The 70,119-nt window shown below is 32.5% G+C and overlaps 9 protein-coding genes, 1 long non-coding RNA gene and 1 other non-coding gene across 18 annotated transcripts; 7 read left to right on the forward strand and 4 right to left on the reverse strand.

Moving 5' to 3' along the window:
• Window positions 1–714: 714 nt before the first annotated feature.
• LOC141664309 (F-box/FBD/LRR-repeat protein At1g13570-like) lies at window positions 715–14,270 on the forward strand. 5 transcript variants are annotated; one of them, XM_074470228.1, is made up of 11 exons: window positions 715–1,020; window positions 1,462–1,547; window positions 2,352–2,505; window positions 3,000–3,056; window positions 6,091–6,269; window positions 7,004–7,121; window positions 7,230–7,431; window positions 10,806–10,992; window positions 12,294–13,118; window positions 13,212–13,367; window positions 13,743–14,270. In XM_074470228.1, exons 8-11 carry the CDS (start codon window positions 10,885–10,887, stop codon window positions 13,980–13,982), a joined length of 1,329 nt encoding a protein of 442 aa, XP_074326329.1. In that variant the 5' UTR covers window positions 715–1,020; window positions 1,462–1,547; window positions 2,352–2,505; window positions 3,000–3,056; window positions 6,091–6,269; window positions 7,004–7,121; window positions 7,230–7,431; window positions 10,806–10,884; the 3' UTR covers window positions 13,983–14,270. The 5 variants fall into 5 exon arrangements, with proteins under 5 accessions (XP_074326329.1, XP_074326330.1, XP_074326328.1 ...); XM_074470229.1 differs by lacking the exon at window positions 2,352–2,505; XM_074470227.1 differs by lacking the exons at window positions 715–1,020; window positions 1,462–1,547; window positions 2,352–2,505; window positions 3,000–3,056 and adding an exon at window positions 5,323–5,711.
• Window positions 14,271–16,724: 2,454 nt separating this feature from the next.
• LOC141663908 (28 kDa ribonucleoprotein, chloroplastic-like) lies at window positions 16,725–19,475 on the forward strand. Its single transcript, XM_074469754.1, has 4 exons — window positions 16,725–17,216; window positions 17,419–17,520; window positions 18,807–19,079; window positions 19,219–19,475. Exons 1-4 carry the CDS (start codon window positions 16,806–16,808, stop codon window positions 19,285–19,287), a joined length of 855 nt encoding a protein of 284 aa, XP_074325855.1. The 5' UTR covers window positions 16,725–16,805; the 3' UTR covers window positions 19,288–19,475.
• Window positions 19,476–21,985: 2,510 nt separating this feature from the next.
• Window positions 21,986–24,113, forward strand: LOC141665196 (leucine-rich repeat receptor-like serine/threonine/tyrosine-protein kinase SOBIR1). Its single transcript, XM_074471178.1, has one exon. The coding sequence runs from the start codon at window positions 22,099–22,101 to the stop codon at window positions 23,974–23,976; it is 1,878 nt and encodes a 625-aa protein (XP_074327279.1). The 5' UTR covers window positions 21,986–22,098; the 3' UTR covers window positions 23,977–24,113.
• An 871-nt stretch (window positions 24,114–24,984) lies between these two features.
• LOC141664080 (protein MHF2 homolog) lies at window positions 24,985–27,938 on the reverse strand. The gene is made up of 6 exons (XM_074469940.1): window positions 27,903–27,938; window positions 27,714–27,762; window positions 27,579–27,619; window positions 26,497–26,536; window positions 25,470–25,523; window positions 24,985–25,374 (listed from the first exon to the last, which is right to left on the reverse strand). Exons 1-6 carry the CDS (start codon window positions 27,921–27,923, stop codon window positions 25,271–25,273), a joined length of 309 nt encoding a protein of 102 aa, XP_074326041.1. The 5' UTR covers window positions 27,924–27,938; the 3' UTR covers window positions 24,985–25,270.
• Window positions 27,939–28,054: 116 nt separating this feature from the next.
• Window positions 28,055–28,126, forward strand: TRNAT-UGU (transfer RNA threonine (anticodon UGU)). The gene has a single exon. It is a non-coding gene; the product is annotated as a tRNA-Thr (tRNA).
• Window positions 28,127–33,758: 5,632 nt separating this feature from the next.
• LOC141667021 (uncharacterized) lies at window positions 33,759–37,375 on the reverse strand. Of its 2 annotated transcripts, none has more exons than XR_012552449.1 (4): window positions 37,238–37,375; window positions 37,051–37,099; window positions 36,926–36,966; window positions 33,759–34,116 (listed from the first exon to the last, which is right to left on the reverse strand). It is a non-coding gene; the product is annotated as an uncharacterized LOC141667021 (long non-coding RNA). The 2 variants fall into 2 exon arrangements; XR_012552450.1 differs by having other exon boundaries at window positions 37,234–37,335.
• LOC141667020 (leucine-rich repeat receptor-like serine/threonine/tyrosine-protein kinase SOBIR1) lies at window positions 34,218–35,754 on the forward strand. Its single transcript, XM_074473310.1, has one exon. It carries the CDS (start codon window positions 34,361–34,363, stop codon window positions 35,558–35,560), a length of 1,200 nt encoding a protein of 399 aa, XP_074329411.1. The 5' UTR covers window positions 34,218–34,360; the 3' UTR covers window positions 35,561–35,754.
• Window positions 37,376–39,322: 1,947 nt separating the features above from the next.
• LOC141668241 (autophagy-related protein 16-like) lies at window positions 39,323–42,176 on the forward strand. The gene is made up of 5 exons (XM_074475026.1): window positions 39,323–39,469; window positions 39,676–39,802; window positions 39,890–40,071; window positions 40,164–40,359; window positions 41,004–42,176. Coding segments are annotated over exons 1-5 (1,530 nt in total). The 5' UTR covers window positions 39,323–39,467; the 3' UTR covers window positions 42,027–42,176.
• Window positions 42,177–43,308: 1,132 nt separating this feature from the next.
• On the forward strand, window positions 43,309–44,956 carry LOC141668811 (vignain-like). The gene is made up of 4 exons (XM_074475825.1): window positions 43,309–43,800; window positions 43,934–44,169; window positions 44,253–44,393; window positions 44,512–44,956. Exons 1-4 carry the CDS (start codon window positions 43,353–43,355, stop codon window positions 44,773–44,775), a joined length of 1,089 nt encoding a protein of 362 aa, XP_074331926.1. The 5' UTR covers window positions 43,309–43,352; the 3' UTR covers window positions 44,776–44,956.
• Window positions 44,957–45,485: 529 nt separating this feature from the next.
• Window positions 45,486–49,347, reverse strand: LOC141663989 (uncharacterized). Of its 3 annotated transcripts, XM_074469845.1 has the most exons (4): window positions 49,124–49,347; window positions 48,486–48,846; window positions 46,269–46,673; window positions 45,486–46,181 (listed from the first exon to the last, which is right to left on the reverse strand). In XM_074469845.1, exons 2-4 carry the CDS (start codon window positions 48,814–48,816, stop codon window positions 45,598–45,600), a joined length of 1,320 nt encoding a protein of 439 aa, XP_074325946.1. In that variant the 5' UTR covers window positions 48,817–48,846; window positions 49,124–49,347; the 3' UTR covers window positions 45,486–45,597. The 3 variants fall into 3 exon arrangements, with proteins under 3 accessions (XP_074325946.1, XP_074325943.1, XP_074325945.1); XM_074469842.1 differs by having other exon boundaries at window positions 45,486–46,673; window positions 49,124–49,344; XM_074469844.1 differs by lacking the exon at window positions 49,124–49,347 and adding an exon at window positions 48,963–49,107 and having other exon boundaries at window positions 45,486–46,673.
• Window positions 49,348–52,908: 3,561 nt separating this feature from the next.
• On the reverse strand, window positions 52,909–55,378 carry LOC141667818 (putative pectate lyase 18). The gene is made up of 4 exons (XM_074474446.1): window positions 55,164–55,378; window positions 54,165–54,905; window positions 53,945–54,083; window positions 52,909–53,453 (listed from the first exon to the last, which is right to left on the reverse strand). Exons 1-4 carry the CDS (start codon window positions 55,274–55,276, stop codon window positions 53,232–53,234), a joined length of 1,215 nt encoding a protein of 404 aa, XP_074330547.1. The 5' UTR covers window positions 55,277–55,378; the 3' UTR covers window positions 52,909–53,231.
• Window positions 55,379–70,119: the final 14,741 nt, after the last annotated feature.

Consider the following 70,119-nt stretch of genomic DNA (forward strand, 5'->3'; position numbering starts at 1 on the left):
ATATGTTTTTTCTCGGATACGAATGCAGATATTTTGAACGAATATTGAATTTTTGGGATTTCTTTGATAACGCCACCGTATTGATGACGATTGCAGAACAAATTTTTACGATTAAACTCAAATGATATTTTTATATATATAGAGTATTTGTACAATAATATAAATTTTGTATAAATGTATTATTTAATGCATACATACATACACTATAATCTAATAAAATAAATTTTAAATTATATATAATTATATATATATATTATATATATGTGTGTATGTATAATTTCGGATTTATATATAAATAATATCCGCTTTCTTTCGAATACGGATAATATTCATTTTTTCTTAAATACGAATGCTATTTTTTTGGACGGATATCGAAATTTTCAATTTTTTTATGGCATGTGTATATGGGTTTCTCAAAGATACCCAAGCTGAAAATGTGTATCATTCACATATTCACCGATATGCCATTACGTATCTTAATTTTTAAATAATGATAATAGTCAATACCCGACTACTTATACATATTAGCTAATATGCATCTTATTACCCGATCAATGAATGCGTATTATCCGATACCCCAATACGACTTGCGTATTTTATCCATTATTTTTAACGACTTCCCCCGAAAATTGTCATTCTTACCTCCTTCTCGCATCAAAATGCAAAAGTTAAAATATGATCCTTAAACTACAAAATATATAATTTTAAAGATGCGAAACTGCATTTTATGATTTTAGTCATAAAATAAACCAGTCTTATCTCCGCCGCACTCAAACTCTCTCAAAAGCTCATGAAGAACAAGTCTTGATTCGATTGAGATAATATCTAATACTTTTTTCACCTGGGCCGAGAAAAAAACTCAAAAAGATTCGATCTTTGCCTTGTTTCTGCTCAATTCTTGATTTAATAGCATTTTTTCCCACTGGGTTGAGAGAAGAACTCATAAAGATTCAATCTTTGACCTTGTTTTTGACTGAATTAGGATCTATTCAATCTTTTTCCCGAGAAAAACTCATAAAGGTTCGATCTTTGATTTGCTTTTTTGCTTAAGTCTTGATTTTGTTGGGAACATTTTATATTTATATTTCAATTTGGATTTAAAAAGGCTGAATTGCAATGATAATTGTTTAATTGGATCTTCAATTGTAAAAAGGATGAATTGCAATGTATAGATTAATTTGGATTAATTGTTTAATTTTATATTTTTTCGCACGAAAGCGGTTGAATTCCCCCCTTTTAAATTGTGTCCTCTTAGTAATATTTGATTTGGGGCTTATGAGGATGTTTAGATTAATTTGAACTTATTTCAGATCATAGCATGTATAATGTATGTCTATACAGGACATATTTGCTTCCTCAATTTTGAAGTTTTATATTTCCAGCGTAGCAATTCAAATTCGTATAATGCATTTGTGTTTGTTTGTGACTTCACATTTCCTTCTTGTACCTGAATTCTTTTAGGCTGCTATTCGGTTGTTATCGATCTCTGTTCCCTTGCACTGAAGCATCGTGGATATCCCCCTTTTGAGCATCAGTGGCACGTTTGCGTAAGTATTTAGTTTTCTTATATTTACCTTAGTACGAAAAAAGTACACGTGGTTCCTGTGTTCCCGATGCTTGTATGTTTATTAATATATTATACTTCCATTGATTTACTAAAGTATCGGTAAGTATTTGCAAACTTTTTTATGTTAAATATGTATTTGCATCGTCTAACTCTTACCCAAGACGACCTCTAAAAGTCATAAAAATTCAATGTATGCCTTGTTTTTGCTTAGGGAAAGTACAAGCCTCAATTTGATTGGGGTCTATTTGATCTTTTCTTCCATTGGAATGAGAGACAAACTCAAAGATACATTTTTTGCCTTATCCTAATCCGGTAGGGCCGGGCGGCTTTGTTTGGCCCAGCTTGGCGAATCGCATCCCCGCGCAACGACATTGTTTGTGCACCCCTTACCGTTCTTTATATTTTTCCAAGAAAAGCACCAGTCTAGATTCAATTGGGGTTGATTAATCTTTTCTTCAATTTGGTGAGATCAAAATTCATAAAGTTTTGATCTTGATTTTTCTTTTGCTTGGATAAGCATAAATATTGATTCAATTGGGTTATATTTGAAATGTAATTTGGGCTATAAGGATGTATTGATTATTATTTTTTATTTAAATTTAGATTCTAAAAGGTTGAATAAAGGCTACAGTAGATCATAACAAGTCTTGAAATTTGATTTTTTATTCCGGGGTAGGAGGATGTATAGATAAATTGCAATGATAATTGTTTGTTGCAATTATTGTTTTGTTTGGGTGCTTTGTTTTGGCTAAATGTTCTCGAATCCTTTTCCTTTTTTCCTCAGGGGGTGACAATCTTATAAAGGTTCAATCTTGGCCTTCAATCTTGGCCTTGTTTTTTTCCTCAGAAAAGTGCAGGTTTTGATTCATTTGAGGTCGTTTCTTCCTCATAACCCGATTCTACCTCTTGGGAGAGGTAGTATAGGACAGGCATGATAGGTATATGAGAATTCGTCTCTGTGTATACTTTGGTTACATGAATTTTGGCAAATTTAAGACAAAGGGTGTATTTTGAAGAGGCTCTACAAGAACCCCATATGTGCATGCCTTCCAAAATAACAAACAAGCTTTTAAATACAATTGTAGTCGGATGGCTACAGGCGGCCTTACTTTTACTGCACATGCAAGTTTTAATTGTAATTAGTTGTTATTTATGTCCACACAGACAATAGATATTTGTATGGTCCAGTGTTACATATATACATGTATTAATGGCAACTGCATTTACATTAAAGTATGAGATTGAAGTGTATTTTCTTATTGAATATATTGAATATTTTGAAACTATCCACCTGATGTTAAGCGTAATTGTTTATCATATACTAAATTTGCATATAAAAGCATCCTAAAAAAATAATTAATATTTAATTATTAAAAATGGTATATATATTGTAAAACTACTTCTAGCCCTCAGTAAATTATTGTTAATACAGGAGAAGAAGCTTTCAAGTAAAGCATGCAAAAGGCGGTTTAATCGTTGAGTTGATCAGGTATGAATATGTAGGTATGGATTAATATTGAACAAAACTTTCTCAACAGTAAGATATTAAGAAGACAAAGAAATGCAAACTGATATTCAAGTAAAAAAGAAACAGTAGCAGATAGCTAAACATCGAGATGGGGTAATCTCCACTCAAGGACACTAAAACATTCACCAATAACATGATAACTCCCATTCTATCCCCTCACTATATGACCTCCTCACGTGCACTCCCATCAGGTTCACCAACGTCCACCAGCTCCCCAACCTCCAATAGCACCTGTCCCGCTTCCAAGATTACCAGCTCCACCTCCAAGAGATCACCAGCCCCCCCTCCAAGATTACCAGCTCCACCTCCAAGATCACCAGCCCCCCTTCCAAGATTCCCAGCTCCACCTCCAAGATCGCCAACGCCCTCTCCAAGATTACCAGCTCCACCTCTAAGATCACCAGCTCCCTCTTCAAGATTAAAAGCATCCCAAAAAGTTCCATCAAGCAAGTTCGGGTCAAAGTCATTGCCTACTAAGTCTCCACGACCCTGCAAAAATATAGATATGTATACTCTTATAGAATAGAACGTAGTCAGGCCTGGTAGAGATATTTGTATGTAGATATTTGTACGTATGAATATCTCAGTAATCACCTTTGCGTGCTGCCGGTGTTGCTTATTCAGTTGAGCAAGATTAGCAGCTCCCCCTCCAAGATTACGAACTCCACCTCCAAGATCACTAGCCCCCTCCTAGATTTTCAGCGCCCCATCCAAGATTACCAGCTCCACCTCCAAGATCACCAACTCCCTCTTCAACATTAAAACCATACCAAAGAGTTCCATCAAGCAAGTTCTGGTCAAGGTCATTGCCTACTAAGTCTCCACGACCCTGCAAAAATATAGATATGTATACTCTTATAGAATAGAAAGTAGGCTGGCCTGGTAGAGATATTTGTACATATGAATATCTCAGTAATCACCTTTGCATGCTGCTGTTTATTCAGTTGAGCGCAAACTTGTACAAAAAGATTATGTACATTTAGAACTCAAGACAATGAGCCCACTAACCCACACAAACACTCCTACACCTACTCACCTTTTCAAATAAACTGTATAATTTGTTTGTACTTTGTCTTTAGCCTCCCTTAGTTGCTTAATTTCTGCTTCAAGTTCTTTAATTGTTTTATTTGTCTCTTCCAATTTCAGCACAAATTCATGCAAGGGGTCAAGAAGTAAATTTCTGACATGAGTTTCTAGGCATGTTATGGTCATCTGAATTTCCTGGTCAGTGCGACTACTCTTTAGCATCTTCAGAATAGATGAATTCGAGTAAAATCTCTGTTCTTCATACTCGTCAGAAAACCCTGGAGCAAAATAGTTCCTGAACTTTCACTTCGGGCTGCATTTCGCCTTGGTCTTTGTGGAGCATGCTCCACACTTGACAACATTAGGATGCTGTGCCCCCTGTTGAACAAAACTAATTACAATTACTAGTGCAGATTAATATATAATTATAGTGTGTGTGTGAGGCTGTAGAAAATATTTTCTACAGCCTCACACACACACTATAATTCTATATTAATCTACACTAGTAATTGTAATTAGTCTTGTTCAAGAGGGGGCACAGCAGCCTGATGTTGTCAAGTGTGGAGCATGCTCCATAAAGGCAAAATGCGGCCCGAAGTGTAAGTTCAGGAATTATTTTTCTCTAGGGTCTTCTGATGAGTATGAAGAATTGAGATTTTACTTGAATTCATCCCTTCTGAAGATGCTAAAGAGTAGCCGCACTGACCAAGAAATCCAGATGACCAAAACATGCCTAGTTACTCATGCCAGACGTTTACTTTTTGACCCCTTGCATGGATTTGTGCTGAAATTGGAAGAGACAAATAAAACAATTAAAGAACTTGAAGCAGAAATTAAGCAACTAAGGGAGGCTAAAGACACAAGTACAAACAAATTGTACAATTTATGTGAGTAGGTGTAGGAGTGTTTGTGTGGGTCAGTGGGCTGATTGTCTTGAGTTCTAAATGTACATAATCTTTTTGTACAAGTTTGCGCTCAACTGAATAAACAGCAGCATGCAAACGTGATTACTGAGATATTCATATGTACAAATATCTCTACCAGGCCAGCCTACTTTCTATTCTATAAGAGTATACATATCTATATTTTTGCAGGGTCGTGGAGACTTAGTAGGCAATGACCTTGACCAGAACTTGTTTGATGGAACTCTTTGGTATGGTTTTAATGTTGAAGAGGGAGTTGGTGATCTTGGAGGTGGAGCTGGTAATCTTGGATGGGGCGCTGGTAATCTAGGAGGGGGCTAGTGATCTTGGAGGTGGAGTTCGTAATCTTGGAGGGGGAGCTGCTAATCTTGCTCAACTGAATAAGCAACACCAGCAGCACGCAAAGGTGATTACTGGGATATTCATACGTACAAATATCTACATACAAATATCTCTACCAGGCCTGACTACTTTCTATTCTATAATATAAGAGTATACATATCTATATTTTGCAGGGTCGTGGAGACTTGGTAGGCAATGACTTTGACCCAAACTTGCTTGATGGAACTTTTTGGGATGCTTTTAATCTCTCCTCCTCTTTTATATCATTACAGATTTACAGCATTACTGGCGAGCTTGGTCGGTCGGATCAGGCCCAATAATCCAGGTAAGAAGAGGTTATATTGATTATAATGTTGTTACTCAATTTATAATGGATATTAAATTAAATGATTAGTCTTAGGAATTAATTATAGTATTAAAAATGAATATGTATAATTTTAAATAAATTAGTTTACGATATATATATATATATATTAATGTAAATGTTGCCGCAACTTTTTTGGGAAATGAGAATTATGAGCAGAAAAAATAATAATTTGGGATTACGGAAATATATTTTTTAATGTAAATTTTTGTTGATAAAATAATTCTAACCAATTCCGTTTCTGTTATTTCCTAATAAAGGAAAAATCTACATATCTCTTAATTTGAATCAGTCACTATAAATTTTCTCTAACCATTATTATGACCTATTGTTTTTGCAGTTTTTACTTCTTCAGAGACAGAGGAGTTGCTTGCTATGTTAATTTCTCTTTATCTAGACTGCCAGCTTCTAGGGGTTTTAATGATTCTGCACAACTGTACAGAATCAGTACTAAATTACTTTTAACGATAATGAATGGAAATCTATCCGTGACAAAGTAGCAATGTCTATTGCTTGCAGGTATGTGCTGTGATGACTATGTCTATATGACTATGTCTGTCTTTGTTTTTGTGCGGCAAGCTCAAGTTTCCTTGCATTTATAATTGATGATACATAGCATTGATCATCAAAATTTAGTTGTAGAAGAAGGCTGATATTCAATAATTCAATCATCAAAGTTATAATATATATATTAAAGGGAGAGAAAATGAATTTCATGTTGTAGCACATCAAAGTTACTTTTATCTGTTGTACTTGATGTAGCATTTTAAAAAAATGCAGTGTGTGGATCTCTGAAATATAGTTCTTCTTGATTGTTCGCAAATTGTTCCTGGGAAAAGAAATAGGATTAGGTGTCTATCATTATATTTATGGAATATTTTTTTCATCTTCTAGTGTTTATCTTTGTATTTTAAGGTGTCAATCAGGCTCTGAATATCTTATTATACTGTTCAAATTATACCATTACCATGAAAAGCATACCCCGAGTAATAAACTTGTCCATACTCCATACCCCCACCAGCCAAGAGACCAAGCTCTGTGCTGCATGTTTGTTTTTCATGTTCCGTCTTGGTGAATGTTTTGTTTATGAACTATAGGGTGGAAATTAGGTAGGGCTTGTGATATCCTAAATGTCTCTTGAACTCGGATATGCTTTGTCGACACATTTCTTTATCGTAAGCTGAGTAAAATCCCAATGCTCTTGATTTGCGTAAAATTTTTATCGATTCGAGTTTATGTATCTTAACTTGCAGGCTTAAACACATTTACCATGCTCCTGAACCGAAAAAAAAGGTTAAGTACACAACGGAAAAAGTTGATGATGCAAGGCCAAAGGCAACTGAAGCTGTGACGTTCTACAACCAATGAACAGTCAGTTTTCTTGTGAATCTTACTTTTTGCTTCTAAACCAGTAACCATCACTTTTTGGATTCTCTGATTTTTCTTTCTGTTCTGTTTGCCTTGGCCTAAATTTCATAGCATTCAAACATTAAACTGGTGGAGCCGGGGTTCATTACATGTGTGATCCTGCCGACTTGCTCACTTCTCCATATCGACTTTACTGCAAAGAGGACTGATGTTGCTGGTGCTCGAGAGATGTTCTTCGCCAAACTGACTGATAACAGCAGGGTTCTTTCTTTCAACCTTTGCAAATTCATGGGTCCAACAGACTCCATTTCAGGTTTGTATTCGACATGTAGAAGGAAGTGTTTATGTGATTTATTCTATCTCTACTGCTATTAGGTGCATTTCTTTCTCGCGTGTTGAGTTTGTTTTGTCCATCGCTGACCTGGATTACGGGCTACTTGTTTTCGTTACTTGTCTATTAAGGAACAAGAGCACTGTAGGCTTTTACTATATATTGTACTTAGCATGGTTTATCTTACTGTCAAAAACGACCTTCTAGTTAGAAGAAATGTAGTCACTAATTCTCTCCGTGGCTTACTCTGTAGTCTGCAGTATATTTTTATTTCTGCATTCTAGTTTAGACTTCTTTAGTTTATAAAGTCTTCATGGTATCAGAGCCTTCGATTGGGGCCTGAGTTAAAGACATCTCCCTGTGAATATTTATTTCTTTTTCTTAAACCCAATTTCCATCCTCCCCTCAAGTCAGACGTTTATCTCGGTTTCTCTTTTAAAATGGTTTGAGACTCGTCAAATCTAAATGTTATGGAGGTATTCACTTGCTCCTTTACAAATCTCGGAGTGATGTGACGTCAATGCTATGTTGCTAAGAAGGGGGTTGTGTTGTTTGGTGACACATGTTTGATGAATTGCCTGAATAGAAGTTTTTAGTCGGTGAGATTGCTTAACAATATTTTGTGTTCGTGAATTAGTTTAAGAACTCTAATGTTTATATGCTTGTATTTTTTGGATTTACAAAGAAACATATGTTTAATAAGCGTGGCGTCACTCCCCTTTCTTGTGGTTTCAATAAGCCTCTAATGTTAAGATTTTAAAGGCTGGTTCGACATTCTTTGATCAAGTGCGAGTTAGAGGCTTAAGCTTCTGGAATCCTGTGATATTTGGTTTCTGGTGGAATGAAATGACAAAAGAAAACTGTCATTCTTTCTTGAAAACGGTAATGCTCACAACGATTCCACGACTTGACCGCAAACTGCTCAGATTAGGGGTTGTTTTTTAAGAGAGTTGATGGAGTGCAAGAAGAAGTGTGCTGACTTGGAATTAGAGATGAAACAAAAAAAAGAAGTAAATTCGAGCGTCTCGAGCCTAAATTTAAAGATTTGGTAATTGAAAATCTTGCAATTAAAGAAGAGGTTATGGTTTTGAAGAAAAAGTGTGTTGAACTCGAGAAGAGTATACTGGAAAATGGTAATGCGGATAAAGGGAAGGAGGATGTGGAAGGCAAAGTATTGAAACTAATGGTAAAGAATAAAGTTCCAGAGTGTGAGAAGAGAAAGGCCGAAAGTGAGGTTTGAGGTTTGAGGTTTGAAAGGCAAATTTTGAGGCGCTTGAGTTGCGAGTGATGGAGTTGGATTGTAGGGAGGGGCAACGATTCTATTTGAGTTTGAAGGAAATTGTGGTTCCAATGGATTTGGGTTTGATGCGCTTAATACTGTACTTGTTTATTTATTTGGGAAATTGGGAAAAGTTGATGATTGTATAGGCATGTATTTAATAAAATTTCTGCGCATGGAAAGGCAAGTGTGATTTTTTTGGGATGTTATGATAGGTGCATATGTTCAAAATGCAGATGTGTTGGAGGCATTGAGTTTGTTAAAGCAGATTGATAAGTATGAGAGTTGTCCCAACCATGTGACAATGGTTTCTGTGCTTTCAGCTTGTGCTCAAATTGGTGATTTAGAACATGGTGTCCTGATTCATGATTACATGAAATCTAAAGGATGGAAAGGCTGTCTTGCTTTGAACCGAAACTTGAATACTACATTGATTGATATGCACTGTAAATGCGGGGATACGAAAAGGGCTAGAGATGTTTTTGGCAGAATGTTCACTAAGGATGTTGTCTCATTCAATGTAATGATCACGGGTCTTGCAATAAATGGCAAAGGGCAGTATGCTTTGTTCATCTTCTCCAAAATGCAAGATGTTGGCTTGATCCCTGATGCTGGAACTTTTCTTGGAGTTTTATGTGCATGTAGTCACTCAGGATTCTTATGAAAAGGACGTCATCTATTTGCAGACATGAGCTTACAAATATTTATCTACCAAAATTGGAGCACTACGCTTACTTTGTGGATCTTCTTTCACGATCAGGATGCATTCAAGAAGCGCTTGAAGTTGATATGTCAATGCCATATGAACCTAATGGTTTTGTGTGGAAATCTTTACTTGCGGGATGTATTCTTCACAAAAAATTGGAAATGGTGAAATTATCTCCAAAATGCTCATTAGAGCAGATACTGAAAATTCTGCCGGTTATGTGTTGTCCAATGCATATGCTAGTGATCGTCGATGGGGCGCTCTCTCAGAACTGAGGTGTTTCATGAAAGAAAAGGGTGTGAGATAATAATCAGGGAATAGTTGGATCAGTATAGAAGGAACTGTCCATGAATCTCTTGCAGGGTCCCTATCACATCCACAAATTGAACATATTTTTGATATATTGGTCTGAAAAGTGAAAAGGGAGATAGGAATATTGGAAATTGGACAGAAGGAGGTGAGTGAAGTTGGTGGTTTAAGAGATGGATCATCGGTTATAAAGTGCTCCAAACCTCTACAAGCAGAAAGCGCAGTCAGGGACAATACAGACAAAGTGCATAGTGTCGCTGAACTGATAACAAGTGCTCCAGAGATGTTTTTTGCCAAACTGACAGATAACAGCAGGGTTCTTTCTTTCAACCTTTGCAAATGCCTTTCCATTAGACTCCATTTCATGTTTGTATTCGACGTGTGGAAGGAAGTGTTAATGTGATTTAATCTATCTCTACTGCTATTTGGTGCATTTCTTTCTTGCGTATTGAGTTTGTTTTGTCCATAGCTGATCAGGATTAGGGGCTACTTGTTTAAGTTACTTGTCTTGCAGGAGATAATAAGTTAGAGGCTTATTGCCACAAGTATAACAATGTGCAGCATCCTAGAGGTGGAGGATTCGTCCATGGCGGTGATTTATTGTTCAAGAAAATTCCTAATAAAAAGATAATGAGGGATCCTGCTTTGGTTAACTATTTAAGCCGTCATGTTGCGAAGTGATCCAAACCAATGCTAAGAAGAGAGACGAGTGACTTGAACTTGTTCACAGCTTGCTGGGTGGAGCTCCTAAATTTCTTGAGATATTGTATTTAGAATTCTATGACGACTCCAAACTTCCATGTTCCAAGTAGAACTTCTTGTTTGTTTTGGGCGTAAGTTTGGCTGTTTATGCACCTTATCTATGGTTTGTTTCTGCTGGCATATCGGTGGACAATGAATTATATGTGGTGCTTATTTTAGTTAAGCTTGATACACTCTATAACGCTCATGAATGATGATAGTAGGCTGTGTTTGCTTATTTGATGTTTCCAGTAAATTGTAGCTCATTTTGTTTTTGGCAGCATTTTAAACCATGTAAGCATAGTGTGTGTTTGGGTGCAGGTTAAATGAGCCTGTATAGGCCCATCTGTTCGGCAAAATCTTCGAGGGTAGTTTGGTTCGCCACATTCTGGAATCGGGTATGGGTTTCAGCCATTCCAACCCCATAGCTGACGCTTGGTTCAGAAAAATAAAATTTCATACTCAATCCTCAAACCCCCAAAACTGTTTTTCATACCCAAATAGGAAGGTGGGTATGAGGGAGGGGTATGGATTTATCAACTTTTATTTCACTATTTTAATTTTTATTTAAGCAATTAAATATAAATGTTTAGTATTAAAAGAAATCTATGAACATAAAAAATATTGAAATAATAACAAAATTAAAATTATTGACTTAACATATTTTAAATTAAAAATATTTATTAAAACACTCAACCAAAAGCATGATATCAGGTATGATACCTGATTCCCATACCACTCTAACCGGATTTCACATTTTGAACCAAACGACCCCTAAATGTGCTTATTTACGCAAAAAAATGTTATAAATATTTATTTTTGACAGGATTAGTTTATAAATATTAAATTTTAATATATATATATATATACCACTTAAGTTTTACAAACAATTCATATCTTGATTCAACATCCTAAATTGTTTAGAATACATAATTAAAATATTAATGAAGTACAACTAAATTTTAACTATTTTTTTAAAAATCCCAATACCCTTCAAAATCTAAAAAGCCCCACAAATCACAATCGAACTGGGATTCGATGCTTACACTTGGCTATATAAGAGGTTGAGAAGTAAATGTCTAACGAAGGATTTAATCGAGGTCAAGTTAAAAAATATTAAAGAAGCAAGTTTCTCTCTTTGCAGAAGGTAATATCATATATTATCTTTCTCATACATATATGTACAATTCTTTTGTTAGCCTGCTATTGCTGAGTTAATGGAATAGGAGAGTCGGGTTACCCATTGTTACATATTTCAGAAATCGGAACTAATAAATCGAGATATCGATTTGTGATTTATTGGATGAGTATTGAAAAATCGGATAATATATCGATAATTTGTTGATGATTTAACACACCGGTCAAATATTTTTGATCGATTAATCAACGATTTATCAGGCGGTTTTTACACCGAATATATATTCACATAAAACTTTTAGATGAGATAATATATCTATACTATTATATTAAAAACAAAACATTAGAAGTTTGGTTGTTGGTCCTTGGTCACTCGAGATCAAATAAGAATTATAAGGTTCGAATGATAAAAATAACCGTGATGCATTTTAAAATTATTATACTAGGGGTCTAAGGTTTGAATTCTAACATCAATATATTAAAATTATATTTTACAATATATAATGATAAAAACAACCGTTATTCGCACAGGTTATATACTGGTATATATTATAGACGGAATGCATCAATCCTTATCGAAAATTAAAGTGCAGGTATCGTCAAAGTGCAAGTGCACTTTACTACATATTATATTCTGTTACTAAAATATTCTACATTTTTTTTAAATTTCAGAAGATGGGCCCTATTGCTAAAAGACGTCGAATTGGTGAGCATCTCACCAGGAACGATTTGATCAGTAACTTGCCTGTAGATCTAATAACATATATACTTGAACGTATGCCAATAGAAGATGCTGCAAGAACAAGCATTCTGTCAAAAACATGGAACAACTTATGGCTAAGCCGCAGTAATATAGTCCTGGGAAAATTATTTTTTGATCAGCTGGTCTCTAAACAAGACGTGCAATCTCACCAATCTATAATTTCAGAAGCTGTTAATAAGATTCTTTTAGCTCAGAAAGGCCCCATTGTAAAGTTCAGCTTATTCATCCCTCTAAATATAGATTTACGGCATTGTTACAGATTTTGGATGAGCCTACTGTCCCGTAAAGGAGTTGAGCATTTAGTGCTTTGGAATGATAGGAACAATCCTGTCCACACTATGCCTTATGATATTTTTTCATTTCCCGAGTTGCTTCATCTACGGCTTCTAAACTGCAGACTCGATCCACCCCCAAATTATCGAGGCTTCTGTAACCTCACTTTAGTTTGCCTTATTAAGGTCACATTAACTGCTGACATGTCATTTGGACCTCAACTCAATCATCTGTATTTGGTACAATGTCTTGGAATTCATCATTTGGGCCTCCAATTCACACATGATAATAAAAATCTCAACAAAGTCGTACTCTACAGAGAAAGATTTTTGGAAGTGATGGATGCGGTTATTGATGGTAAAGACATAGTATCCAGCATTAAGGAATGCATTGACATGCACAGGTTTCTTAGCTCCACACCTGACATGGATACTCTTGTACTTAATAGCTTCTGCTTCCGGGTAAGTTGAATCTTCAACATTTTTCCCCTTGGTTTTCATCTTTTGTATCACGTTAATTTTTACATAATATTTATGCTCGTGTCATGTATGTAGGTTATGGATCCAAGGCGAACAATACGGATGGGGGCTATGGAGAAAATGAAAAACCTTGTGTTTTACACTGTCGAATTTTATGATTTGCATCAGATTTTAACTGCGCTGAGCTTAATCAGAAGGTCCCCCAACTTGCAACACCTTAAGATATCAGCGGTGAGTATTTGTATTAGTAGTATTGACAATGCAGCAATCGATCTAGTAAACTATAGACACATTGCCTAAAATACTTCAGAGGGCGTTTGAAAACTTGCATTTTATTTCAAACGAGGGTTTTCAAATGAAAGGATTTGAGTTGTCATTTTAAATTCTCATGTTTATACTAATATTTAAATGTCCTGGATATCAAATGAAATCCATATCCAAATTCCCAAACAGCTTATTTGATCAAATCCAGAATTTCAAATGAAATCCAGTTTTCCAAACGGGTCGAGTATTTGTTTCTTTTTCTTTGTTCTACTGATATAGCCAGATTAGGCACCAACTAAATTGATTTTTTTGTAGTAGCACTAATTTTTTGCATGTATGTAGGCATCTGAAGCAAAGAGAGAGAAGCCTGCAGACTTAAGAGTAGAGAGGTATTTGGAATCATCAAATTGCTGGAAATTTGTTTTAAACCAACTCCATACGGTTGAAATAGGTATGGCGGTGTATTCCAGAGCTGAGTTTCTTTTCATAAAACTTTTGCGCGCATGCTCCCCTTCACTTAAAAACTTGCGCTGGCATCCTCACAATGTCTCTTTGAACTTCGCGGGAAAGGGATTAGTATAGGGGTTTGTCTAGTGTGTGCCCATAGGCACATGCTAAGCACTAAAATTTATAATTTTTGTGCATTTTGATCGGTGTGGAATGGTAGTTTTACGAGCAACTGTAGCAGTACGAAGAGACACTGCTTTAGGCTCAGTAGGGAATGGATGCATGCTCCTTGGAAGTTCTAGTTTTTAAAGGTTGTCCATTCATTTTCTCTGTTTTGTATGTTAAATGACCTATATGGGTAATTCTAGTGGTCTATACTTGAGAATTCTAATACTATTTGATAAGTCTTTCGACTTTGTTCTATATGGTCTCATACATGGAATTGTTGCACTAAGTATGGAAATTTAGTAGTTTGATTGTGAAGTTGGCACCGGTCTGTAATCGTGACATAGTGCAAATCTACTGGATAGAACATAATTATACATAGCTTATAGCAAATACCATTTTTTTTGTTTTGGATCTTCAATTCTCTACGCCGTCTAGATGATAAAATCTTTTCATTTCGGCGATCCACATGTTTCGTTAATATTTTAAAAAAAATAAAATTTTATTCATTCAGTCGTATTATATAATTTTAATGATAGTCAAAAGTTTCATGATCACGGTTGGCTCCGTGTGCCCGTGGAACCAACCAATCTGGATTTAGGGTTGTGAAACTGATAATTCGGATACGAATCTGCCTATATCCGAATTCAGATCCGAATCTGAAAATCTGTATTCGTATCTAAATCTGAAAATATTTAAGGAATAATATCTGAATCTAAATCCATAATAACAAAGGATGATCTGAACTTACCAATTTGCGATTTTAATATATATTTATATTTCATATCCATAATTTTAATATTCAAATTCCATCAAACATAATTATATAATTTATATATTAAATTAGAGTTTAAAAAATAACACATAACTTATTTAAAAGCTGTTTTCCATGCAAAAATCACTGTGATATAAAATGACTATACATGGTGTTATACTTCATGTAGCCTCCAAATTTCAATCACTACAAAAATGATGTTTTAGTCAATCGGGCCAGCATTGGTGGTGAGTCAAGCCCAATAGCTGATAAAAAAAGCCCAGTTACACAAACAAACTGGAATATCCGCCCAATAGAACCCCCGAAAAGCGCGGTAATTTCGGGTGTCAGATCGTGTTTGTATTTGTAAATGTGTCCATTTCGGATCTAGTTAACATTATTTAAAATTAAATGAAAATAAATAATTAAGTGGAAAAGCATGAAATTTTTAATAACGAGTTATTTCGGGATACATTCGAATTGTGCCGATCATGTTCGGTTTATTTTTAAATTTTTTGTCAATAAATTGGGCTACAAATAGAGCCGTGTTCGGGTGAAATTTCGGGTCGGATCGACGCTTCACACTCACGCAAGCGTAAAAAATAAAAATGTGGCTCGTATAACAAGCTCTTCTGTGAAAAAGTAACCACCTCTACGGTCACAACTATAGGATGGATTTCGTCATAAAAAATTTATTCGTATTTTCCTGACATTAAAGATTGTTTCTATCAAGATTGGACACAACCCGACAATCTGAAATGAACCCGACATCATAAAGTTATTCTTATATGAGTTGGGTCCAACCCAAAATTATCCCGAATAAAAATGACAGGTTACGACTTACGGGCCAATCCGGTTAACCCAAATCCGACCCAATTAACACGTTAAACTGTATTTAAAAAAAATATTTATTAATATATATAATATATACTACTAATATAATTGATCATTTAAAAATAAACTTATAAAGGTTGAATCATTTTTTGATTATCTTTTTATATAATGCACGAAATGTATTTATGGATTTTAATTAATTAATACGTTATGAATAATTTTTTAACACAAAAATGATATTTTTAAACTTAAAAATGTATTTTGTTCGTTATGCTACACTGACTTGAAAAATTACCAAGTGTAATAGTTTAATAAATATAATATTCAATTAAATTTATTAAATAATTTGAATAACTATATCATTAGTAAACAAAATAATTTGTCGAATAAATGAATTAGCAGGTCGGGTGATCCGTTTAATAAACGAGCTGGGTTAGTGTCAAAGTTTTGTGAGTCAAAATTTTTTCGTGTCGGGTTAGTGTCAGACCTAAAATTCAACCTAAAAATATGGCTCAATATGAACACGACCCGTTAGCCGAAATTAACAGCACTAATAATATAAAATGAAATTTAAGTAAAAAATAAATTCATATATTATAAATTGTTGGATAACCCTTTTCTAATGTTCGGTATCTATATTTGGTTCAAATATGATTTTTAACTTTAATTTAACTAAATGAACTGTCCATTTTTAGGTTTGGTGTCCATGTTAGGTTTATAAAAGATTCAAGTACTTATTATGACCCATTTTAATTATAAAAACTTTGAAATAGAACTTTAAAAATAAATTGTGTTACTTATGGTAGATTTTTAAAACAAATTTAAAGTAAACTTTAAATTTTCCCAGATTCATTTATAAAAATGATCTCATAAAATATAAAATATATAAAATAACATATATAAGTTATATAAATAACGTAATCTTTCAGAATTATTTTATTCAATTTTAATTTTAAAATTAATTAATTAATTTAAATTAAATAAGTGACCATTGCCGGGGAGACAAGCCCAATAGCTGATGAGACAAGCCCAATTACAAAACAAAATCGAATTGTAGTATCCGCCCAACGGCCCCACAAAATCCATAGAAAACTCATTTTATTATTTCCACTCCTCTTGTCATTTTTCTCGATACAACTCCTAAAACCCTCGTCTCTCTCTCTCTCTCTCTCTCTCTCTCTCTCTCTCTCTCGCTCTCTATCAATATGGCTTGTATGACAAGCTCTTTAGTGATGAAATCAACTAGTATCTATGGTGGTTCAATCTTTTCCCAGCCCACTAAATCATTTTTATCAAAGCCCTTTTTTTCAATCCAATCCAAGCCCATTAAAAACCCCATTTTGATTTCTTGCTCTTCTGTTTCATTATACCCTTTTAATCTTTCTGCTACTGAGAAAAAGACCCAGAATTTATTTTTGATCAAAGCCCTTGTTCAAGAAAATCTTGATGATCAAGAAAGTCTTGATTTTCAAGAAGAGGAAGAGTGGGTCCCACAAGAGGAAAAGTGGGTCCCATCAGAGGATTGTAAGATTTATGTTGGAAATTTGCCTTATGATGTTGATGGTGAACAGTTGGCTGGGATGTTTCAAGATGCTGGTGTTGTTGAGAGAGCTGAGGTATAAATTAATTTATGTGATTTGTTTTAGTGTTTTTTCTTGATAAAGATTTGATTTTTATCTAGGTATAAATTTATTTATGTGATTTGTTTTAGTGTTTTTCTTGATAAAGATTTGATTTTTATTTAGGTATAAATTAATTTATGTGATTTGGTTTAGTGTTTTTCTTAATATTTTTTTTTTGAATTCTTGTTTTGTGTAGGTTATTAATAATAGGGAGACTGGATTGAGTAGGGGTTTTGGATTTGTGACAATGCAAACTGTTGAAGAAGCTGAAAGAGCTGTACATATGTTCGGTGGCTACGTAAGTGTTCTTCATTATTTAGAGTGTAATGCTGTTTTAAATCATGCTTAATTTATCATAAGTGTTTATGATGTCTACTTGTTCGATTAACTAACATGGCAAAGTGTTTATACCAGAGTTGTGGCCTGTCAATGGATTTTGTAGTTGTCATCATGTAATTTAACTTATTCCTCGTTTGCATATTACTTGGCCGTCTTTGTTTGATATGCTCGCATTATACACACTAGTTCTACTAATGTTAATATAGACGCATTGAAAAGATGAAATTGAGGCTTCCAATAGTGATAAATCTCACAATGTAGACAAATGTCATTTAAAACTTTTGTGTTGCCATCGAGTTGCAAGTAGAGATGCGTGCTTTTGTGTAACTGTAATTGCTGTCTTCATTTTCCATATTTGAATAATTATGAATATATTATCTTTCGCATGATTCATAAGTTTGTTGAAACAGTCCAACCCTTCATCTACGCTTATACTGAAAAATGGATAGAGTAATGATAAACTCTTTTTTAGCATCACTTGTGTGTGTAATATTCATCGTAAAACAGAGCATTGTTATCTGCCCTCTTCACTTGTCACTTCCCTATAAACAGCGAATGATGCCTAAGTATTATGTGCATTTATATATGCACCATGGCCTATAGTAGAGGATCAGATCATATATACAATCTCAGTTACTTCTGGTAGCGGTGAGAACATATTAGTAGGGTGTCTAATACACTGGTGGAGCATACACATGTGAGGTCATAGGACCCCACAAGGTTTTTTTAATTTTTTGATATGTTAGAAGTTTTGACCTAAATGTTCAGTTCTCTCCTATGCATAATGTTATATGAGGCACAAACTTTAAATCTGGACAGATTTTTTTTGGATTGTCTTTTCTGTTCTTATTTTTACATACAAATAAATGGTGAGAAAAGCGGGGTTTTTTAACCTACAACACTACAACAATATTATACATATTTCTTTTTAACCCCGTAAAAATTGAACCCCGTAAAAATTGAACCTCAGCTGATAACAAAGTTTTGTTTTCACGTTTAAATCGTGCTACCGTGTCTATATGTAGTGTCAGTCTGTCACAGCTATAACACAATGAGGGTGAAATGGAACATTTTGCTCTCATTTTTTTTTCTGTCTCTATAATCTAAATTTTTTAATAAGCGGGGAAAAAGAATTTGGCATGCTTTAGTCGACTCTGGAAAGCACACTAATTGCAGTTTTATGACATGAAGGTAACGAAGCAAGTTCTTTATTGTTTACGAGTTCATTCTATTTGTCTTAATCAGGAGTTAAATGATAGGCTACTAACAGTGAACAAGGCTTCTCCAAGAGGAACACGTCCTGAAAGGGTGTTTAGTCCTCCTAATAGGATATATGTGGGTAACCTGCCATGGGAAGTAGATGATGCAGCTCTTAAGGAAATTTTCAGTAAGCATGGTAAAGTGCTGAATGCACGTGTAGTTCGTGACAGGGAGTCCAACAGATCAAAAGGATTTGGCTTCGTTACAATGTCATCAAAATCTGAACTGAACGATGCAATTAGTAACCTTGATAATCAGGTAAAAAAATAATCACAGTTTATCAGTAAACATGTTGATAAAAAGAATCATTATCACAGAAGTATGTACATGTAATTTGTGCACCAAGAAATATATGTTCTTGATCTGACGAAATGCTCGTGTCTCTCTGTTGATGCAGAATTTGAATGGGAGGCCTATTGTAGTTAGCGTGGCCGAGGAAAGAAAACCAAGATATGAACTTGAATGAATCGGATTTGAGCCAGTAGTAGTTCATTTTATCAAAGTGACCGTAGTGAGCACCTCATGTCTAAATTCCAATATAGTTTGTGTTTTCGATAGCAAAATATCAATCAAGTGTTTTCGGCTAGCAAGATATCAATTACAGGTTATGTCTTTGTTTCCGTTTAATAACATGCAGAACATGGCTTTCCAATATCTGCCAAATTTGAGACAAATAGCAAGAGTAAAAGAAACTCTGCAAGTGGAGTGACTCAATTTTCAATAGACCCGTCGGTTGTTGGATATATAAATATTGTACGCGATTGGGAAATCTGAAAATAAGTAACTTACGACTTAAAATGAATAAGTGAATTATAAGTGATAAGTAAAAGAATACTTATAAGTTAAATAAGTGTTTGTATAATTTTACTTATAAGTTAGAAATTTTTTTCTCTTAAATGAATTAAAATACATAATTATTAAATATAATTATCTAAATTCTTGAATTTTAAGTTAGATTAATATTTAAAAATATAAATTTTAAAATTGAGGTTAATAAATCAGCAAAAAATTAAAATAAGTTAGAGAAAAAATAAGTCCGTATTAACATTCAACTTATAAACTTATAAGTTATAAATTCAGCTTATAAGTTTGGTCGACAAACACTCGTCGATAAGATATTACGGGCTTAATAAGATATTACGGGCTTAAGGGCTTATAAATTATAAGTAACTTACAAGTGGGCTGACAAACAGGCCCATCATGTTTCAAACAAAGAATATTCAACAAGAACATGAAAGTAGTTGCATTTAGAGATGCTCAAGATGATTGAACTACTTAACCAGAAAGAAAAATCGTTAACCGAATCCAAAATTTGGTTATGATTATTGACAAAAACTAAATCGAACCTAATATGTAATTTGGTGTTTAAAATTAAAAAAGAGACAAACTAGATGGGCTTTCACTCATATTGGATTTTAAAGCCATTATCGTGTACATGTATTTTATTTCTTCAGTCCCACTTAATTATTATCGTTTCTGACAAAGTGTCTGACATGCATTTCAGGATTAATATAAATTATTTCTGTAATTTTTTCCCGAAATTTTCTTTTATTAAATAAAAAAAGAATATTTAAATTTTTATTCAGAAAAAAATTTAAAAAAACGTTATAGAACTATTTAGTTTATTTCTTTGTCAGAATTTGAATTTTCTTCCATCTTGAATTCAAGCAGAATATATTGGATTCTCGAGAGTGAAATGATTATCTCCTTTTAAGTTTTATTTTTTCAAATCTAAAATTTTTATTTTAAATTTTTAATTAACTTGTAAGTTAAAATATAAAATTGCAGAGACTTAAAATATTTAAACACTCATAATTACATAAGTCCAACCATATGATATTTTAAATTTTGTAACAGTGATTGCATAGACCAAACAATTTCGTAGAACATGTGAAGCAAACGCGTTGGTATTTCCAAATATTGAATATTTCAAACTCGAATTATAATTTAGCCCATAAATTGAAAACGTGGACCAATTAGAAATCAAGCAAGTCGTCGTCGTCGTCTTCTTTAAGTTGTAACCCTACTCAAGTCAAGTCAACCCATAAGTTAGCTGTAAAATATTAGTGAGTCTTTATTTTCATCACATCAATAGACTCGACTAATTTAATTCTCTCTTGTAAATAAATAACCTAAATTTTAATCTATGAAAAGTGACTGTATTTATCATGCTCATTTCACTACACCTTATGTTCTTTAATCTCAAAGCTTAACAAATGAAAAACAAAAACACAGGGATCATCAAACATGAGTATTCTCATCTTTATTCTGTTATCACTAGTTCACCACCTGACAAATTTACAAGCCTCTGTGCATTAATTGTATCTTAACATCTGACATCATTTACAAGATACCGCCGCAACCATTTTTTTTTATCATAGAGAACCCGCAGCCGCTACTCTCCGGTACGCACTAGGTAAATCTCACGGGCTCACGTAATAGTTTATAAATCACGTAAACTAAAATAAACCGCACTTAAGCGACATGGTTAATGCAATATCATATCAATATTAGACTCCACTTATATACATAAACGTTCACAAATTAAAATCTATCATTTACTTGCCACGTTATTTGATATAAATTTTAGACATATTTTTGGATACTAGAATTACTTGTATAAGCTTCGTTCTTATATCAGACCGTATTGACTGTTATATCATAACGCACTTTTTTTTTTTTGAAACAAATCATAACGCACTTAATAAACATTATATTATAGATTGTAATAAACGTTCTTCGGAATAATAATATATTAGATCTCCTCTATACACCTAAATATATAACTATTAACTCATATCGTGCTCAATGGTACACCTTGTGGTGTTTTTGCAGTTAATGAGCATGGTGTTATATCATGTTGCAGAATACATTTTTAGGAAAATGCCAAATCCAGACCAAAAGACCTGTGTAAAGACTAAAATGTCCTCCCGAAATGTACATCAATAATCCTAGTTAAAATTAATGTGACGGTAATTCAGTTTTTTCAGAACTCTTTTACTGTGAAACTAAAATCCCGCTATGGATTTAACATTTTCCGAGCAGATAATACTTCAAAAAAATCAAAGAATTTGCAAAGTCATGGTGAGTGGGAGGCCCACTGCCAAACTATTCCACACGGCACAATCAATAAACTATTATATTTGCTCTTCCTATTTCTCCATTTGAAACAGCCTGCAATGTTGTCTGATACATTTATATAATAACAACCAGTTCAGACCCCCTAAATCATATATTATATAAACACAGCTTCCAGCCGGCCATTGTTCAAGAGCCAATGGCCTCTTCTTCTCTTCATCTCTCTTTTCTGTTCTTCTTCTTCAGTTCACTACTATTCAGTACTCATGCCACAATATATCTGGATCCTACAGATCACATTGCTCTGTTGACTATCCACAAAAGCTTGGGAATCACAGGTCAACGTCAAGGTTTGGAGAGCAATCCTTGCAATTCTCCTGGAGTTTTCTGCGAAAGGAGGATTTCTAATGAATCTTATGTGTTTCGTGTTACGCGAATAATCTTTGATTCAAAGAAACTTGCTGGAATTCTTTCTCCTGCCATTGGAAAACTTTCGGAGCTGAAAGAGCTTTCTCTTCCAAACAACCAGCTCATTGACCAAGTCCCAGCTCAAATAGTGGAGTGTAAGAATTTAGAAATTTTGAATCTCCATAACAATCAGTTTTCGGGGGAGGTTCCTTCTGGGATTTCTTCTTTAAGCCGGCTTCGAATTCTTGACTTATGTTTTAATGAGTTTTCTGGGGAGTTGGATTTCTTGAAGTATTTTCCTGACATGGAAAAGCTTGACCTTTGCAATAACATGTTTAGCGGAGAAGTGCCAATATCTCTGCGTTCTTTTACAAATCTGCGGTCCTTCAACATATCTGGGAATAAATTACTTCAGGGGCAGATGCCAGTGATGAAAGGAATGGAGCTTTCATCAGCTCCGAGACGTTATAGATTGGCAGAGAATTCACCGAGGAGAGGCGGGAATTTTGCAGGGGCTCCGCGTGCGTCCTTGGAAGCACCTGCACCTGCACCTGCTCCTTCACATGTGGGAAACCAGAAGCATAAGAAAAGTAAGAGCAAGAAGCTTAAAGGATGGCTTATCGGCTTCTTTGCTGGAGTAGTAGCAGGGGCCTTGTCTGGATTCGTGTTTTCCGTGCTTTTTAAATTGATTATGGGCATGATCAAGGGTAGAAGGAAGGATACAGGTATATCAATCTTTAGTCCGACAATTAAAAACTTGGATTTTCTAGATAAAGAAGATGGATTGGCCTCATTTGAAGTCATTGGACAAGGTGGTTGTGGAGTAGTTTACAAGGCTGACTTGCCAGAAGCTTACAATAAAACACTCGCTATAAAGAAAATTATTCAGCCCTCAAAGAATGCATCGGATCTTACTGACGAAGATACGAAACTTTTGAACAAGAAGATGCGACAAATCAAGTCAGAAATTCAAACTGTGGGCACAATCAGGCACCGTAACATTCTTCCCTTGCTAGGCCACGTCACTCGACCAGATTGTCATTACTTGGTATATGAGTTCATGAAAAATGGAAGTTTACAGGATATGTTGAATCAGGTGTCTCAAGGAAATAGAGAACTGGAATGGCCTGCAAGGCACCGAATTGCCATTGGCGTGGCAGATGGGCTTGAGTATCTCCACAACCATTCTCATCGCATAATTCACAGGGATCTCAAGCCGGGTAACATTCTCCTTGATGATGACATGGAAGCTCGAATTGCAGACTTTGGGCTTGCAAAAGAATTACCAAGTGCCGATACACATGCTTCAACAACTAATTTAGCGGGAACTGTAGGATACATAGCACCAGAATATCACCAAACACTGAAATTCACTGACAGATGTGATATATTTAGTTTTGGTGTAATACTAGGGGTCTTGGTAATGGGAAAACTTCCATCAGATGAATTCTTCCAGCATACCTCTGAGATGAGCTTGGTGAAATGGATGAGAAATGTCATGACCTCAGACGATCCAAAAAGAGCAATTGATCCAAAATTAAAGGGAAATGGATTTGAGGAGGAAATGCTTCTAGTTCTTAAGATTGCGTGCTTTTGCACTCTTGATAATCCAAAAGAAAGGCCCTCCGGTAGGGATGCTAGGGTCATGTTGGCACAGATCAAACACTAAGCAAGCTGTTGGATTTACAATAAAGACGTGTAACCTTAAGCACATTATGAATGCAGTTTGTTTACCAATTATAGGTATATAAGTTCTATCCCGCAAGTTGTAAGATGGAATTTGTTTATCAAAGTTTTCATTTAATTTGTTGGTCCTTATTAATAATTAAATATAAATATTTTATCCAAGAAAGATTGCCTAATGACAAATAACAATTTTGGCCCATTATTAAGAATAAAAGATAGAGCCGGGAAATTCAACCACACAAATTGTTATTCCTACAATTTTCCAACTGCAAAAGAGTGAAAATATATCTTATAGAAAATTTAACAAGACAATAATCAATTCTATATGCGCGTGCAAAGCGCGTGCAAAGGACGTGCTCACCCCGAGAATTTCCTAAAACAAATACCCAATTGTAAGACTATAAGCCATATTAGTAAAAAGAAACTGTTAACTAATCTATATATTTACTACCGACCAACCAACCAACCAAAACTATTAATGTTTCGGTTTTAATAAGATAGTATAATACAGATAGTATAGAAGTAGAGAAATCAGGTAAATGAGGGAGTCTATAGGAAATTTTTTTGTAGCTTAAAGACGTCCTAAATTTTCTAAATCATACTAACTGAATAAACCTAATTATGACACCTACAAATGTTAAGCGAAAATCATGACAAGGTATATATATTATTTGATTTCCAACACTAATTAAGTGCATAATTTAAGTTAATTACTCCTGCTTTCTCAGTAACATAGACCATAGTTGAAGAGAGCAGTAGATTATAAAATAATGATAATTATTATTTATTACAAAGAGCACATTCCTAAATTGACCACGACTTATAGATAGATTACATGACATGTACAGTTCCTACCAATTCCACACAAATATAGTCCGTAACGGTGTATCACGAAATTAGAAAACAACAACTAAAATTACAAATACCATCAAATTTCATATTCATAAATTTTTGCCTAGCACTAATGCAAGCACGGAGACATGATCAGACATATTATAAAAAGTAGCTAAATTGAACCTGTCGATACATGGCGGAGAGTTGACATAAGATTAAAAAAGAAGAGATAAGCTTCTATATATAAACCTCCATCTTAAACTAGAATATTGATCAAATACGTTTTTCACCTTTACATCTATCAGTTACATCAACTGCTAAATTTACTGCAAATATAATATATGGAGGTGCTACAAAGACAAAATAATCCAGCAAGTTGCAGCAGATAGTCATGGTGGTTTTGCATAAGATCATAGTTTATACTTTGCATCTTCCGAGGTACCTTAAAAATCTAGTAGTAGCTGTGGAAGAATCCTTTCAAGATGAGTTGCTTGTATTTTACTGGCGCCCTCGGCTTCAGCAATAGCAGCAGCACGTTGAACAGCTTCTGCATCAGTACAAGCGTCTTTGTGAGTAACCAAAGAGAATGCTAAAACAAAGAACTCAATAAGATCTATTTCTCCAGGGAAAAGATAATTGAACCTGTGACAAAGAGCCGAAGAAGCTCACAACTCAGTTTCAGAGCATTTGAATTAGCTGCATGAACAAATATGGATGAGAGAACATCAGAACACCTAACTTGCTTTAGTAGACCCTAGTAGGTAGACAAATCCTGATCAAGATTCATGATTGGTTCTCATATGAGGAAATAAACCCTGCTGGTTGATCTGAACACGAGATCCCCCACTATGGATCATCCCCCAGCAGGAATTCAATGGAGCCTTACAACAGTGACACAATTCCCTTCTGGTTCATATGATACTTGCTAAAATAAGATATGAGACCTTCTGTCACACAAAACATAGCAACTAAATGTTTGGTATTCACTGATGGAATAAGTGACTGCATTGTTGAGACACTTAGTTCAGACAAAGGTTATGCAAGCATTGCCAGCAATACACATTTATAATTTTGCTGACTATTTTTGTCTTTCTCTTTCCTTTTCTTTTTTCTGTAATCTTAGTTTTAACTTGGATAAGTAGGGATATTTTCATTTTAATCTTCTCCATGTATATCTACAACTTTATTTCATCATTTCCCTGCTTCTTTTTTTCCATTTTACATCCAGTTGAATTGATTATCAGCAATTTAACTTGTTTGAACCAAAAGGCATTCTAAGGTTATTTTACCTAATCTTTTTTAATCTACATTTTTCTCTATTTCTGCTTTAGTTTTACATCTTAATGAAAACGTTGGTAGAGTGACTAGAGTCCCTTGGAGAATATATCTATAGCTTATTCAGTATTGCAAGGAAAGATCCAGTTTTACTGCTTAAAGGTGTCAATCCCGCAATTTAATAGCAGCGAGGTACTTTTTATGCAATTGTACCCAACAACCTCATACTACAACAGCCCTTTGTCTATTAATATAACTTAAATGAACAGAATATGCAAAGTATATGATTAAAACATGTTTTACATAATTAAGATTTAACAACTGGAACTATTAACATAAATCAGATATCTATTGCAGACAAATTTAATATATCTGAATTCAACAAATTAAATACCAGAAGTAGCCCTGTTTTTCTTGGATGTTCCGGCTACAGCCTGTGGCAGAAAATTAAAAGTGTAATAAGCATGGTTAATCCTGTATGCAAACATAACAAGTTTAAGAGTTAAATAATCTGCACTACATGTACATCGTCTTCTAAACATACGAAAGATAGTAACAATAAATGCTAAAGTGTAAATTAATATTACTAAAATCGGAATATTTGACATTGGCAGTGCATAAATTTGACGAGTGATACCAGTCCACAGGCCACAGATTAAGAATAAGCAAAGTCTAGATCAGAACCATGGGTTGATAACGAGACTAAACTCTTGATTCACATCTAGTTTAATAAGCAAAAAATATTTAATTACAAATGCATTAACTAACCATTAAGATATCACGTGAGTGTGACATTGTGAAGCTCTAATTCATAACTGTAGTATTCTACACCGTCTTCACCAACTATACACAAAACAGAAAATAATTACGACAATCGTGGTGCATATACATTGTATTGGGATGCGTGACTGCAGTCTCGTTGCAACACATTGAGATAAAGTACATGGTCCGGTAACATAGCAATAATATTCATAGCCTGTTAACATATTTGATCACAAACTGGTGGATAACTAAGACTACAAACCTTGTCATCAAGGTACCGGCTAAAATGATTTAAGATACATGTTCTAACTTCTAAGTTCTAACTGCAACATACACCACAAATAGGACGAGAAGCCTAGAAGAGAAATATGAACCGAAGACTGATGCCGCAACAGTAATCAAAATAACGTTATAAAAACAAGAGGAACATCTAGGCAATTTGGATGGTAAATTAAAATTACTTATACAATAAGTAACGTCGCTACTTTCATTTCTAAAATCAAATTACTTTTGTCCTAATAAACCGTTCAACAACGTCATTATCATCAATAGCATCTATATAATTACAAGTAGACAAGCACACATATGGAAATACATAAATAGGCACATTCCGAACCTTAATCAACATTTCATTTAAATCAAATTACTAATTAACATTTATCATTTTAAAATTAGACTAACTACTTATTATTCAATGAATTAATGTACATATACCTCATCAGTCACCGGATCAACACCTTCGTTTCGTTCGCGCTCTGAAACGAAGATCAAACAACTACACATTATTATAATTACGATATAACACGATACGATAACGAACAGAATGAAAAATAACGGTGAATTTCAAACCTAGGGCTTTTTTGCTCCAATTGAGTTTGAAAATAGCATGAATTAGGTCCTGTTACGCAAATTACAATAAGTCAATTATGATATAAACAGATTGCGGGAGGTCAGGAGTTCAAGCCCGAGCGTGCGTGTGTTATCGATTAGCAAAAAAAGGTAAAATTAAATGAGTTTTGAGGAGTGATTATTACTTACAGGATCGAAAGAGTGTGACATTTGAGAAGATTGGCGAATTGAATTTGAATTTGTGTCTTTGAGAAATGAGCGAAACAACTGTATTTGTACTGAGAATTGTAACTGCCTGATATTTTTAGAATTATCCATTTAATTTTAATATATAAAACATTGCCTTTATAGCTCAGTGGTAGAGCGTCAGTCTTGTAAACTGAAGGTCCGCAGTTCGATCCTGCGTGAAGGCATCTTATTATTTTTGTTTGTTTTGTCAATATAAAAACATTATATACCCTACTTTTTACTGTTTTTTATTTTGTTTTTTAAATAAAATACACGTATTATTTTTGTTTGTTTTGTCAATATAAAAACATTATATACCCTACTTTTTACTGTTTTTTACTTTGTTTTTTAAATAAAATACTAGCATAATAACTCGTGTGAGACACAAGTCATTTTCTATAATTTTATAATGTTCTTAGAGCAACTACAACTCTATCCTTATATAGTCTCTTAAATCAAATTTTGAAAAAATGGAGATAAATTTTCTCTCCAACAAACTCTCTGTCCCTCTCTATAACTTTATGAACTTTGAATCTTTCCTCATTTTTAGTAGTGAATACCCCTCCTCAACTAATATTATATTATATTTTTTTACCCGTTTATTTAACATAAATGACTTTAACGAGTAAAAAGATAGACAGAGTGTGAGTTTAAGGAGAATTCTTCGAGAAATTGTTTGATTTTGACTTCCAAATAATTAGGAGTTCATTTATTTAAATTATTTGTAGTGAAAATGCAAGAAGGTTGTTGGAGTTGCTCTCAATTATTTTCTTATTTGTAAATGTTGTACAGTTTCTGACGTATATTAAATATAAATTGATTGCTTATCAATGTGTATTATTTTCATACAAGACATTACCAAATTATACAATATTTCTAATATAGCTCATTTATATATATATATATATATATATATATATATATATATATTTATATTTAATTAATGAATATAAACAGGTAGTAAGTGTACGTTTAAAACGAAACGATTAAACTTAATATGTAGAATGACATTAGTATATTTACAAATAAAAAGCTAAAAATTAACATATATGTTGAATACAGAGTTGACCAGAAAATTTGAATTTTATTTAAATAAATTATTATATGTACTGACCTATATTACTATTGAGTTCACTACTAATTTACAATAAACTTACTCAATTTAAAAAGATAAAAAATGCACAACTGAAGTTAGAATAACTTGCAATCATAATATACAAAATAGGGTTGAGATAAATTCTCTATATAATGCATACATATACATCTAATATATTTACTTATTTTGTAACACTAATTCATTATTAAGAGGAGTGTATTTAATTGGGATTATAAATTTTTTTTTATTTTGAAAATATCAGGGTATTCAATTTGGATTCTAAAAAATCATTTAAAATCTGATGGCATTCAATAGGGATTAAAAAATATTTTTTAAAATCTGAGGGTATTCAATTTAGATTTTAAAAAATCCATTGAAATCTGGCGGTATTCAATTTGAATTTTAAAAATTCTATTAAAATTTGGTGGTATTCAAAAGCACATGGATTTTTTTAATAAAATTGTAGATTTTGATGGATTTGCTAGTGTATTTTATATTTACAGAAATCTTAGCAAAATTCAAGAGATTTTGATGGATTTGCTACTCAAATCAGCAAGACTCTGCGAGATTTATTTAAAAACTCCGCTAAAATTCACATATAAATAAAACTACTCAAAACCAGCAACAATCATTTAAAATCAATAGATTTTAAATAATTTTTTTAAAATCTAAATTGAATACACCCCTCTAAAACTTTTTTGATAGTTATAATTTCACGAACGTTACGTTCTTTGATGATATTTCAACATTTTCTGCGGTGGTTACAATTTCACCTACATTACGTTAACGTTATATTTCATGCGTTAAATTGATGTTTCACTACGCCATAAGTGGGTTACTGTAATGCATGTATTACAAGGAACGTTACATTAGGTCAGAGATTTTTGGCCTATTGTAACATCTCTCGCAGTGTTACAATAGCTATAAAGCTAGTGTTGCGGAGAATTTCTGGTGTTGCACAGCATGTAACACCAACAACTAGTGTTACATTAGATACTTTTTTCATTTTTAAAAATATTAAAATAGAAATATAATTATAAATTAGTATTAAATTATATTCTGATTTATTAGTGAATGATAAATGTAACATATAATATAATTTAAAATTAAAATTTCTTATATATAAATTCAAAGACTTTTTTTTCCTATTTAATTAATAATAATTAAATAATTAAAAAATCTGAAATTAAAAAATAAAATAAAAAAATGCACAACTTTACTCAGTGAAATATTTGGGCGATATTTTTGCCCCCAAATGAAAACACAGACTTCGACAAACCATCACTCTCAGCCCCCATTCTCGGCCTCTCTCTCTCTCCAAATTACACACTCTCTGCTCCTTGCGAGTTAGACGATGTTGTTTTCGTCTCAGCCGTCAACTTCTCTCTATTTCAGCCGCGATACTTCTGAAACCCTAACTCGAGGTTATTTACTTCATTAAGCTTTAATATTTATTTTGTGGGCTTACATTTTATATATATTGTCTTCTCTTTTGTACTCTATGTTGTTTCAAAAATTGTTCCTTTATTCCTTCCTTAATCCCGGGTAATGATTATAATCTAAATTTCTGAATTAACATATTTTGCATGTATCCGATTCCGATTTCGTTCATCGAACACTTTTTAATCGAACTAGAAAAACAAATTTATATTATTTGTTACCAATCAATTAAAGTACAAGTTTGATTAAATTAATCTTCGGGTTCACATTTAATCCATAGATGGGCCAATTCAACCCACTTTCCCAATAACTACTACAATCTCATTTGCTGATTGTGCTCCAAGATGGTACGTCATCAATCTTCAACAACATAATTAATTTAATAATTACCAGCCTTTAACCTCTGTGATGCACGGGTGATTATAATATAATATTATTATTTATATAATAATTATTTTAAAGATAAAAAATCTTAAAGATAATTAAATAAAATAAAATAACTACGTATTATTGAAATTAATAATACATATATCTTTTATATTATACTTTTGACGGATTCAAATTTGGATAATTTAAAATATTAAGATTTAGAATATTGTTCACATTAATATATCGATTCCCATATATTTATTTTAGAATTTAATAATACCATCACATATCAATACTAAATTATTAAAATTGAAAGATATTAAAAATGTGATACGGCTGCTCATATTGTAATACTTACATCATTAATTCGTTATTTTATAACTAAACTTTTAGAGTACAAACCCTAAATTCAATTTATTTTTTTTACTTTGAAAACATCCATTTTTTTAGTTATTGGCGTTCCTTAAACATAAAGAATTCTATTTCAACGTAAGCAATCCTATTAATTATATTATTAAATTATAATTTGAATTACTAAAAATAATTTTGAAAGTGTTTGGTTTCTACAAAAGAGCTAGGAAAGAAGTTGAGTGCAATTATGTATTAAATTGGATAAGAATTCATACAGTTTGTAGTTATATTAGATACTTGATTTATTTTTTTAATAGAATTATATTTGTTTAAACTTTATTTTGGAAGGTGTTAACATACTTTTTTAGGAAGGTGGTAACTAATCGACCAAACGAAAGCATGTTTCGCTTATAATAGTATAGTATAAATTTATTTTATGTATTAATTGTAAATGTTTAATTAAATATTTTAATTCTAGTAAAGTGTAATTTGATCATATATGCTGCTTGAAATGAACTTGTGAGGATTTTAATCATGCAAGTCATGTTTTTTCTTTTTAAAGATTCTTGTTTTTCAAGCAAAGATTCTTGATTTTATGAATATAAATCTGAATTTTGTTTTGCTTTAATTCTGTATTTCAAGCAAAGATTCTTGAGGTTTGCGGGACATTAAGAGCAGCCCGGCCCGGGAACAGAATGGATCTAACTGGAGCAAATCGTGCATCAGTGCAGATGACAATTACGTATATCAGTATATCAGTGTTCTAAAAATCCGTATATCAGTCTTCTAAAAATCGGTCAAGTGGTGTTATAGCTGATCATATATAGATACTTTGTTTCGTAAATTAGTATCAGTTTTATTGACTCGGTTTAATAAATTTGTTTATTCAAGGATTTGCATTATACTTGACTACACTGTAATCTAGTTGCAATGATCTTAGCGAAATTTTTAAAGGTGCACAAATATATAAACCAACAGGTTCAACACAGTTTACTTAAATTGCTTATTCAAAAAAATTTAAGGTTCAAATATTTTACTCAAATGTTGACGGAGGTTTACTCGTATATTTTTTTTTCTTAGACTAGAACTAAATTTGACGATTGTATCGTAAGGGTGAGAGTCAATTATAACCGATTTTTAAACTAAATTGACAAAAATAACCTGTTTTGAAAACATGGCTAATAATGGCCGGTTAAATACGCATCAGACATTGAGGTAATGACAAATACGCATCTCATAGTAACTTATTATAATATTTTGTATTAAATACGCATAAACTACTTGAGTAACCCATGATATGCATTCAATGAATGCGTAATATCACAATGGGAACTTCAGTGTTTGTCAACACATGGCATCCAATAGCAAAAAAAACAAAAAAAAAAGGAAGTGGAAGTGTTTATGAGGGAGGTAGTTACGCATATTACGGTGTAGTAAACTATAACATGCATTCCTTAGTTGTGTAATATTTTAAGAAATGAATTACGCATATTCAAATGGGGTATTTGTTAAGCATGTAAGTTACAATACGCATTTTTGATGAGTGTAATTTATTTTTTTATAAATTTCTAAAAAAAATCAATTTTTAAAAATTATTGTACCTTTTGTTTAATTTTTTGTTTTAAAAAAATATAATTTGAAATTCGGAAATAGGAACGGGAGGAAAATTTATCATTATGCCTCTTGAGTTAGAGTCTATTGCTTAAATGCGGTTTACCTTGGTTCACGTGATTTACAGGCTATTGCGTGAGTCCGTGGGTTTACTCAGTGCGCAACCGAAGGGTAGCGGCTGCTGGTTGCCTACGATATATAAAAAAATAGGAACCGTATATCTTAAATCCTAAATCGCAGAGTGTTTTATTTAATTTTTAAATATTTTTAAAACCCAAAAGGGATTATTGAACCCTTAAAAATTAAAATCTAATTAAGTTAGGGTTCAAAATATTAAATTTAAAGTTTAGTTCCTAGGGTTTAGGGTCTAGGGTTTAGGATTTAGGGCCTTTAAATCCTAAACCCTAAATCGTTGTACCTTTCATTAATTTATTTTTAAATATTTTTAAAACCCAAAATGGGATTATTGAACCCTAAAATGTTAAAAAAATTAAATTTATTTGTCTTTTACATTCTATTTTTTAATATTTCTAAAGTCAAAAGAAAAATATTGAACCCTAAAAAATTGAAAACGGTTAAATTACGGTATATCCTTAAATTTTTGAAAACAGTTAAATTGCGGTACATCTTTTAAATTTAAAAATATTAATTTTTATTACTAGCTCAATATAATAAGAAAAAAAATTAACATTTGAATAGTAAGCACTGCTAGTATACTGTGGAATATGCAAGTGTTGCTGAGGTATCCTAGGACGTTAGCACTGCTTTAATTTATTAAAAAAACTGGTATGGGGTAATGCGCAATAGCAGATTGGGTATGCTAGTTACGCATTTGGTGAGGGCAGGTTGAAACGGCTAAACTTGGCCAAATATATAAAACCGGTTACTTTGGTAAGATTGACTGAAAAAGAGGTTATATTTGTCAATTTTTCGTATCGTAACGCACTTAATAAACATTAAATTGAAGATTGTAATATACATTCGTCGGAATGATAGTAAATTAGATCCCCTGTATTCACGAAAATATAACAATTATATCGTGCTCAATGTTACACCGTGTGGTGTTTTTGCGGTTAATGAACATGGTATGCTGCAGAATACATACCAGAACCAAGGGGTCTTTCTGCGGAAACCTCCACCAACATTTGAGGCAGGCTGGAAAGAATGTCCGCCAAGTTCAGATAAGGGAATGCTTTTTAACCCAAGTTAGAATCCGCCGCCAGCCTTGAAGAAAGAAAGCGTCGAGGAGTTGAGGTGATCATAATTTCAGTTGTGTGCCCGGGTCGAATTTCCTAATCCGCCTTACACCTGAGACTTGAGATGGAATACATGAATACATTTGTTATACATGGAAGAAGAGATAATACTTCAAAAAAATCAAAGAATTTGCAAAGTCATGGTGAGTTGGAGGCCCACTGCCAAAGTATTCCACACGGCACAGTCAATAACCATTGTATTTGCTCTTCCTATTTCTCCATTTTAAACAGCCTGCAATGTTGTCTGATACATATTCTATAAACACGGCTTCCAGCAGGCCATTGTTCAAGAGCCAATGGCCTCTTCTTCTCGCCATCTCTCTTTTCTGTTCGTTTTCTTCAGTTCACTACTATTCACTCATGCCGCAATATATCTGGATCCTACAGATCACATTGCTCTCTTGACTATCCACAAAAGCTTGGGAATCACAGGTCAACGTCAAGGTTTGGAGAGCAATCCCTGCAATTCTCCTGGAGTTTTCTGCGAAAGGAGGATTTCTAATGAATCTTATGTGTTTCGTGTTACGCGAATAATCTTTGATTCAAAGAAACTTGCTGGAATTCTTTCTCCTGCCATTGGAAAACTTTCGGAGCTGAAAGAGCTTTCTCTTCCAAACAACCAGCTCATTGACCAAGTCCCAGCTCAAATAGCGGAGTGTAAGAATTTAGAAATTTTGAATCTCCATAACAACCAGTTTTCAGGAGAGGTTCCTTCTGGGGTTTCTTCTTTAAGCCGGCTTCGAATTCTTGACCTATGTTTTAATGAGTTCTCTGGGGAGTTGGATTTCTTGAAGTATTTTCCTGACATGGAAAAGCTTGACCTTTGCAATAACATGTTTAGCGGAGAAGTGCCAACATCTCTGCTTTCTTTTACAAATCTGCGGTCCTTCAACATATCTGGGAATAAATTAATTCAGGGGCAGATGCCAGTGATGAAAGGAATGGAGCTTTCATCAGCTCCGAGACGTTATAGATTGGCAGAGAATTCACCGAGGAGAGGCGGGAATTTTGCAGGGGCTCCGCGTGCTTCCTTGGAAGCACCTGCACCTGCTCCTTCACAGGTGGGAAAACAGAAGCGTAAGAGCAAGAAGCTTAAAGGATGGCTTATCGGCTTCTTTGCTGGAGTAGTAGCAGGGGCCTTGTCTGGATTCGTGTTTTCCGTGCTTTTTAAATTGATTATGGCCATGATCAAGGGTAGAAGGAAGGATACAAGTATATCAATCTTTAGTCCGACAATTAAAAACTTGGATTTTCTAGATAAAGAAGATGGATTGGCCTCATTTGAAGTCATTGGACAAGGTGGTTGTGGAGTAGTTTACAAGGCTGACTTGCCAGAAGCTTACAATAAAACACTCGCTATAAAGAAAATTATTCAGCCCTCAAAGAATGCATCGGATCTTACTGACGAAGATACGAAACTTTTGAACAAGAAGATGCGACAAATCAAGTCAGAAATTCAAACTGTGGGCACAATCAGGCACTGTAAGCCATATTAGTAAAAAGAAACTATTAACAGATCTATATGTTTACTACTGACCAGCCAACCAACCAAAACTATTAATGTTTCGGTTTTAATACGATAGTATAATGTAGATAGTATAGAAGTAGAGAAATCAGGTGAACGAGGCAGTCTAGGAAATCTTTTTGTAGCTTAAATACGCCCTAAATGTTCTAAATCATAGTAACTGATTAAACCTAATTATGACACCTACAAATGTTAAGCGAAAATCATGAAAAGGTATATATATTATTTGATTTCCAACACTAATTAACTGCATAATTTAAGTTATTTAATCATGCTTTCTCAGGAACATAGTTGAAGGGAGAAGCTATGTTACCCGGACTCGGGTATAGGTGTCGGACACGGGTTCGTATCCAAGTGTCGGACTCGGCAATATTCTGAAAAATTTACATGTTTTTGGTCTAAAATAAGTGTCCAATTGTCCATATATATCCATGTCCGAGTGTCGAGTGTTGAAGAGTCTGGGTAACTAAGGGGAGAAGTAGATTATATATAATAATGATAACTATTACAAAGAGCACATTACTAAATTGACCATGACTTATAGTTACAGCTTGAAACTCGCAATTAGATTACATGACATATACGGTTCCTACCAGTTCCACACAACTATAGTCCGTAACGGTGTCTCACGAAATTAGAGAACACTAGTATGAGATGAAATATCATTTTGAAGGAAAATATTTAACATTAAGATATTCACGTGCCATTGTGAAGCTCTAATTCATAATTGTAATATTCTACCCCGTCTTCACCAACAAGCAACAATACACGAGACAGAAAATAATCACGACAACCGTGATGCATATACGTTGTATTGGGATGCATGACTGCAGTCTTGTTGCAAAACATTGAGATAATGTACACGGTCCGGTGAAATAGCAATAATATACATGGCCTGTTAACGTGTATGATCACAAACTGGTGGATAACTAAGACAAAAAACTTGTGATAAGGTACGCCTAAATTGATTTAAGATACATATTCCAACTGCTATGTACACCACAAGTAGCACGAAAAGCCAAGAGATATATATGAGCCGAAGACTGATGCCACGAGAGTAATCAATCTAACATTATAAAAACGAGAGAAAAAATCTATGTGATTTGGCTAGTAAATTTAAATCACTTAAACAATAAGTAACACCGCTACTTTCATTTCTAAAATCAAATTACTTTCGTCTTATTAAACCGTTCAACGTCATTATCATCAATAGCATCTAGATAAGTACAAGTAGACAATCACACATGGAAATACATAAATAGGCACATTACGAACCTTAATCACCATTTCATTTAAATCAAATTGTTAATTATTCAATAATTTTGTGTACATATACCTCATCGGTCACCGGATCAACACCTTCGTTCCGGTCGCGCTCTGAAACGAAGATCAAACAACTACACATTATTATAATTACGATACAATAACGAACAGAATTAAAAATAACGGTGAATTTCAAACCTAGGGCTCTTTTGCTCCAATTGAGTTTGAAAATAGCATGAATTAGGTCCTGTTATGGAAATTACAATAAGTCAATTATGATATAAACAGATTGCGAGAGGTCAGGAGTTCGACATGTGTTATCAATTAGCAAAGAAAAAAAAGGTAAAACTAAATGAGTTTTGAGAAGTGAGTGATTATTACTTACAGAATCGAAAGAGTCTGACATTTGAGAAGATTGGCGAATTGAATTGGAGACGAAGAAATGAGTGGTAGATCGTCAGTCTTGTAAACTGAATGTCCAGAGTTCGATCCTGCATGGAGGCATCTTTTGCTGCCTTTCTATTTTTTTTTTTGAGATAAATGCACTTTGCAATCTCAAACAAAGTTTAAAAAACAATTTTGTACAAGAACTTTCGGAAATACAACTTGCACCCCTCAACTTCAACTTACTAATTCAGTATGCACCATTTTGCAGATTATAATTAAAATAATAAGGGTAAAAAGGGAACTTTATTTTAAAATGTAAATAAATTTTAGTTGGAATTTCAAAAATAAGTTAAAATATTTATAAAAATGATTTCTTGTATATTAAATATTAATATTGATCAGAATATTTTCATTAAATGCACTTTAAAATCATAACGACGTCAAAAACTTTAAAATGAAATAATTACATTAAATTAAATATATATATAAAATATATATAAACAAAATTATCTTGAATTTAATTTTGGTAGAATTATATAATTTTGGCATTAATAATATTACTAAAATTCAAAACTCAACTATATAATATTATTGAAAAAATTTAAAGATATTATTTTATAGCTATAATAATAAATTCAATTTTTAATATAATCTGAAAAATAAAAAAATTAGTTTAGTTAATATTTTACTGAAATTCTCATTCTACCCCTTATTTTTTTAATAATAACCGTCGAAGGGGTGTTTTATGAATTGGCAGGTTAAAGTTCAGGTGTGCAAAGTGAGTTTCCAATACTATTGATACACATTTGTTTTTGAAACAAAATAAGAGGGTACAAAGTGCAATTTTCTCCTTTTTTTAATATGATCATGAAGTAAAAGAAAAAGAGAAAGTAGGAAAAATACTAATTTTTCTATTTTTTTTGCAATTGTATTATCTTCTTTTTTTTTGCAAAAATACGGAATCAACCAAAATCAAGCAGAATGCAACTAGTTGAATCGAGTTTGTTTTACATCTAATTGAATCAATTTGCAAAAAATCGTATTTTTATAAAGATTAAAAAAACTATTTTTACAAATAAAAAATATTTTTACAATTTTATTTTAAAAATGATAGTATTATTGTAAAAATATTTTTAGACTTGAGTATTTTTCAAAAAAACCCCTAATATTCTACGCATAAAATTTTCAAATTTTAATTGCCCAATTCAATTAGGGTTGAGATAAATTATCTATATAATGCATACATATACATATGATATATTTACTTATTTTGTAGCATTAATTATTGAATTTTGTTTTGTGGTTAAATTTTTACTAATCATACATTCTTTACCGTTATTTGTTTGATGTTTCGAAATCGTTTCAAAAAATGTTCCTTAATCCCAGATAATGATTAGAATCTAGATTTCTGAATTAACATTTTTGCTTGTATTTGGAAGGGTAATGGCCAAAAATACCTTTTTTTTTAGAAAATGTAACAGAAATATCCGTTTTTGAAAGATATGGCCAAAAATACATTTATAATACGCATTTCAAAAATGGGTAAGGTTATTACGCATTTGACAAATAAGTATTATTTAAAAAAATAAAAAAAAAGAAGTAAAATCATGACATGCGTATCATGCTTTGTAAAGGCATGATACGCATCTCACGAATGCGTATCCATAATTTTTTTTTTTTTTAAATTTTTTTTATACAAGTTACCCATTTCTAAAATGCGTATTAGTAATACCCCATTTTAAAATGCGTATTAGGTAGGTATTTTTGGCCAAACATTTGAAAAAATGGTATTCTTGTCACAAATTTTAAAAAAAGAGATATTTTTTTCATTTTTTCTATTTGGAACAAATTCGATTCCGATCGTAGAACACTATTTAATCGAACTAGAAAAACAAATTTTTAGTATTTGTTACGAATCAATTAAAGTACAAGTTTGATTAAATTAATCTCTGATTTCACATTAAATTCATAGATGGGCCAATTCAACCCACCTGGAGGCTCGACCCGACTTTCCCGAAAACTACAATCTCGTATGCTGACTGTGCTCCAAGATGGTACGTCATCAATCTTCAAGAACATTTATTTATTTATTAATTTATAAATTATTATTTTTTGTTTTAACTGTAAATATTTAGAAGTTGAGTATATAGATTCTTTAATTTTAATTATAGTTAAGTGTAATTTGATCATTATATGCTGCTTGAAATGAACTTGTGAAGATTATAATTATGTAAGTAATGTTTCTTGATTCTTCATTTGTTTCTTTGATCTGATCTTTATATTTCTATGATTCTTGATTGCAATGGGAAGTCGATATTTTTAGAATGTTTGTTAAATTGATTCTTGATTGCTTTGAAAGTATATATTTAAAATTGGTTGTTAATTTGATTTTTGATTCATGATTCTTGATTCTTGATTGTGATATGTATGTGGTAGGTTAGAAGAAGAAGTTGCAGTGGATGCTATCAAAGATGCATTGAGGGCTCTCCGTAAACGCCATTTAGTCGAAGAAGGAGCTCATGGCCCTGCTTTTGATGCTCTTTCGAGGCCCTTTGTATCTCAGGTTGATTCATGTTAGTTATTGTTGGAATTATGTTTTCTGATATTGAGTTTTGTAATGGTAATGAGTTCGCGTTGTTGAGTTATAAAGGGTTTGGAATGGAAGGAGAAAGCGGAAAATCTTGAAAATGAACTTCAACAATGTTATAGAGCTCAGTCCCGATTATCGGAACAGCTTGTTGTGGAAGTTGCTGAATCTAGAGCTTTGAAATCGGTACTTCAAGAGAAAGAAGATTTAATTGATAGTTTACAGAATGATTGTAGTCAATCAAGGTTGGCTTTAACGCACACTATATATATGTATGAGGTCTGTTGGTAAATTAGGTACTATCATGTAAATGATTGATATGGTTTTTGTGCTGCAGAGATGAATGTACTCATCTAAAAGCACTTTTAGATGAAAAGATGCAAGCTGTAGAATTGCTTACAAGTGAGAACCAGGAACTTAAGGCTCAACTTGAAGAGACGAGGGTCCGAGCAGATACTGCTCTGGCTGAAAATAGAATGCTAATTGATCGTTGGATGGCACAAAAGATGCAGGATGCTGAGAAGCTTAATGAGGTAATCGGGTGTTATTATGTCATAAAGTTCTTGTCAGTAACTTATGGTATATCGGTATGCAGTAATATTTCCTAGCTTGGCGGTGTTAAATATCTAGCTTTTCCTTATATTAGTTAGTCTTAGTCTCTACTCTCTATGCTATAACTTAACTTATTAGTTATTACTTTGTAAAGGTGTATTTGCTAAGCTTTATTCAGCTGATTAGCAAAGCTTTCCTAGGTTGAAATATTTTATGGCTGAACTTTACACCGACCCCTCTACATCTTACTAAAAGCTATCTAACAGAATACTAGATATCCTTCACTTTCAAAAACAACAGATGGCAATAGCGTAGGGCAGCCAGCGAGTAGCACTGGAAATAAAGATTGTTAGTGACTCAACCTTTTTCTTCTTCTTCTTATCAACCAGTCGTCCAGTGTAACCGTTTCCCAGTAATAGTTTAATGACAGTTACATCCAATGGAGTAAAGTTTCTTATTTTAAGTCTGTTGTCATCTATGATCCATATGGTTCTTGTTGTGTCATATTCGAGTCATGATGAGCTTGGTACCTTAATAGCCTTTCGGTAAACTTTCACTTTAGCAGAACTCTTTCTCTTAGATCTAACACAGGTTTTCTGGGCAAAACATGTTATTTATATTATAGGCTAATGCTGTTTACAAAGATATGCTTGATAAGCTTAAGGCGAGCAGCATAGAAGAGCTTGCTCGGCAGCAAGTGGATGGTGTGGTTCGGCAGAGTGAAGAAGGTGCCAAGTATTACGTGGAGTCTACTATTCCTACTGCAAACAAACACAAGATCTCTGCCCATCAGGGTGGATGTGCTGCCTTGGTATTTGAGTATAACTCTAACATATTGTTAAGTGGAGGGCAGGACCAGACTATTAAATTGTGGGACACGAATTCTGGTTCCCTCAGCCGAACACTGCATGGTTGTTTGGGATCTGTTCTTGATCTCGCAATTACCCATGAAAATAGTTCCATCATTGCTGCAAGCAGCTCAAACAAATTGTTTGTTTGGGATAAAGATTCTGGCCGGCTTCGCCATACTCTTACAGGGCATGTTGATAAAGTATGTGCTGTAGATGTCAGTAAATTCTCAACTCGTCATGTTGCTAGTGCTGCTTATGATCGAACAATAAAAATTTGGGATCTGCAGAAAGGCTATTGTACCAACACTATTATTTTCCCTAGTAACTGCAACGCACTTTGTTTTGGCATAGATGGACATACTATATGCTCTGGTCACGTTGTTGGAAATCTTCGATTGTGGGACAGTCAGACAGGAAAGCTACTTAGTGAAGTAGCTGCACATTCACAAGCGATTACATCAATCTCCTTATCAAGAAATGGAAATGTAATATTGACAAGTGGGAGAGATAATGTTCATAATTTATTTGATATGCGAACTTTAGAGGTCTGTGGGACATTAAGAGCATCCGGGAACAGAATGGCATCTAACTGGAGCAGGTCGTGCATCAGTGCAGATGACAATTACGTTGCAGCTGGTTCAGCTGATGGATCCGTCTCTGTTTGGTCGATATCTAAAGCTAGTATTGTTAGCACTCTGAAGGAACACAATTCTTCTGTTCTCTGTTGTTCATGGAGCGGACTTGGAAAACCTTTAGCCACGGCTGACAGGTCTGGAACAATTTGTACATGGACATGATGCACTCTCATAGTGGCACCATAGCCTATTATATGTAGATATTGTGTTTCGTTAATTAGTATCATTTTTATTACTAAGGTTTGATGAAATTTTTTATTCAAGAATTTGTATCATACTTAACTTCACTCTAATCAAGTTAAAATTATATTAGCCAAAGCTTTATGCTGCAGAAATGTATGTATACCAACAGGAACCATTGTTTAGGTCCAAATTCCATGAGCTTTTCTTATCAATCTGTCCATAATCTGGTGTCAATATACAAATTTCAGGTGTAAGAGAGATTTCTCCCTGTTTCCGAAAACCTGGTTCTGAGAAGATTAGTATGCTAATCCCCCCAAAATTAGTTTCTTCTGAATTAGGACTTTGAAGAATGAAATTTACTCTACAGTGTACATTACGCAACATTAATCTTACAAGCCAGGGGAGTATTAGAATTTACATGTATCCATAAAAAGAACATCATAGGTGTTTAACTTATCTCTATTGCTTCAGCTAAACATCTCTTAAACCTTACTTAAGTTCGACATATGTCAATATCAGTTGTCAAGATTCCATTATATTGGCTGTGTAAGGCTCTTTCAGCCACAAAATGAGAGCTATATGAGTATATGACTGCCATTATTAGCTCAAACAGCCTTATGAAGTTATCAGGGCTTCTGCAATACCAGCAAAAAATAAACCTAATTCGTACGTAAATGTATTTTGGATACGCATGTGAAAGATGTGTATTCAGGTAAAACATGTACTAATATTAATCACATTAATTAATACGTTGCCTCAAAAGTGACAAAATTGTGATAAATGACAAGTACATTTTAATTCCCACCAACAAAATCTTGGTCTAAAATCTATAACAACACAGCCAATTTTCCTCTTTTCAAACTTCACATCGCCATATTTACACAATAATGTTCTTAGCTTTTGCGTGCAGATCATCACCTCACCACAAACTTATGCAGTACCTTCAGAGAATCTCCAACTTTCCACTGATCACAAAACTTGTAAACTCAAAATACCTCGTTACTCTTATCTTAGTTCGATATGTTAAAGATTACAAGATCTTGTCGGAGCCTTCCTGATGAGTATAAGATATCGTTACCTAACACGATATACATCATTCAGAATGTTCTGCCTTAATTTCCATACCAAATTATATTCTCCACCACCATTATTACTGCTTGTTCATGCCCATAAGAAACCTTCAACTCGAACTCTATTATTAATGACCAGTCGCTTGTATAATCGAACCACTAAAATCTACTATATAAAGAGGCCTTGTTGATTGTAGTTTTCTCATCTTGTAACAAAAACTAGATTTACTTTACAATGGAAACAAAGAAACTTGTTCTAGTTATCCTATCTTTGGCTCTGGTTTTTGGTCTTTGTCAAAGTTTCGAGTATCATGACAAGGAGTTGGAGACTGAAGAAGGGTTGTGGGGTATGTATGAGAGGTGGAGGAGCCACCACACTGTGTCGACGAGTCTCGAGGACAAGCACAAACGATTTAATGTGTTTAAGGCCAATGTTGAACATGTTCACAAGACAAACAAGTTGGATAAGCCTTACAAGCTGAAGCTGAACAAGTTTGCAGACATGACTAACTATGAGTTCCGAAGCCTCTATGCTGGTTCCAAGGTGAATCATCATCGCAGGTTCAAGGGCGAGCGACTGGGAAATTCAACCTTTATGTATGAAAATGTACAGACTGTTCCTCTGTCAGTTGACTGGAGGAAGAAAGGAGCTGTTGCGCCTGTCAAAGATCAGGGCCAATGTGGTAAGTAAACTCTACTTGAACAGATATTGTTTTGAAGTAGATTATGTTAATATACGGCACACGGCTTGCAGATGGATACTCAGACAACATGCAACATCATGTTCATGACTTTGTCAGTGATTTTTGGTTTCAGGTAGCTGCTGGGCATTTTCAACAGTGGTGGCAGTTGAAGGAATAAACTATCTAAAAACAAACAAGTTAGTTTCCTTATCTGAGCAAGAACTTATCGATTGTGACACCGAGCAAAACCAAGGTTGTAATGGGGGGTTGATGGACGCGGCATTTGATTTTATCAAGAACAAGGGAGGCCTTACAACAGAGGCCAAGTATCCTTACAGGGCTGAAGAAGGGAACTGTGATGTCTCACTGGTATACCAAGGCAGTTTAGTTTTCGGATTGTGTCTGCTTTCTGTATTTTTTTTGGAAATGTGAACACGTTATAATTGCTGCAGGCTAGTGCACCAGTAGTTGCAATTGATGGACATGAAGATGTCCCTGCTAATGATGAAAATGCATTGATGAAAGCGGCAGCCAACCAACCTATCTCTGTGGCTATTGATGCCGGGGGTTATGATTTCCAGTTCTACTCAGAGGTATTTACTTATGCTTGTAATATTGGAAAATGTTTAAACCATGTCAGATAAGAACCTACAGTACGTACTTGTACATTATCGCATATGGCTAGACTTAATAGAAGAGCTCTGATGACAGGGAGTATTCAGTGGAGACTGCGGAACAGACCTGGATCATGGAGTTGCAGTTGTAGGCTATGGAACGACCCTAGATGGAACTAAGTACTGGATAGTGAAGAATTCATGGGGCGCTGAATGGGGAGAGAAGGGATACATAAGAATGAAGCGAGGCATATCTGCTGAAGAAGGAATGTGTGGCATAGCAATGGAGGCCTCATATCCGATCAAGACCTCCTCTAGTAACCCTAGTGGTCGTATGTCTGCTTCTAAAGACGAGCTTTGAAGCCTCGACATTATCATATAAATTTCTCCACAGTTATGTATATAAGTTTTTCCATAGTTATGCATCACTTCTTAGGAAGAACTTGATGACACAGAGTCATCTAGTGTATTAAATCAATATTTCTGATTGTATGGGGATGATATTACTGATACTGTAGATATATTTCTCTTTCCATGAATATAGAAAATCTAATATCTGTGAAATTACTAATTAATCATTATGAATCAACAAACTGACCCTATAAGAGAGACTAATTTGAAATGCTTTTGATCAAAAAACAACACCTGAATTTAGCAAAAAAAAAAAAAAACAACACCTGAACTATTAATGTCAAAAGATAAAAAATTTGCAGTCAAATCAAAAATTTACAATCAATTGCAATTCAGTTTGCAACAATATGGTTAATGCAATAGAATGGACTGAACTAGCGCTTGCACCTGCTCTGAGTGTAACCATGAGGGAAAAAAAACGTATCCTACATATGCAAGCATAATAAGAAATGCTTGAACACTATAAACAATTTAGCCTTATTGATAAAAAATAATCAATATGCATCTAGAAGTGATTCGGATCAAAATATAGCCCGCAAGACAAAGCTACGATGCTCAAGTATGCAAACATGGTGACATATTTGGATTCTGATATTTTTTTATAATTTCAGAAATTTTATCAAAATATAGTAACATACGATGTTGTAACTGAGTAGCAGATATCAAACTGAAACAGATGGTCTTAAACATTATAATTAGGAAGACAGATTGAAGTTGGTTCTAGTCTAACATATATTACACACATCTATAAGTTGGTTCAAGTTAATATATCTTACATAAAGTTCAGAATGTCTGATGACAGAAGCCTCTTGAGTGGATCAAATTTGGAGAGGACCTTGGCCTTCTGTTCTTCAGACATTTTCTTTTTCAGCTCCCATTCTTGCCTTCTCTTTTTACCCATCTCAACCTCATGCACAACTTTAGAAAGACATTCAGCAGCTTTTTTCTGTTTGGAGATCAACATGTCCGCCCCTTTCTTCTTCACATCAGCAGCAGTAGCCAGCTTATCTCGTTTTGATTTCAGTGCACTAATTTTTTCATCAAAATTTTCTATATTGAGTGAGATGGATTCAAGCTCCTTCTGACAAATATATTCGTATCCTTTTGCTTCGTTGTACTGATTCTCAAGTGTAGTGACCCGCTCAATGTTGCTTTTAAGGTCTTCACTTAATTCGCCAGCCGCCTCTAATATCTTCTTATTTTCTAGAAATTCCTTCCATGCTAATGGAATTTCATCAATCAATTTCAATTTTAATATTCCATGTCGAGTAGCATTGATCTTTGGTTCAGTTTTAAGAAGTGACCACAGATGCATAATTCCAGGGAGCTTGATTGACGAGTGCATGACAGGGATATCTGCAGTGAGAAGCAACAAAATCTTGATTTGAGCTTCAAACATTATTTCTTGAATGGAAGCAGATTGATCATTTGCAGGAGCAGGACCTGCATCTGATGATATAAGGAGAGACCGAGACAGCATATTGTCAGCAGAATCTATAAGCATGTCAATATCATTAGGAATCGATGTGGATGGTATTACTTTAGGGATATGACAGTAAGTGCCATCTGTAGAATTTTGTGAATCAGTATTCTGCCTGGATGAAGCTCGAATGTTTTCCGAATCAGTGGCACTCTTTGAATTATCACCTATTAACTCGCATGATCGTATCCCGGTACTCCATGAAGACAAGTCAATTATATCCTTCACTTCTTTAGGACTAAAGCGAAGTCTTTTTTTGGAAGAAGCCTTAGGCATAACAAGCTTCCACGATCTTCTGCATATCGTTTCTCCATTTCTTTCTGATTTAGACCTTGGATGGACCTTTCTAGGATGAGGGGTTACTTGAACTGCAAAGAAACAGAGGTCGCATCATAAGAAAAATCTACCAAGAGTGAACAATTAAGTTGATCACAAAATTTACATGCTTGAGTCCCTCAGTTTCTTTATTATCTATGACACCTGAATGAAAAAACTTAGAACTAATATAATGTACAATATATCTAACACCTAGAGTCATTACTGTCAAAGTAGAATATCTTTCTACACAGTTGGCAAATACCGGTTATTGTAACAACCTTCTCATCCCTCTAAGCACATATTTTGATCTAGAAGGCGTGAGGTACATTATTTGGAACTATAAATTGGAACGAAACATGTTAAGAAGAGATTACCTGATAAATCAAAAATTGTACTTGCGGAGACTATTAGTTGGTGTTGGTGTATCTTAGCTGCTTAACTGGTGAACTTCACGAATGATGATTACTTGCTTAGTTGTATACTTACATTGAGAATTGGATTACTTGCATTGAGAATTGGATTCATGTTGGCCTAGGGTCTAACAAGATCGTCTGTCTATAAGTTTGAACATTAAAAGTTATGCCTTGTATTCTTAATCTTAGCTTAAATTGTAAATCCTAATAGACGTGAATAGATGTAAATATGAGTATAAGAAAATGCTTTGTGTTTGTTCAGTAGATACAAAATGGTGAACTAGAAACTTTCCAACAGTGTCGTGTCTAGGTTATTAGCTGACCGATATAATCATAAATCAAAAATCCAAAATTCATAAATTAGATAAAGATTAAGCGTTGTTTACTTGTGTGGAAAAAAATTGAAACCTATAAAGTTGATGGCTAAATGGTGAAGACGGGGAAAAATAAAAAAAGTAGACAATTTGGGCCCAGAGGCAGGTGGCTACCTTAGAATTTAGATACATCCCTACTCGTCCATTTATTAGGCTTGTTATGCGTCCAAGTTCTAGAAAAGCTCAATCACCGGCTTCTATGACTGATAACAGTCAATTGAACGGATAAAGTCCAGGGTAAGAAATTTGCTCATACAGTAGCTGAGTAGGCTCAGTTTGCAAAATCTTTACTTAGGAGCACTTACCAATAGTTGCACACTTGCACTTGGCAAAAGTATGTGCTTCATTCGGCTAGATTTGAACAAATTAATTAGTTTGAGAATCTTAAGGTTAAGGAGTGGGAATAAGAGGAAACGGAGAAAGAATCATATGCATCATACCTGGACTCTGAATCTCGTTAGAAAAAATGTCACTGTAGATTGAAAATTGAATATATGATACTTGCTTTCTAAAAACTTGACAAATGGGAACTGTAATCCTCACACAACAAGATGTAATGGTTTAGGCATCTAACATGAAATTATACCTACAGCACAAACTTCATAGCATTTGAAGGGTTTTGATCTACAATATACTCCTGCAAAATTCTCATTGTCGCAGTCTCAGAGATGTAGACATCAAATATTGGCAGCAACATAAACAACTTATTAGCATATTTGAAGGTCAGTGAAGGCAATTAGTCAACAAGGGTCAAGAGATGCTGATCACACAACTATAACATTTTCAAAAAGAACAAAGAAGATTTGGTGTGGTATAAAAAACAGGATCACAGACTTTCAATGAATTTGGGCATTTCAGAGAAAAGATCGGGTCCATGTACCACAAGAGTTTCAATTCTCTTGAGCAACAGATACCATCCATCTCAAAAGTCAAGAACAATTAGGATTCAACTAGTTGATTAGCATTTACAGCAAGAACATGGTCAATTATACCACACAACCAAGGGCTTGAACCAAATAATCTACAATACCTATCACATTCATCATTAATAACAGAAAATAGTGCAAAATCTAACCTTCTTCACGAAAATTGTTGAACCTTGCAGGGACCTTCCAAGTGAAAGTTTGGAAAAAAGCATCAACATCAGTCTCGGGGAATTCGGATTGGAGATAAGTTATAAGGGAATTCTTGCTATCAAAATACTTCTTCTTTCCTTTTTGATGAAGCCTAGGTGGAAGAAATACACATCTATCCCTATAAAATCCACCAGTACTAATTCTTTTTCCCAATTTCCAAGTCCATACATCACCAGGGTTTGGCCAATTTTCTGGAGCATATGGTAAACCTACTCCTGATTTTTCTTGTACAGAAACTGACCCTAAAGCATCACTCTTGTTCATCTCCATTAATTACTTCTTACTAATCTTTTATTAACTCTGTAATTAAGCATGCAAATACAAAATTAAACTGAGAAATGCAAAGGGAAATGCAAGAAACAAGTGTGTGTGAAGAAGTAATCAAAAGAATTAGTATATCACATATATAAACTTACATCAAAGCCATAAAAACAATATTGCAACTTCAAGAATCAAGATAGCATTAAGATGACATGCATGATCATTTTTGGAATAAACCAAGTTTAATAGTGCTTAATAATCATTAAACACACACTAAAGACACACACACAACATGTATTAACTAATCAAGACTCACCAGAAATATAGAGTTGTGTGTCTTTGGCAGAGAGAGAACTTCAACTCTGGGAAAAAGCATTTATCTTTGCATTAAATTTTTAACTACTACTACTATAAAAGAAGCAAAACTTGCACAAATTTGTTTATTATTTTCTCTTTTTTAGAAATGTATGTAAACTATCTATACATGCAGATTCTAGTAACACTGTGTAATAATTGATCTCCTGTACAAACAGTACAAGATATTTATGAAGCCAGCAAAATTCATAAAATACAATACAGTGCAGCTACCAATGAGCCTGTAAAGTTGGATCTTTTTCTTAGAGTTTGGAGCATTTTTTCCAAAGCCTTGATTTGAGAACCACTATTGGGCCAAGACAATTGTTTTCTCAGAAACTGCTCAACTAAAAATAATGCTTTCTTGTGTTAAAAAGCCCACATTGTAAGAAGCCCAAATTTGTATAAATGTCTTGCCTTCAAAGCCTCCCACATTAAAGAAATATTAATTGACAAATTTAGGGATGAACATTTTACCCGTCTCGTCTGATTCGGAGGATTTTTTTGAATTCGGGATGGAAAAAAGGAAATTTTGATAATAAAAAAATCTCCATCAAAAATCGGACGAGTTCATGAACAGACTCAAATTTGGGGATAGAGAACGGAGATAGTATTCACTGATTCCGAAGTAACCCGATATCTCTCGAAGGAATATTCTATTAGTCTCGACAATGTTGATGATGTTGTGATGATCGGTGACTTCATAAAATTCAACCTAATGACTTTATGATATATACTAACTAAATTAAAACACCTTCAATTGGTTAGACATAATGTTAGATTGATTGATATATAACATTATTATAAACAAAAACAGCTAGTGTTATAACTTTAAAGTTTAAACATGACTAATACTTGTTGTTGTCCCTCTTGACCAGGCTATTGTATGTGTGATTACTGATTTGTGACCTTAATCTGATCGGTTATCTGTCTTAATATTAATAATGTGCCTATTTATTTATTTGAGTTCTCCCTGTTGAATGAACCAGTGAGCATGACATGTCAACATACACTTAGCTTAACATGTTATGCAATTTCCTTTGTTCAAGTATCTAATTGTTTGTTTTACCATTACATCAGTTCATCAATCATCATTTAAGTTATTGGATATTCAAAATGTTCGAGAGTTTATTCTCTGTTATCCCAAACTCTCAAGTTCCGGTTTGACTCGGACTAATTTCGAGAATTTCTTAAAACTGTGATACTCAATTGTAACTTGCAAACCTACAAGACATGTAGTAGTAAAAAAAAGTGTATTTCCAAAATAAATAGCTAATGTACAAAATTATACCAATAACATATTTTCACAAAGAATTAATGTGCAAGTGCACATTTGAGAAATCTTAAAATAAGTAACTTACGACTTAAAATAAATAATTGACTTATAAGTAATAAGTAGATAAATACTTATAAGTTGTATAAGTGTTTGGATAATTTTACTTATAAGTCAGACTTTTTTTTACTTAAATAAACAAAAATGTATAATTTTTAAAACTTTATTATCTTAATTCGTGAATCTTAAATTAGATTAACATTTCAAAACATTTATTTAAAACTAAAGTTTATAAAAAATGAAAATTCAAAATAAGTTGAGAAAAAATACGTCGTTACTAACACTCAACTTATCGGCTTATAAGTTAAATTTACATGGCTCGACAAACACTCATCAATAAGTACGTACGGACTAATAAGTCAATAAGCTAATTATTCTTGGGAGCCAAACAGGCCCTAAGAATTCGACTTTCCTTGAATTTCGAAAAAAAGTACTTATAAAGCGTATGAATTACAAGTAAACGAAAAATAATTTGACGTGAAAAATGTAGCTGTCTATCGCAGATATTTGTGTTGAAAATAAAAAGGCAACTCGAAAAAAGTATCAATTCCCTCTCCCTAACATTCGAATTGTGATTAAGAATAGTTAATTTGCGGCAAGATTAGTGATTGGCTTCTATGGTCTAAAAACATCATAATTTTATCATATTATTATTCCACAGAGCTTAACTCGTGCTACCTAATTCGGTCCGGTTCCGGTTCTTGTCTGCCACATGGTCCGATTCCCTTGTATGTCAATTTCATGTATGCATCATTGCTCACTTTTTTAAGTCAAAAACTAAATTTTCTGAACTTTGTGATGTTCATTTTAAGTAGCTTGTTCTCTAGTTTAAATTTTATGATCTCACTTAATTATTCTGCTAATGACTTAATTCACCGGTGAATCCATAACTAAGAACTGACATTGATTTTTTTTTATCGTAAACAACATTTACGTGATAAACCGCATTTAAGCGACATATTCTGACTCACGAGGCATAATCATAAATTCTCCTTCCGTGGGATTCGAACATGTGACCAAAACGATAGTTATCCTTCTTTAACCAACTAAGTCAATCCTTACGGGTTAACATTATAGAAGTTTCAGATGTCAAACCGTACTTTGCACGTATCGTGATATGGTATACTGCAACATCGAGTTCTTAACGGAGTCGAGTTGCTTCCACGGGTCAAAAGACATCACAAAAGAATAATGCACAGAACTTGCTTTCATTTTTATCTCTGGTTGGAATAACTAATTTTGACCCTTCAAATCTTTATCCTTTTCGTATCCCACAGCCATGATTGTGTTTATGGCTTTATACTCTTTCTGTGCTTCTTCTAAATTGATGTGTGTGTAATGTAAACAACTTCTGGTTCAGTTCTCTTTAATGTGTCTATTGTCAAAGAGATAGGTTAAGAATATAAGCAACAGTTCTAAGATTATGGAAAAAATTGCAATTTCCAAGTGGTTAATACCAACTCCATGTGATTTTTACTGTGTTTGTCCTTCAATTCAATACCTAATTTCTTCTTACCCTCGTTCTTTTAAGTTTTACCTTAACATATAATTATTACGACATATTTTTCGTTCTAAATAAACGTGTCAAAATACCTTTGTTATAGAAATTGGCTTAATTTTCAAAACTCGCCGATAAATCGCTTAAAAAACGGTCAAAATATTTGTTTGATTTGACTGATTTCCGATAAATCGCTGATAATTCATCCGATTTTTTAAAAATCATTTGATAAATCGCGAATCGGTAGCTCAATCGAATAGTTCCGATTTTCGAAATCCGTAACACGCCAAAATACACTAATACGTTTGTAATGGATCAGATTCCTTTTTCTTATTATTCACAAACACTACACATACAGCCCAATGATGGCCTTAAAATTTTAAATTGGTAGACTTGCTGTTGCAATCAAAGTCGTTAGACTATTATAGTTACCTTCTTTAACTTTTACTTGAAATTTATACACTTTGTTCTTGGTCACTTCAAAATTTCAAATACTCCACTTTGACTGTCATTCTTTATGTCTTTATATTTGTCTCTGCTTTAGTTAACTCTTTCCCTTGTCAGTAACTTTAGTATTTTTCAAAAACCACATTCAGTAATTCACATGATAGCATGGCAGAAACTTCATTCACTAGGTTAACAAGTGTGAAGAGTGACAATTTTGGGATTCGGATATTGCTCGTATTTGTAAACGAGCTAATTTTGTGTCAGGTTAAAATTACCTAAAATTCTTTTCAATCGACCGGGTCTATTTCGGGTCATTCTCGAATTTTGTCTAAATTAATCGAGTTGCAAGTGTCGTCAGGTTCAGTTCTTTGATATTGTCAACCAACAAAGAGTATAACAAAACGCCAAAAGGTATATTTGATAAAACGAACGTACTCACTTGTCACGTTTAAAACGGATTCTGAGAACAAAGATAAATATATAAAGTGTGTATATACCATATCAAGAATTCTGCAAGAACTCTCAATCTGTATCAGGCTCTACAAACCAAAACATTAAAAAAAACAAAAAAAAAACTAAAAGAAAAGCAGTTGAGGAAAACAAGAGGCACATAAAGTAAATATCCAGGCAGTAGTACTTGGACTACTTGTGCTCTACTAGTTCATCCTCTTTAGTTAAACAAGCTTTGTTTAGGTATAGGCAAGCAAATCAAACTTCAAACAGTATTACAGACTTCAATAAATTAATAAGCATATAGAAGTCTTTTAAGTTGGTAATTAGCTCCTTGATTAGCTAGCATCTTGAACCCTTCTTGCAGTTAAGTGAACCTGAAGCACCTGTAAGCTGACCAACTAGAGTTGATGGCCTTGCTCCTAAGCTTGAAGCTCTCGAGTAACTCGAAGAAGCTCCGGCTCCTGATGGCTTAAAAAATGCACCATTCAACATCAAATCCCCTTCTGATCTCCAGTTCCAGTTCTTCCATTCACTCTCAGGTGCATCCTCGTGCTTCGTCACCTGCACGGATTTTAATCTAACCGTCAAACTTTAAAATCGCATTTTCCTCGTAAATTTTCCCTTAAAAAGCAAAAAAAACGAAAAGTCTAGACTTTCTGATGAATTTTGAATTGAAGTACACTAGTTTGTTAAGCAATTTACGCTAATTTCATCGTAAATTAACCATATAAAAGCAAAAAAAAAACGGACAATCTAGACTTTTCGATGAATTTTGAATTGAAGTACACTAGCCTGTTAAGCAACTTAAGCTAGTTTCATCGTAAATTAACCGTATAAAAGCAAAAACATAAAATCAAACAGTCTAGACTTTTCGAACAACCTTCAATTAAAGTACATTGGTTCGTTACACAATTTATGCTAACACGTTGGTAATTCATAAGTATTATCATACGTCATGGTATCAGGGCTCGGGTGGTATCAGAGCTCGGGTTGACGAATACGGCACCTTTAACACACTCAAATGGATTAAAAGTAAAAAAAAAGGGTCAAACCTCTTTGCTAAATCTTCGGTCAGGTGCAAGAAATCTATTGCCTTGACTGTTAATAGTAGGTGAAGCACTACCTCCAATTGCATACATTTCCCAATGGGTGTAGTCATTGTTCACCACATGGAAATACCCATGTCTACATCTGCAAGAATCAGGATATATTTACACTTTACACATTAGTGATCAAAATGTAACACAACATTTATCAAGAATATATCAATACCTAGGCATTCTTTGTACAAGCCCTTCTCCAAAGTGATTAAAAGCAATTGTAACTTGCATGTTCTTATCTTGACTATAAGAATCACTATGCCCTAACAACATCACCTTATCATGATGAGTCATAAAATTGTTCGAAATTGTAATAGCCGTTGATCCCATTATAGCATCAATCAGCCCATCTTCGCAATTCGACAACGAGCAATGATCAACCCACACGTGGCTTCCCCCGAATATCGACACGCCATCACCGTCCGATATCGTCCTCCACCCGAAATGCCGTGGGGAGCTCCGCACCATAGCGTTTCCGCCTTGCTTACAGTCGTGAATATTGATTCCGTGAATAATAATATTTGTCACGTATTGGATAGTTATGCATGGACCACCAGCAATGTGTACACTAGCTCCCCTGCCATCGATTGTTTTGAAAGAATTCATAATTAATTCTTCTTTTAATTTTATAACCATGTCACGTTGGAAGATGATCCATAATGGCTCATCTTGAATCACCGCATGCCTCAGGGTTCCCGGCTTAGGTGTAACCGGATCGTCGTCACCGGAGTCGGTGACGACGTAAATTTTACCGTCTTTTCCTCCAACGGCATTTTTCCCGAATCCAATCGCGCAATCCGCTAGACGCTGGCGGTTCTTCTCCCAATTAGGGTCGCACCGCCAGCAGTCGTCTATGGGATTACCTGTCCCGCAAGACAAAAATCCCAAGTTCCTCCTAGAATCGTTAATATTCCTGCATTCAACAAAAATATAATTAAATCTCATATATCAACAAAAAACGAGTCATAACAAAGACTCTGCACCTATAAATCAAGAATGTAACACATTATTTATCACAAACAAAAACTAAAGCAAGTCCTAACAAACAGGGTGCACCTATAAATCAAGAATGTGCACGTATCAGCTTACTCTACTCAAAACAAGTGTTTCATCGTTCGAGTGACAAATGTACGTATTTAAATTTCTGTAACTAACCGGAAATGTAGCATACCTATTTACTTCATGTACTACTAAATCAGGGTCTTGATGTGAGGAGGAGGAAATGAGAATTTGAACAAAGAGGAGAGAGAAGAAAAGGAGAATGTTAGTGGTTGCCATTGCCATAGCTTGCTTGCCTCTTTCACTTTTTTCTTGAAAGAGGTACTAGTAAAAAGGTCTCTAGAGAGAGAGCAAGAAAATGTGAACAAGGTGTGAGTGTCAAGAGAGGAAAGAGAGGTGGGTTTATAAAGAAGAAAAACTAAGAGCGGGATGAAATGGTGTGATTAAACTAAACATGTGGGCTCCAGTTGTGCTCTGTGATTACTGAAATTGAATGTAATTATCAAGTTAGTTTAGTCTGTTAAACAAAGATTAGTCTTTATGTACAAGGCCATATCATTTTCTGAAACATTTAAGAACATGCCCCAGCAAAACTTCTCATATGTTTGTTACTCAGGTGTGATATTTGTATGTTTTCCTAACCTATGTTCCATTGCTTTTCTGTTTGCCACGTTTGTAGGTAGACTTGATTCTAAATATGTTCCGGATTAATAATCTAATTTGTATTGATTTAGGCGATATTTACTGGATTTTTTTGGTTGATTGTTTTATATTTGAATTTGTAGTGCTTATACAAATAATAGCGGCATGGAGTTGTACATATTATAAAGAAATGAGGAATCGGAATTTATGCAAGAAGAGTCCCAAATTTTATAACAAATGATTTGACATACACGTGTAAGGTTTTGATTTGGGACGCATATATATGCATGCGTGGTCTATATTATTATTAGAAAACTTAGAAGCTACAAATTTGACACATCAATATTTTGGAAAAATATTTGGGGTCTTTAGAGCAAGTCCAAAAATGTCCTAACACCTTATAAATATAATAAATAATGGTGTCCTAGTAATTTAGGACATTAGTTTGATATATCAGTTTCAACAATTTGCCTTATAGTTATGTCTTATTATTAAAATAGTAATATATTTGAATTAAAACTGGAGGGAAGAGTAAAGATGAGAGGGGAGAGATAGAGAAGTGTAAAAAAAGAGGAAAACAAATTTTTTATTGGTAAAAATGAAATAGGGCATGTATTGTGTTGTCCTAAAAATAAGGCACTTTAAAGATATCCGGGCATTTTAAGTAATGTTTAGAACACTGTTGGAGCTCTGGTTTTATCAATTTTCCTAAATTTTGATTTAGGACATGTTTTAAGACATCTTTTAGACTCTCTCTTAGCATTTTCTATGCAAGAAACTCAACGAATTTGGAGGTCAAGTGATTAACATAAAGAATTTATCTCTTGTTGTTCGAATTCTAAATTCGATTCATAATTGTTTCAAAATTTATAATAAGTACGAATTAGAAAAGTTGTGCAAATCAAAATGGAGCATAGGATTCGAACTTGTGGTTGGATCTTCTCAATAACGTAACCAAATTATTTACAAGTTACGTAGTAGTTACCGCTATATAATTATTAAAATATCAAATTTATCACGATTAATTCAATATCTCAAATTAACCTTTTTCACGTAAAATTGCTAATTTTTAATTATAAAATTTGAGATGTCACTATTTAATGATCGCCGAGAATAAATGAATTTGAGGCCTGACAACTTAAAAAATGCTAATTTTAGACGCGAATTTATCAGTGATAAATTTAAAATTTTATCAACTATATACTAATCAATATATTGGCCAACTTTAATTACATTTCTTTCAAACGGGACAACAAGTCACGGAACATACTTGATCGATGAATTGAGGATCAATTAAAGTGTCGTTTGGTTCAAAACGTTGTATCAGGTTAGAAATCAGAAATTGGATTAGAGTGATATAAATATCAGGTATTATATCTGATATCATGTGTTTGGTTGAGTACTTGAATGAATATTTTTAATTTAAATATGATAAGTCAATAATTCTATTTTAATTAAATATATTAATTTTATTATTATTTTAATATATTTTATTTAGGTATGGGTATAATAAACTCATATTTAGAGATTTGAGAAATGAGTATGAATTTTTTTTTAACCAAATATCAAATATAAGATTAAAATGATTAAAACCCATATCTCGTTCCAAGATTTGGCGAATTATTGTTCCTTAATCCCCGCCACATTCCCGCATAGCATACGCAAGTAAACGAAAATTTGTTGAGTTGAATTTTCTTTATTCTATGTCCATTGTCCAAATATGAAGCCATCATTCTCATCTGAAAACATGAAAATATATACCGCAAAGCGCAAATGTCGCCGCAAGAACACAAAAACCCTTCAACCAGTTGCATGCAAAGCTGATGACATGGCTTTATAGCAAAACTTGTAAAGGTTACACTTGTCTATGTCATTAACACGTGGCCCGCCATAAATGTTACTCCCTTCGTCCCGTTATACGTTTCCTATTTTAACTTCTGACACTATTTATGATAAGCGATTGACTATTAATTTACGTCTAATCTATAAAATCAAATATAGGTATACGTGATCTTGTTGAATTCGTATTTATAAGTATTTTAATATAATAAAGTTTTTATATTTAATATTAGTACAAAATTAAAGATATTACTCCCTATGTTCCTCACATTTCTTTACACTTTCCTTTTTGGGATGTCTCATCCAATTGTTTACATTTCAAAAATTTTCATAAATAGTAAAGTTTTTATTATTTTTAAAATAACTACATCCACTACTTCTCTCCGCTGTACCCACTTTATATATATAATATTAATCAGTCCCACTATTTTACCCACTTTTTTAACTTTCATCCACTATTTTATCATTTTTCTTAAACTCCGTGTCCAAACCAAATGTAAACATCTAGGAGGGACGGAGGGAGTAACAATCAAAAGAGTACATTGATAAACGTGTCAAACACAAATAGGAAATATTTGGAGGGACATGGGGATTTCCAGTTTAGTTATTTTGCTGACTGGGACGGGACATCCTCAAGCCATGTTAAACAGGTTGCTACTGACGCTTCAGTTTTCGAGGACGCCTGAAAATTCAGAACCTCCACAACCACCGTATACGTGGGCCCCATCTTAAAATCCACGTGGCAGCCGATAACTCAAGTGCACATGCACAAAGATTATTAAAAATAGTTGTACACATACAGCTTCGTTATCGAATCAGACTTTTGTCCATTTACGACATCACTTGCATGTGATGGTAGAAGAAAATATGCTAATTCTAACTATTTAATTGCCCAAAAAGTCTATTTCTTCATCCTCTTTTTTGTTTTTTTTTATTGGCTGGCGAATATGTGTTAGTTGAATAATTTTCTGCTCAATCTCCCATCCTAACTTAGTTAAAAACAATTTTTATGGGTGAATCCCGTGTCCCATAAATTTAAAGTACTTCGTAATTTTTATTCATTATATAAGTCACTTTAACTCGGCTAATTTCGGTTAAGTCGCGTTAGAATTTAGATCTTGCTGGACTTTCGTCTAACATCGGCTAATTTCGGTTAAGTCGCGTTAGAATTTAGATTTTATTGGACTTTCGTCTAACATCTTAAAATTTTAGACCGGTTGATTTCTTAACATGGTATTAGAACCAGATTTTTTTTTTAATTTAGCTCGATTCGTTTAGAAGTGATCAAGTCTAGTACTTAAGTTTGACCGATTTTTAAATATATATATATTTTTAACTGAATTCAATTTAACATTTCGATATATTTAACTAAGGTCTACTGAATAAATTTATTGATTAAATTAAATTTAAATTGGTCGTATTTTGCCACATTAGAGTTTTCACTTCAAATTTCAAAATTTTGCAGAATTTTGAAAATCGCACCCATAAACACTAAATTTGATAAAAAAAACAATCGTACAAAAATCTCTCCAGAAAATCAATGCAACCTTAAGCAGGGCGAGATGCAATCGAATATAAATATTTAATCACGAGAAAATTTGACAAAATTAGGTCGAATCAAAAAAAACTTTAAATATCAAAAGTTTGTAGAGCAATTTGCAACTAATTGTATCAAATTTTTCGAATTAGTACTCCCTCTCCCATTCAATTTTATACATTATTTTTTGGCACACTTTTCAATACTCGTTTAAAATATAACTCCATAATATTTTTTAAAAAAAAATTCTGAATAAAAATTTCATGTTTAAACTTTTATTCAAAAAAAATTGAAACAAATATTATAAAACCATACTTTATATATATTTTATAAAAATTTCGAAATACGTACAAATAGTAAAAGAATATAAATAAACGGGATGGAGGTAGTAACGTTTAGCAGCCGCATAAATGGAAACAAAGGGCGTACATAAATTATTTAGGAAGCAAGTGATCTTTTGTGGAATTTTATAAGCGTATAGCAAAGTATGTCGTGTACTACTTATTAAGCATGTTGATAAACATGCATGCGTGTATGTATATTAACATGAGAAGCACATAAAATGCATTCGAATTCTAATAATTACAACCAATCATTTATGTCATGGTGTTTTCTGTTTCGTTGTAACTTTGTATAATTAATTAATATTAATAAACTATCTTCAGTTAAGTTCGATGGAGTTCTTCGTATTTGTGAAGTCCTATTGTCCATCTACATTTTGCAATTAAAATATTACGTAAAACATTCTAGAACATTTTATGTTGTGAATCATCTTACACACATCAGTATTTTAATGAAAGTTATGCAAAACATATTTAATTTATGAGTAAAAAATTGCAAAATATATTATTTTACAAAACGTGTTTAGCTTCCAGAACATACATATTTACATTGCAGAATATATATGTTCTATTTATAAAATTTATGAGATTTGCATGATTTTTATTTGAATAATGATGTTTGTGTAAAATTATTAGTCCAGTAGTACGTTCTACAATATTTTAAATAGTATTTTAATTGCAGAACGCAGGGAAACTCCATACTCTGCGAAAGACTCCACATAACTTAACTCAACTATCTTTGTATAAAAATACTTATAACAACATGCATGCGTGTACTTATAGAGATGGTGGGAATATGGAACATGCCTTTTAAAAGAGAAACACAATTCATAAACTTCTTCAAAAATGCTGGACAGTAGGGAATAGGAATTAGCCGGACTAGATATCATTCGAAAAAATTAAATAATATATTTAGATGTTAAGATTTGTACATATTTTATCGGTTTATGTTCATATTATGAATTTTATTTGTATTTGTTTAAAACAGAGTTCTCGTAAAAGTCAACTTATATTCATAAAATGTGTTTTATTATCCAACACATCTTATTTAACACACGGTTCAAAAATTTTATTTCTGATTATACAAATATTGGTGTGACGATTCTGTAGCAGTGTGTTAAATCAAATGTTCGTAAGGGGTGCAAGTATCGGAACCCTTTACGTAAATACTGTTCTGTTTCTCGCTTGTTCACATTTTGATACGCTATTTTTGCGACCTAGCCAAAAGAAGAACACTGGGCCAACGAAGTGTTGGTGCATTGGTTCAGCTTTTGTACCCCTCGCGGGAGGTCAGAAATTCGATCTCTGACGTGTGCGTGTGTTATCAATTAGAAAAAGGACTGGATTTTTTTTTGCGAAAATCTTAAAAGGCCGTCTAGTTATCTATTCTTGTTCCAAAAGCTGAGCACTAAGGCCGTGTTTTGGTGTTAAGGCCCATCACGCGTGGTCCAGGATCAGAGTTAAAAGCCCCTAGTATTTTGGTGTTGAAACTAGCTGAATCACAAGTAAGAATACTAGCATTTGGCTTATTTGCGGGGCGGATATAGGAATTTTTATTTATACAAATTTTGAGAGAACATTTTTATATATTTTAAAATAACACATCTTTTCCTAATTTCGTTTATAAGACAGGGTAAAATAGAAATTTCAGTTTAAAATATAGTGTTTATTTCAAAAGTTTATAGTTCCACTATTTTTAAAAAAATATATATTTAAACAATAATTTTAATCGTATAATTATATTTAATATTAAATTTGGTGAATCACTTTTTTTTATTTGACGTTATTATTATTTTAGGTAGTATTTAAGAGGGGAGAATTCTTTAAAATTACAGTTTGCATTGGTGTTCTTCAAAACCTGATAAAAATAACACCTCTTTTCCTAATTTCGTTTATAAGACAGGGTAAAATAGAAATTTCAGCTTAAAATAACTATAAATTATAACTATAAATATAAATTTAATTATATTTTATAATGAAATTATTATTTTACCCCTTGTTATTTTGGTTGTAATTGTCAAGAGAGTACGTGTTGCATACGAATTGAAAATAATAGATTGTATATTGCAATTTCTTAAAATAAATATACAATATTAAATTTAGGACAAAGTTAAGGGATGTAAAATGTAACTAGCATAACAACCCGTGCCTCGCACGGGACATTTTCTAGAATTTACTTATGCATCATATAATTATAATGTTTTAGTTTTTTTTTATTTGTAAATATTTTAAAATGTCTAACGTATATCAAATACAAGTTAATTTTTTATAAATGTGTATTATTTTCATACAAAACATTACCAAAGTACATAACGTTTCAAATATAGCTCATTAAGCAACATATATATATATATATTCTTGTTTGTATTGTATAATTTGTATTTAATGAATGAATATAAAAAGGGTAGTCAGTGTACGTTTAAAACGAAATGATTAAACTTAATCTATAGAATGTCATTAGTATGTTTACAAAGAAAAAACTAAAAATATACATATATGTCGTATACACAATTGACAAAAAAAAATGAATTTTATTTAAATAAACTATATGTAGTGGGCTATATTATTACCGAATTCATTACTAACTTACAATTAACTTACTTAATTTAAAAAGATAAAAAATACAGAACTGAAGTCAAAATGACTTGCAATCATAATATACAATAATATAAAATTTACACTACTGTTAATTGATTTTAATGAAAAATGTTAGTTTTTAAAATTCAACATATGTATTTATGGAAAAATGTTAGTTTTTTATTTACACTATTGTTAACAAAGTAAGATTAAGTTATATGTGTGTGTGTCAACATGTAAATTATCGTATATTACATTTCTTAGTAAATTACGATGGTTTTAATTATTTATATGCTAAATATATGATTTGGGTACATGTATAATCATTATTAACATATAGTGAGATAATTGATTACTTAAATAACATGAATTATTCAAAAATTAAAATTATGTAATAAATAGATTGCAATAATATATATATGGTATTCACATTATTACTCACAAACAATCCATATCTATTTTTTACGCAATCGAGTATCAATCATGGTTATAACTTAAAAATAAATTATATATTGTAAAGACTTATTATTGATATTCATGATTTTTTTTCAAGAATTCGAAGGAAAAATTGTAATCATATCGTTATTTAAAATATTTTTAAGTTTCTTTCATTACGATACTATTCTCCTAAAATTAAATATTTCTCAATTCGATAAAGTTTTATAAATATCAATTGAACTGGTTAATTCATTCAAATCATTGAAAAATATATATTTTTTCTTTAAATAGCATAAAATGCATTTAATCAAATGCTACAATATATTTAAAATTATTCAAAATATTTGTACAATATTATCTTGATCAATGAATATTGTTTATCTAAAAGAATTCTTTTTAAAAGCTAGTTTTTTTTAAAATAAAAAATAAAAAATAAATCGATTTAATATATCATTGTAGTTTTAACAAATCTCGTGAGATCTCATATCAAATTTCGAATATTTTTAAAATCGGGACAAGTCTCAAAAACAATAATGTGCTACCGGTGAATTTAGTAATTTTAATACAAATAATCAATTGACTTGATCCTATAAAGACCTCAAACACATTAATTTATATTAACATAAGATATTAAAAACTTTCACATTATTGATAAGATATTCTCGCCGAGCTTGTAATTTAAATTTACTAAACGTAGAATGTGACGATGTCTTTCGGTTGGATCATGTAGTCAGATTTCGAGTATATTTTGAATAATGAGCCAAGTTCTGATCTCAAATTCCAAATAAAATAAAATGCATTGACTCATTATAATTCGAACTTATGTAAACATGTAATACCAATAAAGATTAATTATATATAAGCGATTTTATTTTCAATATTTTATTTAAAAATTATATATGTACATTTTAATTACTTTTTATAATAAAAAATATGTTAAAAATATATGAGATATATTTTCAAACTAAAAAATGATTAATAAATAAGATAATAATCAATTTATGTACTATGTCTAACTTTATATGTGGAATTCAATTTTTTAAAATTAACTGTACAAATATTCAAGTAATTAACTTTTTTTCCGGAATTCAAGTAACTATCCTAAAAGCTAAATAAAATATTCACTTAGCACACTTACGTATTATGTGTATGATAAAAAGCACATGTAACAATATGGTGTAGTCATAATATAAAATCAAAGTTGATTTTAATGAAAAATGTTAGTTTTTGAAATTTAACGTATGTATGTTTGGAAAAATTATAGTTTTTTTACACGGTTCTTAACAAAATAAGATTAAGTTATATGTGTCTATGTTAGCATTTGAATTATCGTATATTACATTTCTTACGAAATTACGATAGTTTCAATTATTTATATGCTAAATATCTGATTTATGTACATCTATAATCATTATTAATATCTAGCGAGACAATTGATTACCTAAATAACATGTATTTATAATTATTCAAAAATTAATATTATGTAATAAATAAATTGCAATAATTTATATATGGTATTCTCATTATCACCGACAAACAATCCATATATGTTTTTTACGCGACCGATTATCAATCATGTAACATAAAAATAAATTATATATTGTAAGACTTGTTATTGAGGTTCATGATTTGTTTCAAGAATTTGAAGAAAAATTGTAATTATATTGTTATTTAAAATATTTTTAAGTTTTTTCATTACAACTCTAATATTTCTTCAAATAATAATTTGATAATATTGTATACTATTCTCCTAAAATTAAATATTTTTCAATTCGATAAAGTTTTATAAATATTAGTTGAACCAGTTAATTACTTCAAATTATTGAACAATATATATTTTTTAAATAGTATAAAATGTATTGAATCAAATGCTACAATATAGTTTAGATATAACTTTTATTTGAATAATTCAAAATATTAAAATAATTCAAAATATTTGTACAATATTATCTTGATCAATAAATATTGTTTATCAAAAAGAATTCTTTTTAAAATGCTAGTTTTTTTAAGTGAAAAATGATAAATAAATCGATTTAATCTATCATCGTAGTTTTAACAAATCTCGTGAAATCTCATATCAAATTTCAAATATCTTTAAAATCGGGACAAGTCCCAAAACACATCAATTTATATTAATATAAGATATCAAAAAAAATTACATTATTGGTAAGATATTTTAGTCGAACTTGTAATTTAAATTTACTAAACGTAGAATGTGTCAATATTTTTCGGCTAGTCATTTAGTCAAATTTCGAGTATTTTTTGAACAATGGACCAAATTCTGATTTCAAATTCAAGATAAACTAAAATTCATTGATTCATTATAATTCGAACTTATTTAAATATTTAATACCAATCTAGATTATTAATATATAGGCGATTCTATTTTCAATATTTTCTTTAAAAATTATATATGTCCATTTTAATTCTTTTTTATAATAAAAATATGTTAAAAATATATGAGATAAATTTTCATACTAAAAAATAATAATAAATAAGATAATAATCCATTTATGTACTATGCCTAACTTTATATCTGGAATTCAGTTCTTTAAAATTAATTGTACAAATATTCAAGTAACTATCATTTTTTTTGCGAAATTCAAGTAGTTATCTTTAAAGTTAAATAAAATATTACTTTAGCACACTTACATATTATGTGTATGATAAATAACTGATATGACAATATGGTGTAGTGGTACGTGATTGTATAAAAAAATGAAGCAACTCGAGTTCGATTCCCACCAAACACAACTTTTATATAAATATTAAAAAAAAAGGTAGTTTAGTTTTTTCAATGAGACTTTTTAATCTCAAAATATTATCTACTTGTTGTGCTATTATATATAGAAGAGAACATCTCGTATTTTCATTAACTTCTTCAATTGTATGGCACATGTAAACTTCATTTGAAACTTGACTAATCTTATCGAAGCTTAAAGCATCTCCAATGAGTTACAATTCTTAACTAAAAATGTGTCAAAGATAGCATAAATAAAAAATCATCGAGATTGTATAAAAATTAATCCTTTCCAATGGTACATTTCTCTTAGCTAAAATGTTATCCAACCTCCCTATATTGACTATATTCGTCAAACATGTACAGATTTATAGTTAAATTACACATAATCTATTTATCATATCGAAATAATGCATTATATTTATAATAACTTAAAATGATAAAAATATATTATTTTTGAAATATAACCAATCATTATAGCCAACTCTATCAAAATATATCAGTTAATAGGTTCGACAAATTTTACATAATCACTATTTTATATAATTTTAACCAACCACTTTAACCAACACACATATGGAGATGCTCCCAGTCAAGTTTTTAATCTCAATGCGTGAAACTTTTTAATCTTGTGCAATTTGCTTTAGGAAAAAAAGTTAAACGGTTAAAAGTTAAATTGATATCTATTTAGAAACCGGAGTATATTGGCGAGTTGTCTATATCAACCGAAAAATCAAGATTTCTAACTAGCAATGTAAGGATAAACGGTGAAAAAATTGTACAAAAATATATTAAAAACGGATATAATTACAGTTTGCATCCGAAATTTTGCGCAAAAAATAAATTTGTAGCAGAAATTATGAAAGAGGTGCAATTTATCTTTTCCAAATTTCCGATACATATATATTTTCTCCTGAAGTTACAGGGCCCGTTTGAGTTTCTTAAAAAACCTACTCCCTCCATCTCATTAGAATGTTTACGTTACTATTCGGCACGCATTTCGAACTCCCTTCTGATCCATTCATTTTCACAAGCAGGGGGACCCGGAGATATTCAGATTCAATAATATTAGTAGTGGAACTTTCTGATTCCCCCATTTTTTGGACAGAATAAAAAAAATTTCTATAAAATATAATTTCATAATGTTTTTTTTTAAAAAAATTGAATAAAAGTTAAAATATAAAACTTTTATTAAAAAAAAATTTAAAAAAAAATTATGAAACTATATTTTAAACGATTATTGAAAAGCGTGCCGAAAAGTAACGTAAACAATCCAGTGAGACTTAGGGAGTAACTTATTACTTAAAGTTGAAAAATATCATATAAATTTATTGAAAATTGTAACATGGGTGTTTGGATAATTTTACTTATAAATTGTAAATTATTACTTATAAGTGATTTTGACGTTTGGATAATTTTACTTAAGTAAGTTGAATATAAGTTGTTGATGTGGTTTGGTAAACGATAACTTATAAGTTATAATATTTTTTAAAAAACCAAAATTTTAACATATTAAATTCAAACATAAATATAAAATTCAAAAGACAAAATTTTAAAGAAAAATATTGAAATAGAAATTACTCAAAACGGAAAAAATGTGAGTAAAAATTACAACATTTACCTAATATGAGAAGCAATTTCATCATGTCTTGAAATCCACATATTATCAGGGTCACCCTTTATTTCGATGTTTGCATTCCTATTATTTTTTGTCGTGGTAGATTTTTCAAGAATGTAACTTTTATTTTCAGCAGTTTGAAACACACTATCTTCAATATTTGACTTCCGAATATAATTGTGAACCCTCATTGTAGCTAAAACGATGTCGGTTTGCGTATCTATCGAATATGCTGGCATATTTGCTAAAATAGCAAATATAGCTTTCTAAACTCCAAATGTTCGTTCAATGATCATTCGACACGAAAAATGAAGATGATTAAATTTTTCTTTTACATTTTGAGGTGCACGTGCGGTGCCATTACTCCTACGAAAGTCTTGAATGTGATATTTTATGCTCGAACCTTTGTACGGAGCCATATTTCTTTTTTTGTATGGATAGCCTGCATCTATAAGATAACATTTATTTCCAGTTGGATGTGAAAAATTAAGTTATGCTCTAGATTTAGCCTCTGTTAAAATGCGAATGTCATGTGCGCCGCCTTTCCATCATGCCCAGGCAAAAGTAAAACACATGTTAAAATCACACAACACGATAATATTTTGTGTTGCATATCATTTACGACCAAAATCAGGTGTACGCTCTGATTCATGTATCCGACATTTAATACGTGTGCCATCAATAACTCCAATAACATCTTGCATTTGAAATTAAAAATATTTACCTCAATAGTTTTACATACATAAATAATAATGTACATGTACTTATCAACTTACTTTGAAATGTGAATAATATTGACGGTGTTGAGGTTTATGATATTCGGCTCTAGTATTATAATTTAATGCAGAAATTATAACATATTTCGTCATTCTACATATTGCTTCCAAAACAGAATGAAAAATGCCGACTAATTGTCTCACCTGAGTGATTAAACATTTCTTGCATCAAACGATTTCTTGTCCCATGCTCGTATGCAGTCATTCCACGTGTCAGTACCAATCCCTACTTTTGAACTAAATTGTGACACAGTGATTTAAATGCAGACTTAGTCATACGAAAATATTGATAACATCGAGTTTCGTTACCATATAATATTTCGTTTATTAATTTATTTCCTGTGTGAATTGATGTACGACATGGTTATTCGTGTATAAACGTGTTATAGTAATAGACCAAAGTAAACAGAAGTACCTACAACCTTCCATTCTTGTAAATTCTTGTTTGTTCAAAGTTCCTCCTACCTTGTTACCCTTTACGACCTCAGAAACACAATACTCACAGAAGATGGCATGCAACTTGTCGATCCACTTAGCGTATCTAGATCTAGAAGACGCTTCTCGACCATCGTCAAACAATTGAGGAAAAATACAGATGAACAATCGATAATATGAAGGTTCCGGAGAAGAGAGACGAAAGAAAGATGAGTGAAATAATTTACGGATAAAAGGCTGTTAGGGTTAGTGGACAATGGGAGATGAGAGAAACAACAAATATGAGCTTCCTGAATTATCTTGAAACGGGGGCTGAAAACGAGATTATATCGTTCAACCCACTTTCAAAATTTTATCATATTTCAGACTGAATGATCATTCTCACTTGTTTGCCAAACATTACGCCCAAAACGATATTGATCTTTCGGTCCATAGATGACAAAAATCCGTGGTGCGAGACTAGCACATAAATTGACACAATTTTTGTGAACAAATTTTTGAAAAAAAATATATTAAAAAAAGGAGGAGGGTACATGATTTTACCCCTTTCTTTTTGGGGCTAAACAAGTAGACTTAAAGTAGGCCAATGACCCCTTGATACATTGTGAAGTACACCCCATACCTGGACCCTGACATGAAACAACATTTACTGTGTAGAGTCAGCTGAGCTACTTGTGAGTCCTATTTTGTATAAAAAGTTACTAGACCACTACCCTGGCCTAAAGTCTACCTACACACGTGCTTCTGTGCCCTCTCACTCCATTTTATATTTTTATATTATAATAACCGAGTAAAATAATGTTTGAGATATTCATCAATTTTATGCAATTGTTTAATTCACAAACTTTGTTAACACACGGGGAGGAGCGGTCATGGATTTAGATTCGGCAATTTCGTGCCCCATACGAAAACGATATAAAGTAACGGATTTAATTTGACATTTTTGGTACACAAACTTAAAAGTAAACGGATGAACTTAGTATCGGTCTTGGGTTTACACTTAGATATATGACACGAAAGAAAAATATACGAATAAATAAATATTGAAATAAATTTTATTAAAATTATATGAATACATATATCTTATAATAATATTTTACATATAATATTTACAGAAAATAGATATAAAATATATTCAAATTTAAATTTCAGAAGAGTTGACTGCACTTGAATCATTATGACTTACTGACTTAAAACTCAATTAGTAAAAAGTTAATATTTAAATATATATTTTATATATGTTTATTTTTATTATTAATTTTAAATTACACGAAACACGATATGAAATGTACACGAAATGAATCCACACGAATACGAAACGAAATAAATCCTTAACGATTGGGGTTTAGATTAGACATTTATGACACGAAACACGAAACTATACGAAACGACGAATTATCAGCTTTACATGGATCTATTTCTGACTGTGGTAAAATCGGGAATTGAATTATAAATTTATCGGAAAATCAGATATTAATGTGAAGAAATATCCGAAATAATAAATTGGATATGTCTTAATACTAAAATAAAATTGAATATATTAGTCTTATTTTCTATAAAATAAACAACTCAAACTAATACATAAATTAATCAAATTTCAAAAATCACTCAGCCAAATACACTTTACGAATTAATCAACGATTTTTCAAAAAAATCAAGAATTTTTAGAATACGGTTTTTCGAAGTATTAATGATTATCCCTTCACCAAACGATGACAAAAATAATTTAGGATATCTTATTTAATGAAAAATCTAAAAAAAATATGTTTAATTCACATTATCGAAATATTTAAAATCAAGAACCAGATGGAAACATAACGTGAACGCCAAAGAAACGATAAAGCCGACATTCTTTAGTATTTCATCCACCCTTGCTCCGTCACCATTCAATTGCTTTTTAATTTGTAAACGGCGTTGCTTTTAATATTCACCGTGACATGTACACTTCATATTTACAGCCTTTTTTGTCGTCACAGTTTTTTTTTTTACTAATTTTGTCTTATAACCTTACAAATGAGTATCTGTTCTCAACAATTCTCGGGGTGAGGCAGGATCGAACCCAGGATCTGGGACGATAGAGGATAAGCCCTTTACCACTTGAGTTATCCAATCGTGCTCTTTGTCGTGACAGTTTAAAATCTCTTAAATTCACTCGAATTAATACCCAAATTACAGAAATACCCTT

Source organism: Apium graveolens, chromosome 6 (genome assembly GCF_009905375.1).
Source record: "Apium graveolens cultivar Ventura chromosome 6, ASM990537v1, whole genome shotgun sequence".
NCBI lineage: Eukaryota > Viridiplantae > Streptophyta > Magnoliopsida > Apiales > Apiaceae > Apium > Apium graveolens.

Bases quoted from the DNA above. Each gene is read 5' to 3' on its own strand.
- LOC141667818 (XM_074474446.1), bottom strand. From the start codon at position 55,276: ATGGCAATGGCAACCACTAACATTCTCCTTTTCTTCTCTCTCCTCTTT. The intron at 54,906-55,163 runs GTATGCTACATT...TGTTGAATGCAG, and splicing joins GTAGTACATGAAGTAAATAG to GAATATTAACGATTCTAGGA. The intron at 53,454-53,944 runs GTTTGACCCTTT...AAATCCGTGCAG, and splicing joins ACCGAAGATTTAGCAAAGAG to GTGACGAAGCACGAGGATGC.
- LOC141663989 (XM_074469842.1), bottom strand. From the start codon at position 48,816: ATGGAGATGAACAAGAGTGATGCTTTAGGGTCAGTTTCTGTACAAGAA. The intron at 46,674-48,485 runs GTTAGATTTTGC...GTTTCTTTGCAG, and splicing joins CAACAATTTTCGTGAAGAAG to TTCAAGTAACCCCTCATCCT.
- LOC141664080 (XM_074469940.1), bottom strand. From the start codon at position 27,923: ATGTCACACTCTTTCGATCCT. The intron at 27,620-27,713 runs GTTTGAAATTCA...TCTTCGTTTCAG, and splicing joins TTGGAGCAAAAAAGCCCTAG to AGCGCGAACGAAACGAAGGT. The intron at 25,375-25,469 runs GTTCAATTATCT...GTACTGATGCAG, and splicing joins TCTTCGGCTCTTTGTCACAG to AAGCTGTTCAACGTGCTGCT.
- LOC141664309 (XM_074470228.1), top strand. From the start codon at position 10,885: ATGGGTTTCAGCCATTCCAACCCCATAGCTGACGCTTGGTTCAGAAAA. The intron at 10,993-12,293 runs GTGGGTATGAGG...TTTAAATTTCAG, and splicing joins TTTCATACCCAAATAGGAAG to AAGATGGGCCCTATTGCTAA. The intron at 13,119-13,211 runs GTAAGTTGAATC...TCATGTATGTAG, and splicing joins TTAATAGCTTCTGCTTCCGG to GTTATGGATCCAAGGCGAAC.
- LOC141668241 (XM_074475026.1), top strand. The intron at 39,803-39,889 runs GTTGATTCATGT...TGAGTTATAAAG, and splicing joins CGAGGCCCTTTGTATCTCAG to GGTTTGGAATGGAAGGAGAA. The intron at 40,360-41,003 runs GTAATCGGGTGT...TTTATATTATAG, and splicing joins ATGCTGAGAAGCTTAATGAG to GCTAATGCTGTTTACAAAGA.
- LOC141663908 (XM_074469754.1), top strand. From the start codon at position 16,806: ATGGCTTGTATGACAAGCTCTTTAGTGATGAAATCAACTAGTATCTAT. The intron at 17,217-17,418 runs GTATAAATTAAT...TGTTTTGTGTAG, and splicing joins GTGTTGTTGAGAGAGCTGAG to GTTATTAATAATAGGGAGAC. The intron at 19,080-19,218 runs GTAAAAAAATAA...CTGTTGATGCAG, and splicing joins TTAGTAACCTTGATAATCAG to AATTTGAATGGGAGGCCTAT.
- LOC141668811 (XM_074475825.1), top strand. From the start codon at position 43,353: ATGGAAACAAAGAAACTTGTTCTAGTTATCCTATCTTTGGCTCTGGTT. The intron at 44,170-44,252 runs GTATACCAAGGC...TAATTGCTGCAG, and splicing joins GGAACTGTGATGTCTCACTG to GCTAGTGCACCAGTAGTTGC. The intron at 44,394-44,511 runs GTATTTACTTAT...CTCTGATGACAG, and splicing joins ATTTCCAGTTCTACTCAGAG to GGAGTATTCAGTGGAGACTG.
- LOC141667020 (XM_074473310.1), top strand. From the start codon at position 34,361: ATGGCCTCTTCTTCTCGCCATCTCTCTTTTCTGTTCGTTTTCTTCAGT.
- LOC141665196 (XM_074471178.1), top strand. From the start codon at position 22,099: ATGGCCTCTTCTTCTCTTCATCTCTCTTTTCTGTTCTTCTTCTTCAGT.